This window comes from Solanum stenotomum, chromosome 3 (genome assembly GCF_019186545.1).
Source record: "Solanum stenotomum isolate F172 chromosome 3, ASM1918654v1, whole genome shotgun sequence".
NCBI lineage: Eukaryota > Viridiplantae > Streptophyta > Magnoliopsida > Solanales > Solanaceae > Solanum > Solanum stenotomum.
Genome location: NC_064284.1, coordinates 23968811 through 24024123, shown reverse-complemented (window position 1 = coordinate 24024123; position 55313 = coordinate 23968811). Strand labels below are relative to the sequence as shown.

The 55313-nt window shown below is 30.7% G+C and overlaps 4 protein-coding genes and 1 non-coding gene across 6 annotated transcripts; 3 read left to right on the top strand and 2 right to left on the bottom strand.

Annotated features, from left to right (window-relative positions):
• Positions 1 to 1921: 1921 nt before the first annotated feature.
• On the top strand, positions 1922 to 8077 carry LOC125860738 (uncharacterized aarF domain-containing protein kinase At5g05200, chloroplastic). Of its 2 annotated transcripts, XM_049540758.1 has the most exons (11): positions 1922 to 2060; positions 2132 to 2240; positions 2879 to 3021; positions 3523 to 3636; positions 3727 to 3915; positions 4026 to 4181; positions 4758 to 5023; positions 5114 to 5211; positions 6260 to 6438; positions 7018 to 7134; positions 7732 to 8077. In XM_049540758.1, exons 1-11 carry the CDS (start codon positions 1995 to 1997, stop codon positions 7903 to 7905), a joined length of 1611 nt encoding a protein of 536 aa, XP_049396715.1. In that variant the 5' UTR covers positions 1922 to 1994; the 3' UTR covers positions 7906 to 8077. The 2 variants fall into 2 exon arrangements, with proteins under 2 accessions (XP_049396715.1, XP_049396716.1); XM_049540759.1 differs by lacking the exon at positions 2879 to 3021.
• Positions 8078 to 8436: 359 nt separating this feature from the next.
• LOC125860733 (uncharacterized) lies at positions 8437 to 12771 on the bottom strand. The gene is made up of 3 exons (XM_049540751.1): positions 12573 to 12771; positions 12008 to 12143; positions 8437 to 11520 (listed from the first exon to the last, which is right to left on the bottom strand). Exons 2-3 carry the CDS (start codon positions 12126 to 12128, stop codon positions 8807 to 8809), a joined length of 2835 nt encoding a protein of 944 aa, XP_049396708.1. The 5' UTR covers positions 12129 to 12143; positions 12573 to 12771; the 3' UTR covers positions 8437 to 8806.
• A 12916-nt stretch (positions 12772 to 25687) lies between these two features.
• Positions 25688 to 30596, bottom strand: LOC125860737 (protein NETWORKED 4B). The gene is made up of 2 exons (XM_049540757.1): positions 30391 to 30596; positions 25688 to 27519 (listed from the first exon to the last, which is right to left on the bottom strand). Exon 2 carries the CDS (start codon positions 27494 to 27496, stop codon positions 25844 to 25846), a length of 1653 nt encoding a protein of 550 aa, XP_049396714.1. The 5' UTR covers positions 27497 to 27519; positions 30391 to 30596; the 3' UTR covers positions 25688 to 25843.
• A 17875-nt stretch (positions 30597 to 48471) lies between these two features.
• On the top strand, positions 48472 to 51133 carry LOC125860755 (methylesterase 17-like). The gene is made up of 4 exons (XM_049540774.1): positions 48472 to 48747; positions 49432 to 49572; positions 50192 to 50326; positions 50769 to 51133. The coding sequence occupies exons 1-4, from the start codon at positions 48472 to 48474 to the stop codon at positions 51039 to 51041; spliced, it is 825 nt and encodes a 274-aa protein (XP_049396731.1). The 3' UTR covers positions 51042 to 51133.
• Positions 51098 to 51171, top strand: TRNAI-AAU (transfer RNA isoleucine (anticodon AAU)). The gene has a single exon. It is a non-coding gene; the product is annotated as a tRNA-Ile (tRNA).
• Positions 51172 to 55313: the final 4142 nt, after the last annotated feature.

Genomic DNA, 55313 nt, shown 5'->3' with positions numbered 1-55313 from the left:
TTTTTTTTGGGGGTGGGGGGTGACCGGAGAGGGGGGTGGGTGATCGAGGATCGGGATGAAAAAATAAAAATTTGAAGTTGAAAATATTTTTTAAAACATACTTAAATTTTTTTCTTTTTGAAGGGGGTTGGGGGCTCCTATGGGGTTGATGGAGGGGGGGGCGAGGATAGTGGTGGGGGGTAAAAAAATAAAAAATTGAAATTAGAAATATCTTTTAAAAATAATTTTTAATATTTTTTTGGGAGGGGATGGGGTAGGGGTGAGGATGGGGTAAAATATTTGAATTTAAAAACAATCTTTAAATTTTTTATTTTTTTTGGGGGGGGGGGGGTTGGTTGGGGGGGGTTTGAGGAATAAATTGATTTTTCAACAAAAAAATAATTGTAATTTGAAGTTGGAAGAGAATTTTGAAAAATGTTTTCCTTAAGTTTAGAAGGGAAGTCATTTTCCTTAAATTTGAGGAAAATGAGTAGATTTGGAAAACATTTTCCAAAACATTTAGTCCAACCAAACATGAGAAAATTGAAAAATATTTTTCGAAAAATGTTTTCCTTCATACCAAACACACCCTTAATTCGTCACTTTACACGTCATTTGCGAGTGTAACACACACCTTATATATTTTTGCTGGTATTAAAAAATGTCAAAATGATATAGTGGAACTGTACATCAGGTGTTTAAAATGAATATTGTCTAGTTAAGGTGTCTAAGTGAAACATTGTGCCAACTTTAGGAGGCCATCGATGGGTTAAGCCTCAAACAAATAGATAGATAGCAAATCAATATAACTCTAAAATAATACTCCCTCCGTCCCATTTTATATGTCACTTTTTTACTTTGCACTTGCATTAAGAAATGATGAACCTTTACCCTTCTACCCTTATTTAATTTTTTTGGAATTCAAGTTTTCAATCAATGAATATGAATTAATTTATTTTGATTAATTAATTTAACCAATGAACATTAATCATTTACTTAGTTTTTCTAAGTTGGTTAAAGATATATTTTCAAGGCTAATAACTCATATGAGTAAAAAAGGAACAATATGGTAATTTATGCATTGATTTTATGAAATGACAAATATTATGGACCAACTATTTATAGAAAGGGATGACATATAAAATGGAACGGAGGGAGTAGTACTACAGTAAAACCTCACTAAATTAATACTCGATTAATTAATAATATTTCTAAGATAATAATTTTCTCCGATCCCGACTTGGGTCAATGGAAAAAATCACTCATTTTGATAAGATAATAAGATAATATATTTTTAAAAGACCCATATATAAATGTATGGTTCCGTTAATATTATAAATTAATAAATTTTTAAAAGTAAAAATATATTTAAGAAAATTTAGTGAAATATAATTCTATTATGTTCTGTTTTTTGTTAAATTTAAATCTAGTTAAAACTCATCTCTAACTTTTAATTTTGTATCCAAATGTTTCGATGTTGTCTTTTCTAATTGCACCATAAAATTGTGAAGAGTTCTAGATGCATGTATTTCCTTATGCGTAACTGATTTCAAATGTATTGTATCATCTTCAACTTTATCATCAACATTGTTTTTCTAATGATATCCACAAATTTTTCTAAGTTCTGGACCTCCGAACATGTATCATTTTCACCCATCCAATAAATTATTAACGTCCATTTTATTGCGGTAACCAAGATCATTAATCATGATTTCAAGTTCATGAATGACATTTTCATATGTGGTTCTTTCAAATTCTTTGATAATTCATCCTTGAACAATCTTTTTGGTGTCGAAATGGTCTTTAAATTAATATTTTAATATATCTATAAAATTTCATGATCTCACCTATATTAATTTAGAGAGGTTTTAGTGTATTTTGATAATCATGCTAATGAGTAATGAGCATATGCTACGTGGCCTCCTATCTTTCACTGTTTCCGTCCGAGAATTTTACATGATCGACCAAAACTAAAGAAAATACAGTATTTTTCTTCTTTTCTTCATTTGAGAAAAATGGCAGTTGTTACAGTGTTGAGGGGCGTCTCTCATGGCCGCTTACCACTACTCCCTCACTCTCAGGTCTCCTTCTACTACCTTTTTTACCATCTGGGTATTTTGAATCTTTGAATTTAATTTCATTTATTTTGCAGTTGCCGATTGTTAGACCAAGAAACATTGCTTATCGCAATCGTCCCAATGTTTTGCAAGTTTTTGCTCGTTATTCTCAGGCACAGGATCTATTTACTTCTCGTCTTCAAGGTGCTTCATTTTCTGCCCTCTTTATTTCATTCATAAGCTGTTAATTCCCTTTTCCCCTATTAGGAACTAGGAAGAAGAAAACAGTAGTAATTATAATCACTCATTAGTCAAGCATTACCAGAATTACAACGTCTGGCAAAAAATCCCTCTTTATGTTATGGGCATGTGACTTCAGCTGTGGAAATAGCCTCTTGCTGTGTAGGATACACCCTTTCGACCTCACACATAACCAGAGCTTAGTGCACCGGGCAATGGAAATCTTTATAATTAAGGGGCAAATTCTTTTATAAAAGAGATTATGGGGAGAAATTATGGGTTCTTGAGTTTCTTCAGTGGGATTATGTTGTCAATTATCATAGGAAGAATTTCCCTGAAAGGAAGTACAATATATTGAACTTGGCAACTTTATTCTATTAATTTGCATTTGACAGTCCGGATGCCTTATGGTTTGGATTGTTCTGAGTTTTGATTTGGCACAGATATTTTAATCCACCTCATTAGGGGCACAGAATCAATTTGACATATAGGTTATGATGATAGGAAGCTTTTGGAAAATGCTTTGCATTTTAAGTATTCTGAAATACTTCGTAGTTTGTCATTGTTGAGTTTAACTCGAGCTATTTTTTTCTATCTGGTAGATCGTCTAGAGAACTTGCCCAAACTTGTGGAGGATATTGTCCAAACATCTCTAAGCACAGGTCCTCGTGGAGCCTTAAGGTTAGCTCAGGGTGTCCAAGCTGTAGTTGGAGTAGGCAGTGAGTGGCTGCAAGATGTATCTAAGGTAACAACTTCTAACTGCTAACTATCAACTTATTCTCAATAAAAAACAAATTTTATAAGTAACTACTAAGAAAATTTCATGGTGTGGTTCTGTTTTATCAACATATTTAAAGGGGTAATTCACAGTTGAATGTATATTGTTTCCCAAGTCCCATTAAGGTTCATGTTGTTCTGAACTAAATTACTTAAATGTATAAAATGAACTTTTTGTAAGTGTGGTAAAACCATATACCAGCTTGGGTGGTAATCATTACTATAGCACAGCTTCTTTAGTTGAACTCCTTGAGCTTTCAAAACCATGCAAATTTAGAATCCACAATTCAACTTGTACTTGAGCAATATTATGACTAAAGCACCCTACTCCACAACAAAAAGGGAAAGAATCTGTTTTGCTTGTTCTCTTGACTTATCTTTTCGAATAATCTTCTTCACCAAGTTCTTTCATAGATTTAGACTCTTAACAGGTGTAATTTTCTTTAATTTTATTTAATGTACTTTTTAGACGGCAAACTCGTCCACTGGACTACCGACTCAGCTGCAGCTTGGGCTATTATCTCCCCTATATTTGAGGAAATTGTTTGAACGCATGGGTGCAACTTATATCAAATTAGGTCAGGTAAGGATGAATCAAGATCATCTTACTGGCTGTCATGATCTTTCATTTACATGCCAATGACACATGACTTTATTGCCATACCATTTGCAGTTTATTGCATCCGCACCCACGTTGTTTCCACCGGAGTATGTTCAAGAATTCCAGTACTGTTTTGACAGGGCTCCTGCAGTTCCTTATGAACAGATCCAAACAATCTTGCGTGAGGAACTAGGCAGACCAATTGATACCGTGTTTGAATATATTGATCCCACACCAGTTGCCTCTGCATCGATTGCTCAGGTTCATGATTTTTTTCCGTTGTCTTGTGTTTCATGACAATTGATGATTCCATTCTTCAAAATGTTTTATCATCTGCTCTCTTAAATGGCTCAACTATGTTAAATTTTCAGGTGCATGGTGCAAGAATAAGAGGCACAGGAGAGGATGTAGTGATAAAGGTTTTGAAACCTGGAATAGAAGATATTTTGGTTGCAGATTTGAACTTTATTTACATTGCAGCACGTATCCTGGAGTTTTTGAGTCCCGATCTAAGCCGTGCATCTCTGGTATAATGCATATAGTTTTAAACATTTTACTGTGACTGCTGATATGATTGTTATTTTCCTCTAGAATTTCTACTCTTGTTATCTTTCGATGAATTATTAAAATTTATCCTCAAACTCTTAAGAAAAAGCATCCCCTGCCTCTTCATCAACAAAAGGAAAGAGGAGTGGTTCTTGGAACACATACTACTTTCTGAAACAGCTTCTTAAACTAAAGTAATGGGCATCTCTAACACCATAACTGCAATTTAAACCTTAACCTGTCTAATGTAAATCCTTTCTTGCTCATTGGTTGGATTATACGTTGCCAGATTGTAATGTTATATAGATTTTGCCTATATGTAGAAGGTGTGGCCCTGTTGCATCTCTTTTATTCATACTATTGTCCAAATTATACTTTTTTTGTATTTTTTATTTTTATTTATTGCTGCTCTATTTCAATTTTGGTGACTAGTTCTTGTGAACTTGTTGGGACTGGAGCATGTTTCCATATAAACAATAGTTTTGCTTTTGTCTATGTCTCAAACTTCCTCACCACCCTGTCCCAAATTTGTTTCCTTATTTGCAATTTTTATACAGGTTGCTATTGTCAAAGACATACGAGAATCAATGCTAGAAGAAGTTGACTTCAACAAGGAGGCTACAAATGTTGAGTCATTTAGGAGTTATTTAGCAGCCATGGGACTAACTAGGCAGGCCACTGCTCCAAAAGTCTACCGTCAATACAGTACTAAGCGTGTTCTGACTATGGAGAGGCTATATGGAGTACCTTTGACAGACTTAGACTCTATTAAGTCACTGGTTTCCAGTCCTGAGACCAGTCTTATTACTGCCCTAAATGTTTGGTAACATTTCTGATCTTGTTTTAGTCTGTTTGGCTTTTATGTTCAGTTTACTCTGACCAGTAGAGTTTGTTATCTTTGGCCCATATGCAGGTTTGGAAGCCTGCTTGCCTGTGAATCTTTCCATGCCGATGTACATGCTGGCAATTTGTGGCAACTACGTGATGGGCGTATTGGGTTCCTTGACTTCGGTACCTACACATCTTTTCTCTTCCATCCTTCTTTTGTTTTTTTTTTTTGGCTACAAAGTAGGCCAAAAGTTTGTGTGGGCTGTCGATAATTGGTGTCATCTGCTTCATATTTTTTATGTGTTTCTTCAGAATATATATAATTCTTTCTTTTTTGTCTGAGCCCAGGGCCAGCATGACAATCATTTAAGAGAAAGAAAGTGCATGAGAATAGTTTTCAGAAAAAGGCTACAAGGAAAATGCACAAGATACGAAACTTATGTCCTAGTGGATATTCTGCTCAGTAAAAGGAATAATTGGTTAAAATTGTCATGTAGCAAGATACTCAGTTTTGTACAAAGTTCTAACTGAATACTCCCTCTATCCCAATTTATGTGGCGGGGTTTGACTGGGGCCTGGGCATGGAGGTTAACAATGAAAGACCTTAGAAACTTGCGGTCTAACACAAGCCATAGAGATTTGTGTTGTTATGAATCATCTTAAGAACAAATGAGAAGTTAAAAGTTAAATTGTTTCTAAATAAGGAAGTATGACATTCTATTTGGAACAAATTAAAAAGGAAAGTATGCTGCATAAATTGAGACGGAGGGAGTATTAGTTATCTACCTGATTTTTTGTAGAAGCTTATATTTATAAATGAAATGCAGTCTTAGGATCACCAACTTTTGCTAGCAAATAGTTTACCAACTTGGATGGCAAAGCAATTTCTGACCCATTTGCTGGTTGAGAAACTGCTGACTAGTCATCATGGATTCCTTTTCTTAAGTAAGGATTCAGAAAACTGTGTTCTGTCTCATTCCTGATCAAACTTCAATAGATTATTTAGCTCTAGTTTCCCGATGAGAATGTTATTAGCAGCTAGTTTTATTTATTTAACCACATATATTGATCTGTGCAGACTCTACATTAATTTTTTCCTATAGTTGGGGTATGGGCATGCTAATTTAAGTTACATATCGAAAATGGGCATGCCAATTGAGTTAAAACTTCCCTGTTAACATCTTTTCAATCAAACGGAAATACTAGAAAAGGTTAAGGATTTTCTATGCAGGAATTGTTGGTCGTATATCTCCAAAGACATGGGCTGCTATGGAAGTATTTCTGCAATCTATAGCAATTGAAGATTATGAGTCGATGGCATCTGCTCTAATTGACATGGGTGCTACTGGAAAGGATGTGGACTCGAAGGCTTTTGCAAGGGACTTGGAGAAAATATTTTTGTCAATTCAGGTAAAATATAAGATCCAGCATAAGTTCTGATGAAAGTTTTATATGCTGCTGTTACCTTTTCTTCCCTTAAAGTTCCTGTGTATACTTGTCCTTGGGTTGGAATTGGCTAGTCAATGTTTATTGGCTACATATGGTTCATCAACCAAAGAGCCATATTTTTGAAGGCTGCAAGACTGGAAAAAGTTATTATATTTCTCCATCATTAACTGACAAATAGAAGGACATAAGCGAGAAAGCAATCTGAAATGAATCAAATGGAGGTGGTTTTGAATTCTATCATTTCATCCTTGTCCTGAACCTAGTCAACTGTTAATTCAGAGACTGAAGTTTTGAATATGATGGATGTCTTATTATAGAATTTCCTTTGTTGGAATCCTAGTCAAGTAAAAAGATAAGAGAGAGGAAGCCCTTCTGGGAAATAGTAGTTATTAGTTTTGGATGGTAAGTCATTGATGTCTTCATTCTGGGCAGCTCTCCTGCCTGGAGAACCACAAATTTCACGCTACAAAATTTTGATTTCATTGGACTAGCTGAGCTTCAACTAATAATTTTCTGACCCATATCGTTATTTCTACACAGGATTTAGATACAGAAATCATTGTTGCAGCTGCCAGGGACACAAGTACAAATGCTACTACTGTTGCTGCCAATGTAGCATTTGATGAGAGACAGATGAATGCACTATTTCTGGACGTGGTAATGCAATTTTAGCTCTAGTATTAATCTATACATATTCTTTTCCACAGCTATGGCTTTGTGCTTCAAACTTATGACGTAACCAAAGTCAGACATCACTTTCCTATTTGGTCCTAAGTTTGCATGATTAATAAAAACAAGGCCATTTGTCTAGAAGTATCACATACTCTTCTGTTTTACTTCTTTTTCTGGTACTCGAGATGTCCTGATATTAGGCTAATTATATGTGAAATGAACAGTTTATTAGATCTCCAGTGCGAAATGTCAAATAAATGCAGCAAAAAGTGTTGCATTTTGTCTTCTAAAAATCTTTTTATCATACAAAAAAATGCTGAACTAGTACATAGGCTTAAGTGCAGATGTTTATATCTTTTTCACTTTGGTGTAAGATGCAGAATGTTTATGATACTGACACCTCATTTGTATTCCTTAGTTCCTTCCATTCATAAATGGACACCGAGTTTTTGCTTGTACATATTCATGCACTTTTGTGGAATAAGATACTTACAGAGGAAAGAAATGAAATAAAATGCTGTTATTTTTCTCCTTGTCCCTGTAACCTCTATTTTCTGATCCATGTTCTTCAATGTTTGGCAGGTTAGAGTTAGTGAATCTTATGGATTGAAATTTCCTCGTGAGTTTGCGCTTTTGATGAAGCAACTTCTCTATTTTGACCGCTACACCAGATTGTTAGCTCCAAACATGAACATGTATCGAGATCAGAGGATCAACGTTGTCTCTAATCAAAGACAAAGGAACATATACCAATGATGATTGTAAGTCACACCAAGAGATTGTTGCCTTCCTGGGATTTTCTAATATACTGTAGTCTGTAAGTTGTAACCTATCAAAAGAAAAGATTTTCTAATATACTGTATATAATAGCAAACTTTGAAAAGAAATTGTATCATATTTTCTGATGTATGTTGTTGGTTGATGTGTAGAGAACTTTGAATTTTTGTTCGTTCTCCACCCTAATAATATCTCTACTATACGACCATTAACTAGAATATGTCTGATGGCTGACTAATTGATGACATGTAACAATAGTTCAACCCATACCCAATATTATCCAAACTCATTCCAAATATTAATGGTTAAACTGCGATAAGAATGTCCTCAAGTAATCGTTGTTCTATATGTAGCTTTCCCCAACCTTGTGAAGGTAGAGAGGTTGTTTCCGACACACCCTTGGCTCAAGTGAAGCATATAAAGAATAATGGAGACAAGAACAGTGGCAACCACAAACAGTATGATAAACGACAATATTGATAAGGGAATTAAACAATGAACTTTAGAAGATAAGAAGAAAAACTGAATATGTCCTTTATTCTAAATATACATATAATTATCATCACACAAATAACTAGAAATCCAGACACTTTTACCATGAACACCTCAATTTTTCTATACAACCTACAAGCTGCCACTTTGATTTCACCTGTACATAGTGTGAAGTGAAGAACTATAGAGAAAAAAATGATACTCAGGATATACAAATGGATGAGCACCTGAACGAAATATTGTTTGTGTTTCAACATCTTTAACACCAAGAATATCGATCCCTTTATGTCAAGTATCTATCAAAAATGATCAATCTATTGCTCTTTGTTGCCTAATGACTTGCCTCTTTCTTTTTGATCGTTGTTTCATTTCCTGAAAGTTGAGCCAGTCACCAATGTATCACTTCGCTTGGCGATTCATAACCCATAAGCCGATGAAGAGGAGAGCCTCCGTTTGGTCGTACTTCCTCAATTTCTGAAGATGATACTTTTCCCCACTTAGACATCTTAGCTGAAGGCTCTGGTGATCCAACGGTCCCCACACGAGGTTCCCTCATGACGGATTTCATTTTTCTGTCTTTTGTGGGAGCATAAGAACTACTAGAGGAGATCTCTCCATTGAAAGAGGTCCTTCCACGAGGTTGAATTGGAGGTAGTGAAGATTCCCCTTCAGTAGAGATGCTTCTGCAGAAAGATGGTCCCAAATCATCAGAACATGATATTCGTTCAGTACGGGGACAAGAATTAAGATGATATTCATATGCCAGATTTTGATGATCAGTGACACCAGTGTTGTCATCAACCTCACTTGGTGGAGGAGCTAAAGCCTCTGCATGGAATGGGACTACATGTATCTGGTTTTGGAGAGAAAACTTCAGCACCTTTCTACAAGCATTGCATCTAAGCTGATGGCATCTCCTTTTGAAAAGAAGAAAGTCTGCAGGCAGCTGTAGAAGTTCGTTGCAGTAGTAACAAGAAATTATTGGTGCTCCACCAGCTACTGGTCGGAGATGCCGCATTTTTGAGTATTTTTCTCGCAGATACAATTTCTTCATCTCATGATCTTTGTGCCTCCTATCATCAGATTTTGTATCATGGTCCCATCGAGAATACTCAGAGCTTGAGTAATGCTGAGGGCTTGAAGAATCAGACTGGAGGTGATTGCAACAGTTACAGCTGGAATAGCCAACCCCACAGCCTTTGTTATAGCAAACTGAAGGATGCAGCTGCGCAGAGAAATGCTGGACCTTAGGGGAGCGATGTGAACACAGGCAATCAGCTTGGTGCCTGTAATGTGAAACCTCTGCAGAAAAAGGTATTCTTGAGCTTTTACGTTGTTGCGGCCAGCCTTCTCCATGACTGCATCTTGAAGGATATCTAGAATAGTTCAAATCACCACTTACTTCACCATCTTCCAAAAACTGATCATAGTATGAGGGTTTATACTCTTCATCCCTTATTGGCTCTGCAGAAAATCGCCCATTGGCACCATTGGCCATCCTTGTAGTAATACGTGTCTGGCGCAATTGATCTTCAAGTTCATACACCATTCTCAACAATTGTATTTTGTCTGGTTCTGAATCTGACGGCATTCTGGGTGGAAGGAGACTAGAATGGTGGGTCATATTCTTCCGATAATTTGAAGGGTTTCCATGCTTTTGTCCTGCATGAGAACCTGTTGAAATAAACGGAAATGTTGTGGCATGCTCATCCTTGTCCGATGTCATTCTACCTCCAGAGGCCTGACCACGTTTTCTAGGCTGAGGCTTCTGACTCCAGTTGCTGCCTTCTGTAGCTTGATGACTCCTTCCTGGTAATGCTGTGGAAAAGTTCATTGCTCGCTGAACCATCTTTGACTCACCGCTCATTGCGTGGTTTACTCGGCTTCTACCATCCAAAAGAAACTCACCAGGGCTGACAGGGTATGCTTCCTTAAACTTTCTTACAGGTTGGTGATTGTACTGATCAGGTAAATGATCATCCCCGTCACATGAAGATGCACTGCCATCATAGCCATAGTAACTTCTGTGTGTAGGAGATCTGATCATATTTCTGCGATTGACAGGAGGCTCAGATCGATAAATATTTAGCGGTTGATTTTCTAATGTATCCATAGAGCTTATACGGTCAAAACCTGAGGGAATCTCTTTATGAAATTGCTCAAATTGCTCATAATCAGTAGCCATCAAAGTGTCTGATGTGATGCTTTCATTCAAAATACTTTGGAACATGTCAGAGCATACAGATGACTGCTTCTCAAAGTCACAGGCTACCTCAGCAGATAAAGAGGTTTCCTTGGCATACCTTACATTTTCAGAAGATTCTGCATTGTGACCTTGGAAATCATTTTGGCCCCTTCCAATGATTTGTTCCACAAGAGATTTGCTTTCAATTCCATCTTCATGTGCCCTACTTCCAGGAGACACTTTATCTCTGTGAACGACACATCCAGAGTAAGTAGAATTCTCATCAAGGGAGTTACTCTTATGATTAACTCCACTTCTATTTTGATCATTCACAGTGCAGCTATCCACAAGGAAGTTGTCTTCATCCAGTTCCAGTTGCTCTGTCACTTCAAGGGGTAAACCTTCTATATCTTGTTCAGTTTCATGGAATGAACATCCAGTGTCTTTATCCAGCTCCAGTTTCTCTCTTTCTTCAATGGCTGAACCTTCGGCATCTTCTTTGGCTTCAACAATTGGACTTCCCAGTTCAGGACAAGCAAGTTGATCTGAGCTAGCAAGTCTATTGGAGAAATCTTCACCTCCTGCTAACTGGTGGTGATCCCGAGATCCATTTTCATATTGTTCTGTCTTTACATCCAAAGAACAATTGTGTTCATCTCCTTTATGTACTGCAGATTTGGATAAAGGATCTTCTTTCTCAAGGCAGCTAACCCCAGAAGAGCTTGGAAGCTCATCGGTGGAGTTTAACTGTCGAGGTAGCTCCTTGTTACAGTCTCCAGCGCCCCCTTGATCTGACTTCTTCCATTCGTTCCGTGAAGAATCTCCTTTCAAAGGAGGACAAGCTTCTTCACTTGCGCTGCTTATTTCATTCTGATCAAGTACGTTGTTCTTTGTAGGAGCTCTTTTCCTATTCTTAGCTGCATCCAAGATAAAATTTGTGAGGAAGTCATTTCAACTTAAACCATAATTCACTTATGTAAAAAACTCCCCACACCCCTCTTTTTTCGAGAATTAATCACATATAAGAATTAAAGATCTAATTCTACTGGCATACTAGGTTACCTATTGAACTACTCTCAAATGCAAAGGATCTCCGGACTCCAGATAGTTGATACCACCAATAATTGTTCGCATTCCTTTATTTTTATCCAACAAAACTAGTTCTTTAGCATAGAAGTGTTACTAAAGCTGTAAGAAAGAGGTTATCTAACAAGCCTAGATCTTTTTGTTGGGGTGACTAGATCTTTTTCTTTTTCCTCCAACACTACATGTATTAACATAGGATGGGAGCGTTGGCGCAATGTAAGAGTTCAAGCCAACACAATGTCATGAACCATGACAAGACGACAGCTTAGTGCGTTGGACTAAAGAAAATTGTAAAATATACAAGGAAAGAAAAATGACCTTGGAGAATTGTGCCACATCCTCCACACTTGTAGACAGGAATGTCTGCTAACTCGGGAAGAACCAATTGGCATTTGGGACATCTAACAAACCGAACTTTAGTTGTAGCTTGATTACTCATGTTAGCTACCAGAAACTGCAAAAAAGAAGAAACCATTTGAATATGAACAACATAGCAGGTCAAATACTACTATGAAATAACTCTATTTCCAAAAAAAATATATATTGTATGTTTCCTTTTCCATTCTACGTTAATCCTCCGTAACTAAAAAAGGCGACTCCGTACCCGATACAAGCCTTGTTGGTGCTCTGAAATAATTCAATTGGAAGAATTGCTGATTGACGGAACCAAAAAGTAGCTAATGTTTCATTAAAGCATATGTATAGAATAGATCCAGAAGGATTGGGGATCATAAGATTTAAACTCCAAAGTCAAAAGAATGATAAATACAGAAACCCGAAAAAAAGAAGATGAAAATTCAACCATTGAAAGAGCATAATAAACTATCAAAACAATTTTTCATGGAGAAAACTCATTTGGTCGAGGAAGAAAAGATATACGAACCTGGGAAAGAAATTAGTTAGAAGAAGAAGGTTACGTTAGCGCCAAGTATTTGTGTAATAGCATTATAGTAAGTATCAACACCCGACCTCATTTTCTTCTTCTTCTTCTTCTTCCAGAGAGAGAGAGAGAGAAAAGTCTTCCCTGGCGTGTAGAAAAGAAAGGTTGTCAACCCACAAGTCTAAGCTTCTCCAATATAGTAGTATCTATATTTTCTTCTCTCTTTTTTTCTGTGTGAAATTGTAAAGAAAAAGTAGCTAGTTTGTTGTGAACGGAGGGAAGAAACAGGGGAAAGAAGGAAGTTGGAATCGGCGATCAAATATTTAATGCGGAAAGAAAGATAAAGTTTTACACCCTCCTCATTCAACCATACTTGTGTTGTTCACTATATTATTTTGAAATGTCCAATAATATTATTTATTTTAGAAAATTAATAGATAATTTTATGTTTAATTTCTAATTCATTCTTATAGTCATCTTTCTATTATATTTTTCAAGTTATTGTATTTATTATAGAAAAAAAGGTTAAAATATCCTTAAACTATGTGAAAGGAACAAAAATGACCTCGTTTATAATTTGGCTCAAAAATGTCATTGCGGACAATACTTTGGTTCAAAAATACTCCTATAGTTACAAAATGGGTCAAAAATGTTATTTTCCAAATAAGTATATTATTTTTTTATTTTAAACACATCTTCTTACTAATTAATATATTATTAAAGAACACTATTCTTGTTTTCTTTCTTCTAAAATTACTTTAACAAGTAAAAATGAAGGAAATATTTTTTTTCTTCTTAATCTCATTTTATCAATTACAATAGAATAACTTCATGTACCCTTTCGATAGATAATATATGTCATATATATAAGATCATAGTATATCCATCATTAATTTATATTTATATAACGATAAAAAATAATGATAATAAAACAAGAAATATTTCATTTTTTATCTTTTTCTGAATTGAAGTAAGATAAACATTTACTAATTTTTTTAAAAAAAATTATTAGAAAAAGAATGTGTTAAATAGAAAATAATAGTGATAAATTTATTTGGAAAATGAGCATTTTTGACCTATTAAATAACAATAAGGATATTTTTGGACCAAAGTATTGACGGCAATGATATTTTTGGACCAAACTATTGACGACAATGACATTTTTGGACCAAACTACAAATGGGGGGGGGGGGGGGGGGGGGGGGATTTTTGTTCTTTTCGCATATTTTAAGAGCATTTTTAACCAAAGTATTGACGGTAAGGACATTTTTTAGCCAAATTATAAATGGATGACATTTTTGTTCCTTTCACATAGTTTAAGGGCATTTTTTTTGCCCATTTCCCTTTATTATATTCAAGGTGATATAGTTTCTATTTATAGTTTCTTATCATTCTATTTATAGTTTCTTAAAAGGTGTGCATAATCAATAGTGAATAAGTATTGTTGGATGAGAGTATATTTTACCCCACATGCTACCCTCTAATAATAAATCTAACAATCTAGATTAGGGGTGTGCATTCGATTTTTTTGTTTGGTTTTTCACTATTCGGTTTAGATTTTTCGGTTTTTGGTTTGTAAAAGTGTAACCCAATCCGATTCAAAATAAATTTGGTTTGGTTTGATTTTCCTTTATTCGGTTCGGCTTTTTTCGGTTTGGATATTCAGTTATGTCAATAATTAATAACATAACCAAAGTAATAATATTGATTCTCTTAAATATACTTTATAATATAAATCATAAGTAAAACTTAAAACACAATACTTATAATTATACCTATTATAGATGTTCAAATATAAAATATAAATGTAATCATGATGAAAGGCAATAACCAAAAAGGGACAAAAGTGGTTAACTCCAACTTATATATATATATAATTCGGGTTTTTTTTCGGTTTTTTGGTTTTTATTTTTTAAAATCCAAAACCAAACAAAGTAATTTATTAATCCAAAACCAATCCGAAAAACCAAAAAACCAATCCAAATAAAAATTAGATTTGATTTGGTTTGATTATTTGATTTAATCCGAATAGTGCATACCCCAGATCTAGATACTCTCATTTTAATGCTTTTTTACTTTGAATTCATTGTACTTTTTAAAAATAATTTATTCAAATTCAAAATTCTAATAAATTTATACATATTTAATTGCTTTTTCACTTAAGGTTATTGTACATTTGAACTTAAAAATTGAGATAATTATTGTTCATGCATGTTTGTTGGTATAAATTGTCAAGAAGATGGTTATTTTTGGTGTAACTCATGTAATTAATATTGTTATGATGTATCATTAATTAACCATCAATCTCTGTGTTTTACAATACTATTATTTCACTACTTTGCTATTCAATGTATGGAAGAATCTAGACCTATAAATAATGGTCTTTCTTCGTGAGAGGTGCAAAAGGGAGTTGAGATAGAAAAATATTTAGTTCTCTAACTTATTTACGGTGCAAAAGATATTTTTTATTAAAGAGAGGTGTATTTTTGGTAAAGTTCTGGACTTTTCAATTAATTTAGAGTTGTTTGAGTTATGTGACGTTAGGCTGTTATATCTTTGAGGAAACAAAGTAAGAGTTATACTGCTAAATCAGTGTAGATTGTATCACAATATACTTAAATTTTCTTTAAAATAGTGAAATATCCACGCATCAACTTTAATGTATTTTTATTTATTTTATCTTTCAAATGGTAATTTATAAATATATTCAATAACGTTATTTTTATGACCAGGAAAAGTTTTCCAAGGGAAAAAATTAAACGTCACATTTGAACTTTAAAATAGTAAATGAAAGGCAATTTGCAATTTAGAGATACTCGTATTATAAATTTATTCACCAAAAATAAGATAAGATGAATAATTTGGGAAAATGAAAGAATTTAATGCTAAGAGAGAAGGAGCCCTAATTGAACTTTTCTACGTGTGGTTGGGAGTGTAGGTTCTAAACAGAAAATAGCCTCTCAAGTCATTGTCATTAATTTTAAATATAATTAATTGCATTGCTAGAATTAATTAAACAAATACATACTACAATTGGAAACTGTTTTGTACTATGACCATTCATTCTTTTTTCTCTAATGTTTCTCTTTTGTGATTAAAGATTTCAAAACTCAAAAATCCATGCAGTGTGGGCTACCAGTCTCTACATTCAAACACTTGTCATGGTAATTTTATACTAATATAAATGAGTATTATTTATATTTTAATTTATACTTCATTCGTTCCATTTTATATGTCATCCATTTTTATAAATAATTGATTCATAATACTTATCATTTCATAAAATCAATGCATAAATTAGCATATTGTTCCTTTTTTACCCTTGTGAGTTATTAGCATTGAAAACATACATTTGACCAACTTAGAAAAGTTAAGTAAATGATTCATGTTCATTAGTTAAATTAATTAATCAAAATAAATTAATTCATATTCATTGATTGAAAACTTGAGTTCCAAAAAAATTAAATAAAGGTATAAGGGTAAAGTTACATCATTTCTTAATGCAAGTGCAAAGTAAAAAAGTGACATATAAAATAGGACGGAGGGAGTAACTATGTAGTTAGTTTATATTCTAATTAGCAAATCAAAGAACTCAAATTTTAAAAATAACCTAATGATGAAAATTTTAAATGAGACAAATAAGATTGTTATAGACTTATAGTATATTTTATTTTAAACTTACAAGTTCTTTTTCCAAACGATTAGGGTCATTTGATAGCTGACTAGTGTTATGCATGCATAGTAATACATGAAATTTATGTATTATTATTTTATTTAGAAATTAATTATTCTCTTACAAGTCATAACTTATCTAATACTCCTTCCATTCTATATTAAGTTAATTTTAGAGATGCTAACAACCAGAAAATTTTGGCCAGAATATTGAAAAGACAGTTATAATATTTTTCCTTCAAATTAAAGAAATAAAATTAAGGCTTGCACTTTTCTAGTAAATTGTATAAAGCATTTATTATTTTGATAAGATTAATGTTTTGAATCCCACCTAATAAAACATTTAACAGTTTTGTTTCTTCGTCAAATTCATTTTTCTTCTCGTTTTTCGTCATTCTACTTCTTTACCTTAGCTTTTTTTTTAATTCTCCTGGCTCTTTTTTAAAAAATAAAATAAAATGTGGAGTAAATTAAAAAAGAAACTAACAAGAATAAATATCTACTTTATGTCTCCAATAAAGCAACTCTATAAGATAACAGAAAAAACACTATTTTTGAGATTTAATATCATATTTTTTTATATATAAATAATTAATATATTAAAAAAATTATATTATAATTTAATTTTAAATACACTATTCATATTTTAAATAAAACACTTACGCTTCATGTAGTGTGAAAATTCTATACTTACACTTTCAATGAGTTTATCTATAACTAAATATATTAAAATAAATTATTAAACGATAAACTAAAATTATAAAAATATAGTTTTTGTGAAATTATTCTAACAAAATTTTCATTTATGCATTTTATTTAAAAATAAATAATATTTTTTTTAAAATGTTAAGTGATACAAGTTAGTTAATAAGATATATCAACGGTTAGTAATAACTTTCTTTTAATTTAAATACGTACATTATTTATAATTTTATTTAAATGTAATATTTATTATATATAATTTCTTTTTATTTATTTTATTGCTTTAAAATTATGTATATATAATTAGTTAGATAGAATTTCATTTACGTAGAACATTCATTCTATACAATGTTTATATTTTTTTTAGGAAATTAGAAATAACATTATTGGTGGATAAAACTTGTATGATTTTTATAATATAGAAGATGTGAATGTTTGATTTCAAAATATAGAGGGTCTATTTATAATTGAACATATATAGTATGCAAATGTTTAGTGTAATTAATTAGGATTGATACTTATAAGTTATATAATATGAATCTTATGATTTTTATAATATATTGATCTCTAAAAAGTGTTTTGAGTTTTGACTGTTTTTATTGTAATATTTTCAGATTATATTAAAAAATACTAATATATAATTTAAATTTGTTTAAACACAATAATTCATTAAATTATTTAATTAGAGCTCATATTAATAACAAGTATCAGTAATAATTCATAATTTATCAAGTCGATATAATATAAAGGTGCAAAACTATAACATTAATGCATAAACACTCTCTTAGCTTTTTTTTTTTTTGAAATACTCTTAGCTTGTTGTTAACTAGGGATATCACTTAATTATTTAAATATGTAGTTTAATTTTTTAAAACATAATAATTAGCAAATATGCAAAACTACAACATTATGTGTAACTATATTTGGTTGTTGTTAAATAGGATCGTCGCTTATGAACCATATGATTTTAGTATTTCTATAATGTGTCGATATATACTAATTCTAAAGTACTTTGAGTTTTGATTGTCATTATTGAAATATTTTTTCAAATTGTATTTTTATTTTTTATGCATAGCTTAATTTTTTTTAACATACTAATAATTACTATAATTACCTAATTAGAGCTCATATTAGTAACAAATATAAGTAATGATTCTCAAAATCATCAAATTGACATAACACAGGGGCACAAGACTATAATATTTGGCTCTTTTGGTTTGTTATCTAGAGTTGATACATATGAACTAGAGTGTTTTGAGTTTTGATTGTTATTATTAAACTATTTTACATTATATTTAAAAAATTATCTAAAATGTAATTTAAATTTATTTATATAATAAATACAATAAAATTACTTAATTATAAAAATTCATAATCAGTTTCAAAAAAAATATTAATTTGAGGGAAAAATAATATTAATATTATGACTATAACTATGTATACTCAATATTTTAACATATGATTTAATAACAAACTTTTTTTTTTATAAAACAACAAATAATACTAATAAAGAAAAATATATATGTTATGAAACTTTGATAGTTCATGCTTAATAAATTTGTGTTATCATTATTATCGGAGAACTATGAAGATGTTTTTTTTCAATTATTTTTATAAAAGTTTATTTTGAAATCATAAAGAACTTTATATATCCTTTCCGTGTTATTATAATTTTTCAATGAAGCGCCATCAACATTTTTATCCAAAAAATATTTGTATATGTCTCCAGTACTAAAATAAAAAATATATTAATTTTAATGAGTCTTTATTTGTGTATGATATGATTCATATACGATCGAGGATACGAAGACAATCACATAATAAGAGAAACATTATTATAGTTTCAATTTTCTTCATATTCCGCTCACATACATTCTAAGTATAATCAAATAAAATATATTTTTCTTATTTAACTTCTTTCTAGAAATCGATATGTAATAACAACTCCTTGAAATAAATAGGAGTAATTGTTTAGCCAACTCGATCAATTTCAGATTTTTAATTTTGAGTATTATAGATATAAATTTTTAATAGTTAAATTTAGATATAATTTATCTTTTCTAGATTAGAAATTATAAACTAAAATAGATCACCTACACTTTAATCCTCTTTTATACTTTTTAATTTTTCTCTTTTTATCATTAAGAAATAAGAAATGGAAAATAAATAAACAAAAAAAGAATAAGTAAAAAGGAGGAATTTATGAAACTGAAAAACAGATATATTTTTTACTACTTTTTTATTATGTAGTTTTTTACTACTACGCTTACATTTTATTTTATTTTAAATTTTTTTTTTTTTAGATCTTGAAAATTTCAAGAGAGAAGAGTGGGTGAAACTTATGTTTTCTTTGGTGGATTTTGTGGTTCATTTTTAATGTTTAACTATGAAATCATAAATAATTAATCTCATCCATCATTTTCAATGCATTGAAAACATAATTGAAGAATATACTCAATATTTGAGTTAAAGGGCAAAAATGTCCAAAAACAAATTAGTTTATAATGTGAACATGTCTTTTTACCATTCTGGCTAAATTATGGCCAAATTTTTCTGGTCAAAAGGATTTTTCCAGTTAATTTTTAAGGTGTTTCACACCCTTTAAAAAAAGTAGATTAAGACATAAATTGAACCTAGTTTTTCATTTTTATCCTTATTAATTATTGTCAAATTTATGATTAAAATAACTAAATATTAATTAATCACTAATTCCAATACTAACTAAAGAAGGGTAAAATTGGAAGAACACTCTAAAAGTAGTCTTGAAAACTAAACAATTAAGTTAATTTGAAAAATAAAAAATGCCTCAAAAATTAACTTAATATGAAATGAAGAAAATATTAGTTATGATGGTTTTTAAACGGTGAACCAAATATCGAATTAATTTTATAAATGATGATTTACCTCCCAACCAGCTATCAAATTTAATTCACTCCGTAGAAGAAACGATAAGAGAAGACTTTATAGGTGAGTCAACGCTTCCCTCGGCGAGGAGATTTATAAAAACTCGGCATTGACGAGTGAAAGTATACGTGGCAGTCGTTCGTACAGAGAAGGCTAGCTGTAAAGCTCACAGCAGTTTCTCTTTAGCTTTTCCTTTTATTAAATTAAAAACTAATTTATCTCTTTGCAGTTTTCTAATGTGGTCCTACTAGAATTGGCCAGCCAATAAATAAGGGCCAAAATTTAAAGAGCGGTGACTAAAGAGTAAATGAGACTCTCTAACCAACGACGACGTTGTAGTGGAGTGGTAAGTACTCCTTCATCCTTAATTAAAGGTTTTGAGTTTGAGCCTTTTTGGGTATAGAATCACCTATGTTAGAGAGTGCTTTATTCTCCAATGTGAAATTTTCCGGCGCAAATCCAAATTTAATCGAGGTTCAATGTGAGTATCGGACACCGACAGAAAAAAAAAAAAGAGACTCTGTGCGTCTGAGCCGACGCCATCAAAGCTGAGACTGGCTCCAGCCTGGAATGCCATACGACCAATGAAAATATTACACGTGGGGGATAGAGGAATGGGGAGTTTGATTTGATGATGACAGCATGCTTCTGCTGTAATGACGATCATTTTATGGGAGGAAAGATTAATTAAGTTAAGATAATGAATAAGTCATTTATTTAATTCAATGGATTTCAATTAGTGCTCCAACGTTTTCCTGTTTTTCTTCGTCTCTTTTAAACTTGTACCAAACCCAATTATTACTAAGGTATTAATTATTATTATAAAAACTTTTGAAGCATGAGTTTTGACTTTTTGAGATATTTGAAAGCATATTATGTGCTTTATTAATACTCCCTCCATTACTAAGTTACTCCTATTTAATAAAGGTAGAATAATATTTCCTATTAAATAGTATGCATACTTCTTACAAGTTAATGGTATAATATATTAGTGACAATTTTTTTTGAGCTAAATATAGTTAAAATGGGATGAAAGGGAGTACATATATGATTGTTGGTCCACCTTCAGTTAGGTGACCAGGTCTTTTGATTGTGCTAGTAATAGAAAGTATAGTAAATATTTAAAGAAAAGAACATTGATCGATGTTCATGTGGAAACTTTCTTGCTTAAGAAAAGAAAATATTACGACTTGTCACACATAATTTTTCAAAACTCTAATAACTTCAAGCAACTCATGAATACAAGCTCAAATTACTCGCAAAGGATTAAACTCTTAATACTATGCACCTTGTAACACATCTATTATTACAAGACTCAAAGCACTAACTCTAGTTAACATATAGACTTCAAATAACTACAACATGGCTAACTCTAGTCGTAAACTCATCTCTTCATCATTAGAGCTGGCACGATCTGATCTCCTTTGTAACATAGGAATATATCTTACACATATGAGCACAAGATACTTAGCTCAAAGAAGAACTCAAGACACTGCTACACTAGATCATGTCCCTTGTTGTATATGAGAATGGTTCTTCTTTGAAAATGAATTTTGCTTTTTGAATATTCTTGATTGCAAAAATAGGTTGCTTTCTTGTGAATGTGTCCAATGTACAAGAGAGACAAATCAATCTAGTAGCATGTCATTGGACAGGTACTTTGCACCTTTGTTGTCATGCTCACCTACGAATGCAATTTTTGGAGTTTTATAGCTACACTCCATTGACTTGTCTTGTACAACTACAACTCGAAGAATCAGATCCCTCTAGCAAATCCTATTTCTCTATAATTTGTTAAATCATCAAAATAAAACAATAATAACATAGACTACTCAAATTGTTTTTTCTTTGTTTCCCACTTATGTAATACTACTTACTTAATTAGCCGGATTATAGACTCAATTAATACATAGATATTATTGTGGTGAATTTTATGACGAATGATGTAAATATTGTGTTGTCACTAATAATAATAATATACACAGTGAAATTTCATAAATGGAATTGGGAATAATAAAGTGTATTTATCTTATTTTTTTAAAAAAAAATTAAATAACCTTTGACGCAAGTAAGGTAATGATACACAACTGCACACCAAACATATTTGGGTTATATTATCAAAGTTCACTATTGCTTACCTTTCTTTTAACGGATTACACACACATTCTGATATTTCAAAGCTTTGAGTTGACTTCATAACAATAAGAAAATTTATTAAAGCAAAAAAGAAATATTTAAAGGAAATTAAACCAAAAAACTCATAGTCAAGTATCCTATGTCAGTTTTGTTTGTAGAGTACCAAATCTTTCTCCAATCAACACACCCACTCCCACTATGGGTATTGAGTTAGCAATTAAATAGAGAAAGAAAATAAAAAAGTCTCTCCAATCCCATCAAAGGCAAACCATTTTTAAGTTAAAAAGGTTTTGACCTTTTTGCCAATATTAGAAAAGAAGATTTTTTGTTCCTAAATCCCTGGACTTTGATTCAATCTCCAATCTCAAATGGTAGCAAATCACACATTTCTTTGAGTATGGTCCATCAATATATTACTCCCTCCGTTTAAAAAAAAAGACCTAGTATAACTTATGGAGTTTAAGAAAAAAAAGAAGATTTTTTAATCTTGTGATTCTAAATTAAAGTTATGTCAAATGTACCAAAATGTCTTTTAATCTTGTGGCCTTAAACATGTCAAGTGAAAAGTTGAAGTTAAAGTATTGCCAAAAATAGAAATAAATCATTCTTTTTTAAACAGATTAAAAATAAAATTAGATCTTTTTTTTAAACGAAAGAAATACTCATTTTAAATAATATATCAAATACTCCCTCCGTCCCTTTTTAGTTGTCCACTTTAGAAATGACACACAGATTAAGGCAACAATGATTAGCACAGTGAAGTTACAATTTTACCCTTATGACAACTTTTCACTTCAAAATTACAACCACTTATTTGAATTAAAGTGAAATAAATTGGAGGAAAACAACATACACTTTTACAATTTTCAAGAAGTGTAAATAAGGGTATAATAGGAAAAAATTTGTTGTCCTTTCTTGATTTGTCAAAATGGACAACTAAATAGGGACAACCAAAAAAGGAAATATGGACAAGTAAATAGGGACGGAGGGAGTATTTTATATTAATTTTATATATGAATAACTTACCATAAAGGGCAAGGCAAAAGGAGGGACAAGAAAGAAGACAATGATTTAAAATTGACATTTTAGTCTCTTTTGATGAAGTTTGAGTACTCATATATATGTCCTCCAAATATAGTGCACAAATTCCCAAAATGATCCACCCTTGCTTTTGCAAGCTCTAAACTCCTTTCTGATGTCATTTTGATGAATTTGTCTTCTTCTTTTCTTCTACTTTAAGGATTTATTAGTGAGATCAAATTGTGATGTAAAATTATGTGAGATGAAATTACAATTTTATTTAATATGTAATTTGGATTTAAAAGTTGTATGGTTTAGTTATGAACATAAAAAACTCACAAGATGTTAAAATTATTAAAATTATTTATACAATTTTATCAAATAGGAAAAGTTTATAACAAAATTATAGCAGACCATCACAAAGGTATTCTAAAAAAATATCCATAACATTTTTTGATCGATTTAGTTCAATAAAAAATAAAATTAAATTTGAGTTGTAGTGTACTATATTAATTGAGTTGTTTGCTGGTCAATATGATAAATAACCATATCATCATGTTCACATCCCGTGAATATTATCACTCTTCTGGTATTTTTCAAAATAAAATGAAGATATAAAATGATGGAATTCTATATTACAAAATGTGGTCATTTTTTGTATTTTAAAAATGTGGAATCATGATATGAAATTCTCCAATCAAAACTTTTGAAGAATTTGAGATTTCATCTCACGATTTGAAATTATGAGATGAAATTGAATGTCCAAACACTAATTTCCTCTCATAATTTCAAATCACGAGATGAAATTACATGTCCAAACGTATAAGAATAGTAATTAACATTTAATACTCAACTTCATATATGTGTAAGAATAATATAATAGTAAAAGGTTTAATTCTAAAATTGAATTGAAAGATGGATTTCGTAATGTGGATGTCACTTTTTAAAGGAAAAAATAGCTTACACAATGTATTAGCTGGTCAGACATGTGATTTTTTTAAATAAATTTAATCAATTTTATCATTAATAAAATCAAAGTAAATTTTGAGTTTCAAGCATAACGCTTTAAAAATTCATAGTAGAGCTTTTTGATCAATTAAAATAATATGGTGTAAAATGAAATGAATGTTAATCATAACTAAGAAATGTTAGACCATAACTCATAAAAAAAAACAATTTTAAAAACTCTCTTAATTATTTATTACTAGTTAAAATAAAATTAAATAAATTAAAGTGGACCTTTTCTTTGTATATCAATTTCTTCTTCTAAATATGTGGACCAGAAAGTGTGCATTTCGGTTCACATATTTTAGCTTGTAAATTACGATTAATTTCTTGACTGAATTGATATTGCAAATTTCCAACCCCCAACAATAAATCCTTCATTTATTTTCGTACTGAACATCTGTCACTGCCTAACTTTGCTACATAATTAAAGGGAGGACAAAATATATATATATATATATATATAATCTCCCACAAATTGAATGAAGTACTCCGTAATTTATGTGATATAATTTGATTTTATATTAATTTTTTAAAAAAATGAAAAATGGGCAGCCATAATATTTTGTGATTATATATTTTTTTTTATTAAGGATATAATGAAATTTTAAAATTAATTATTATTTCAAAATATAAAAGGTAGAATACATTGATAACTTCTTAAACTTGTCAACAAATTTCATTTAGACACTCAAATAGTCAAACAAATTGTTCCGATTATCCTCTTGTACATATGATAGATTGTTTATATTAAATGTTTTCGGTTCAATTTTTGAATTATTTTTGCGCATGTGTGTTCTCAAGTGCCCATTACGTTGACAAGTTAACCATTCAAAATTCTCCACATTTTCTTTTAATTATATGCAGTAATCTTAATTAATAAGCCGTAAAACCTCACGTATGATCCAATTGATATTGATGTGAAAGAATAAAAGAAGATGCATATTTTACGTGATTAACTTATTTATGTTATGAGCACTTATAAATATGAAAACAAAACTTTTTCAAAATATGAACCGGAGATATCTACTAATACTAGGAAATAATAGGGAAAAAAAGTTCATAGGGAAAATAAATCATTGGAGCGTGTTGACTTTGAAATGGTCAGACACCACCTTAGAAATGAAATGGTCAACCTTTCAAACAGTTTCTACAAATAAAGTCTGTCAACAAAACCCAAGCATTAAATCTGGTTCAAGCACATTTAATATTAGTTGGTTCTAAGTCTTGATTCTTAAGCTATTAGTATCTCTTTATAATTTACACATAATGATTATTTATTTACAAGTAATGAGTATTTTAGTTAGTAGACTTCCACCTAACATTTGCTGCTCTTTTGGGCACAAATTTAGGTCCAAACCTCTTGTTCCAAGTCAAGAATGAAGCCAATTTTTTAAAAAACTGTGCAACAAATGGGTTTTCTTGAAGAAAAAATATGCCTGTTGATTTGAAAATACAAAGCAAATGTGTTGATTTCTGAATGTTTAGGTTGAACAACGAATTGTGTACACTAATCCTGAATATAAGAATACTTACTCAAAACTGAACATACATTATCAGTTCCAAACAAAAGAAGGCTTCGTATGTAGCCCATATTAGGACCTTCAAATTGTTGTAGTCCATACTCCAGGACAATGTATCACCTGATATTGAGTTGCTAACATGAATATTCGAATAGATACATTTAAAGCATCCACATTTGGTATAAGCATCGATACAAAAGCATCCCATATAATTAGTACGACACAATACCACAAAAGTAACTACAATAAAATATAAAGAATCCAAATTTCTGAAGCGCATTCAGGAAACAAATAATGAAGCTATTAAGTGAACTAGGCAGCTATAACTGCATGTCTTCTACGCTGCACGCAATCCTGGAGGAGTTCCTTATATCCAATTCTGTAATGCTCCAATGAGAAACACAGTTGCCGTATAGCCTCCCTTTTCTCCTCAGCTCTATCAGAGATTACCAACGTTTGTCTCTCCACTTCATTCTGCAACTCCTCCACTTTTAGTCTTAATTCTTCTATTGATTTCTGAGCACTTTCAGATCCTGCAATCAGCTGCTTCAGATGATTCTCCATTTCTTGGATTTGGATGTCCCGAGACATCACTTCTGCACCAAGTGTTTGTACCTTAGCGTGTTCCTCATCTTTCTCGGCAACTACTGTGTCATAGTCCAGTTTAAGCTTGTCAAGGTCTTTATTCAAACCTTGGACCTCTTCACCTTTCTTATTTATCTCCATTTTCAAGCATTCAATTTCAGCCTTCCATTTGATTTTTTGAACCTCATGCAAAGTTTTCATTTCAACCATCTGAGCTCCACATTGACTTGCCTTACGTTCTAATGATCTGTTTTGCATCTCCAACTGTTCAGTCCTTGCCTCTTGCAGGGCCTGCTGTTCTGACAAACTAGTCATTTGAGACTGGAACTGCTCTTTCTGCATGCAGAAGTTTTGTTGGGTCTCCTCTAGTACAGCATTGATTCTCCTGATCTCTTGGTCGCAATCTGATATGTCAGCTTTGTACCTCATAACGCCCTCATGTAGTTCTGACGCACGTCTTTCCTCAGACTCAAGCTTCCCCTTTAGCAAGATTAACTCTTCCTGAGTTAATTCAAGCTGATCAGCCAAATAGCAAGTGTTCTCAGTGATCACTTTTGAACAATCATGCTTTAACTTGGCAACTTCTTCCTCCGACGCCTCAAGCTTTTCTCTAGTCATTTCTAACTCACTTTCCCATATCTCAATCTTGTAATCAGAGTTTGATACCTGACTTTCTAGCAGAGCTACTTGCTTTTGCAGTTCCTGTATCGTACTTCTGTCCATTTCAAAATCATCCTTGTGCATCGTTACCTCACTTCTAGCTGTATCAAGCTGCACTTTCAGGAAAACTATAAGCTTGGCAACTGCTTCATTTCTCTCAAGTTCATACTTCAAGCCCTGTATCTCTTCTTCTGAGAACTGGATTTTTTGGTCGGAAACACTGAGTTTATGTTCCTGATCCATGATACTGTTCAGCACCATTTCATACTCCCTGTCTTCTCTAAGCTTTGATGTACAATCCAAAGATTCATGGTCGATACCATAGGCATTTTCTTCCTTGTTCTCCATCTCCAAATAGTCTCCTTGCAAGGTTGTTTTCACCCCACTTAAGGCCGATTTTTGGTGCTCATCAGGAGATGAGCTGTAAGACTCTGAATCAAATTCTGGTGTTAATGTTAAAGAATCAAAACCTTCCTTGGCCGATATATCAGAGGAACTAGAGCAAGAGCTTGCAGATGAGTTAGAAAGAAGAGCCAGATCTGCAGCTTCATTACAAACAAGTTTTTGTTTTGGAGTAAGCAGATTGGAACCATGCAGAAATGCAGAAGAATCTTCAGAAAGCTGCATTGGAGGGAAAGCTGGACAGATATCTTCATTCAGTTGATAGGGGCCCTTCACGGCAGAATAATATACTTCATCTTGTTCAATCACATTCTTCATTTTCTTGAGAATTGTTTTAACACCTGCATTTAAGTGAATTAATACCTTTTCATATGCTCTGATTATACTAATAAGATGAGTGATACAAGAATTACAACTCTACCAAAGATCATTCTACAGTTGTTTGCAATTTTGAACAACACACCAAAGCATTCTACTAATCCAGATTATGGCAAGACATGAAGTTCATAATAAAGAAGTTATTTGTCGGTCAAAAAAAATAATAAAGAAGTTACTAAAACCCTATTATTCTTTTCAAATTAGGGGATCAACCCATGGTTAAGGCTCTAACATTGACAGTTTCAGTAAATTAATCCAAGCTTTCACTGAAAGTACCATCTTTGGATTGTTTATGAATAGATGTCGTTGATGGTTCTGACTTCTGATATTAAATGCTTCAATGGGCAAACACCAAAAATACAAAATGTAGAAAAAAAGATATTTATTCTCTAAAAGCATGTCAAAATAGATAATCCCAAAACCAAGCACTGAATAAACAGTATGAACTAAGTTTTAGCTTACAGGGCTTAGCAGAGTGCAAATACCTAAACTTTTATGACCATACTGCTTTCACTTCAGGTAGAGATGAGTTACTTTTTAGTGAAGGAAAAAGTATAAACTTCATTGGAAGCTGTTTAGGTACCAGTTAGGGCACCAATCTAGTATAGCACTGCTAACAGGAGGTCAATTGATAGCGAAAGCAAAACTTCTCACATCTCTATGACTCTTTGTTCTCCTGACCTCAAAATGATTGACTACATTTAATATAAAGGAGAAAGAAGGATTTATCCCCTTATTCAACCACTCATCCAAGAACAGATAAACCATGTCCCATATCAGATTGGGTAGAACAACGATCAGAAATGTATGAAACCAACTATATTAACATACAACAACACATACCCAGTGTAATCCCAAAAGTAGGGTTTGGGGTTAGTGTATATGCAGACCTTACTCCTACAAGGTGGAGAGGTTGTTTCCGATGACCAACTGTATTAACATACCCTATCAAAAGCCCAACTGCTCACTTGATGGGGGACCAACCACACATCACAAAACCTCTAAGCACATAACAATGATAAATTTTCCCAAGCCATGATTAAGTTCATCATGATTCCAATGAAGTAGTTTAAAATAAACTGAGATGAAGCATGGCTGCAATTAATAGATGAACAGTTCACAAGGAAATGCTAATTTATATGTGGAGCACAAAGTTAAGAATACTCATCTTGAGTTATGTACTATACTAGTGATAAATTGAATTATATTAAGTGATAGTTGGGAAAAATATAGTACATTGAAAAGTCAGCTTGGAAAAGGAAACAAACATTGCATCAGAGTTTAAATTATGAATTTGAATTCTTGGAGGATATTAAAGTTTTAAAAAATAGAACAGTGCCAAACATTTTAGAACATCACAAAATGGAACAAGTGTGATATAAGATGCAAACGAATGGTAGCAGATTGTGACCATACAACTCCTATATTAAACTTTGACAAGGAAACTGAATTATAGCTGGATGAATTGAAGGTAAAACATTAACCTTCATGCAGCAGTAAATATTTTGTTTGTATCACACTAAAGTAGGAGTTAATAATATCAGCAAGTTTTTAGCAATATAAGAATATTACTATTCAAAAAAATTCTTTTAAAGACTGATGAAAGTATGTCTTTCTAGACTCCGGCTTAATATTGGACCAACCACAGCCTTTGAAACACGAGGATAATGGACCTGACTCTTTAATTTGCATGGCACAGGGTTTGAATATGTGGCCTAGTCACAAGTCCCAGAACTTAAAAGGGCCCAAGACACAAGTTCGAATATGGTATGTGCGTGTAAAAGGGGTCATATAACTTAAAATCATTTGTAATGAAATGCGAAACCAAAACTCCTAGAACAATACAACAATAGCATATCCCATGAAATAGCACAAATGGGGTTTGCGGAGGGTAGAGAATACACAGACCTTACCCCTACATTGAGGAGGTAAATGCTTGTTTCCAAAGGAAACTTGGCTCAAGTACAACAAATCAAAGTAGGTATGAAAAAAAAATGACAATAAGGAAAACATAGCAACTAATAAGGAAACACTAACACAATAATATGATTAAGACAATAAACAACTCATAATGATAGATATCAAAAGCAAGAAACGACAAGAATAAAGTTAATACTATAACAAACACCACAAAGCCTAAACCCATCATAAAGCAAGACAACACTCCATTACCTAACCTTCTACCCTAATCTATGACCTTCACACTCTTCTATCTTAAGATCATATCCTCGATAAGTTGAAGTTGTGTCATGTCATGTCATGTCCAATTATCTCTCCCAAATACTTTTTGACCTACCTCTACCTCTCCTCGTCCCATATATCCAATCTCTCCCACCTCCTAACTAGGTCATCTACCACATCTCTTCTTCAAATGCCCAAACCCAACGATGGATCCATCCTAGAACAGTGATGGATCTAAATCCCAAAGCAATCCAAGCCAGGATTTTCCATCTTAAAGGTTACATATGTATTTTTCCTTGTCTTCATACCAGGTAAACCTCTTCCCCCAACATTCCTCTCCTTTTCATTAAACCACCATTCCAATTGGAGAAATTCCTCTCAAATTAATAAAAACGTTCACAAAGTAAATTACAAATCCACTAATTTTGCAGAATCCACCTGTAATTTGGCTACTAAACCTAGGGTAACAAGATGTCGATTTGGAGAGTAACAAAACCTACGCCGTAAGAGTGTTCGACACATAACAATGGGTTTATGATAAAAAAAAACTCACACAAAATGAATCAAAAGAGAGAAAATAAAAGCAAAAGGATAGCCAACAATTGATAGACAAAAACGGAAGCCATAAATTGAGTTATAGGGATGAGACATACCTCGAAGAATGGAGATGGAAAGCAGAGAATTTTGAAATGAGAGAGAGAGGGGATGGCAGAGACTAGTGAAGAGAAATAGGGATTTTAAAAGACAAGAAGAAAAGGGTGAGAAAAGGGTCCTCCACACACAGTAGACGACAAGGACTCGGGACTCCAAGGCGGGAAAACCATAGCAATATCCGCCGCTTTGCTTCCCCCCTTTTCTGTTTGAATTCTTTCAAGGGTTTTGGCCTCTTACTTTTGTCATTTTATTTTATTTTCATGTCTAATCATTTTTCAAGATTCTCTCAACAAAGCATTCACATTTCTTACATTCAAAATAGTACTTTATTTACTACCCAAAATAAGTGGTTGTACGAGTCTTTGGCGGCTAATTAGAGGAGTAATTTCCCTGGACAGTCACTCATGTTTGAGAAATTACCTAAAAATATCACTTATGTTTGTTTTAGAACCACAATATCACTCAACTTTACCTCTTTTTCTCAAAATATACTTGACACAAAAAAAAATATTATTTCTCTCCTAATAGGATGCCATGTCACATTATTCCTTTTTTATTATTAACATTTTTTTTAATTCTTTAAAAAATTATATCCTTTGTAGTTTGACAATATGATTTAACCAAAAGGGCAAAATCGCTCCTGACGGAGTAATTTTCTTCTGACAAAAATTGACGCCGTTTTGTTAAAAGAAATGAAAATCGCTGCCTCAAAAAAAAAATCATTATTTCTTTAAAATCGTTGCTATATATATAAAAAAAAAAAAAACTATTTTTGTTAAGGAATTAAAAAAAAACATAAAGAACAAGTTTTAAATTACATAAATTTCCGGCGGCAGCCATTAAAAAAAAAACAACAAGTTTTTTAAAGAAAAAATCAGCAGTTTTCAGTTTTAATTTTTTTTTTAATTTTCATTTAAATCGCTGAAGGGTAAAGATTTTTTTAAAAAAAGTTTTTTATGAAAATCGCTGGCTTCAGTTTTATTATTTTTTTATTTTTATTAAATTCTCTGCAAGGGTAGGATATTTTTTTTAAAAAAATTTAATTTCTCAAACAAAATCACTGCTACAGCAGCAATTTAACCAATTTAACTTCAAAACTTTTTTTAAAAAAATTCTTAAACAAAATCGCTGCTATAGCAGCGATTTTAAAGAAAAATATTTTTTTGAGAAAATCGCTGCAGTGATTTTTATTTCTTTTAGCGGAATGACGTCAATTTTTGTTAGAACAAAATCGCTCCGTCAGGAGCGATTTAACCCTTTTGGTTAAATTTTTTTTTGATATGACGTTTTTGTTTTTTAAAGAAAAAAAATTGTCATTTTGGTTCCGGATTCAACAAAAAGGTGCCATTGCCCATTAGTGCAAATATAAAAACATTATCTTGCTTGAAAAACTGGAGGAAGCCACATATTTTCTTGAAAAATCGGAGGAGCTCATATTTGGATTTGCCGCCTTATCCCCCAGAACTAGGGTAGAAATTTTTGGGCTATGTAATTTTTTTTTACTAGGTAATATGGGTTGTCTAAATTTTTTTAAAAAAATGATAATAATAAAAAAGGAATAATGTGACATGACATCCTATTAGGAGAGAGATAATGCTTTTTTGTGTCAAGTATATTTTAAGGAAAAGATGTAAAGTTGGGTGATATTGTGGTCCTAAAACAAACATAAGTGATATTCCTAAGTAATTTCCCATACATGGATGACTATCCAGGGAAATTACTCCTAATTAGAGTTATATTCCCTCATTCTCTGTTTACTTAGTCCAATTTTAACTTGAAATATTTATTAAGAAAATAATAATTAATATAGTGAGTTTATCATTTTATTCTTATTAATTGATAGAATTTCAAAATCAATTTATTTATTAATGAAGTTCTACATTTTTCAAAAGCATCAACTCTCTAAATAAATTGAGGGTATATTAGGTAAAATATTGTCTTTTCTTGATTTGTCAAAATTGACAAATAAAAAGAAACAAGTAAAAAATCAAAATTTGATAAGTAAAAAGGGACAGAGGGAATATAATACATATATTAATAACGGAAAAGGGTCATATTTGTCCTTGTAATCTCTGAAAAAGGGTTATATTTATCATTCGTTATACTTTTTTGATATATTTGCACTACCATTCAATTTTAGACACATATTTGTCCTTGAATAGTTAAATCTTATGTCCCCACTTTTATTATCCTATGTGGCGCCTACATTGCGTACCTATATATATATATATATATTTGTTCTATTTAAAATTTTCTGTTAATTTAATATTATATCCAACTCAATATTATGCCCACCCATCTAACCCATAAAACCCAAATCCTAAATATCCACCTTATATCGTCACTTTCAACACTCTTTCAATACCATTTTAGCACAATTTAACCACCATTTCAACACACAAAAATCTTAACCACAATTTCAGCACTATGTTAATACAAATTTCAACACTTCCTTTTTGCAACCTATCTACACAAATTCAAGCAGTACATCAGCATAATTTAACCACCATTTCAATATTATTTCAACGTCGAACACTACTAAAAAACTGCTAAAAATGACAGACAGAAAAGCGACGGACGACATCACTCCAAAAAGTGACGTTATTTGTCACACTGTCCGTCGCTTTTTAATAAAAATGATTATTTTTTAAATTATTTTACAAAAAGCGACGGAATGCATCTCTTAGTCCGTCGCTTTTTTTTTCGCGGATTTTTACGCCAAATAGATATATAATTAATAATTATTTATTTAATATATATATATATATATACGTCGTCCGTCGCTTTTTATAAGAAATAATTATATATAAATTAAACAATAACCACGCTGTCCGTCGCTCTTAATTTATTTTATTTTATTAATTATTTTTAAAAAAGTGACGGACAACATCTCTTAGTCCGTCGCTTTTTGGTGAAAATATCTGGTCAAACACTTTAAAAAAGCAACGGACAGTATCGTTTAGTCCGTCGCTTTTTGGTCAAAACGTTGGTCAAACATTTTTTGAAAAGCGACGGACAAAGAGACGTTGTCCGCCGCTTTTTGTTTAATTATGTTGCACCAGAGACGAGTTTTCCCCCAAATTTCTCATCTGTCTTTCTCTCTGTTCTCTCTAAGAATCCCGCCTGCGCCGCACCACCGCATGTCAACGCCACCACCGCCCATCACCGCCACCACCTCTCTCGCCCCGTCACCGGCCCACCCTCTGCTGCCACCCAAAAGAATTCCCCAAGTGCCTCTCTTTCTTGTTATAAGGTTAGGGTTTAATTTTAGTTTTTTTTTTTTCAATTCTAGTAATTAGATTTGATTTCTTAGTTTGTATATTGTTTTAGTTTGTTGAATTGTGTTATTCAATTGTTAATTTGTACATTTGATTATTGTTAGTTAGGGAGAGAATTGAGGATTTTAGATTTTAGGGTTAGTTTTCTTTTAAATTGAGGGTTTTTAAATATGATTGTAAATTAATAAGTATTAGAAGTTAGAAATAGTAAATAATTAGAAATTAGAAGTTAGATTAGTTGAGTTTTCCAATTTATCATTGTATTTGTGCTTATATATTATATTGTTGTTGAAAATTGGGTTACTTGAATTATATTCTTGAACTTGAAAATTCTTGAACTTGGAAATTCTTGAACTTAGAAATTCTAGAAATTAGATATGAACTTGAATTTTTGTAGGATTTTAGAACTTTAATTAGGTTGTGAACTTTAGAAATTTTGAATTATTGTAGGATTTTAGAACTTTAGGTTGTGAACTTTAGAAATCTTGAATTATTGTAGGATTTTAGAACTTAAAGTTGTGAACTTTAGAGAACTTAAATTTTTGTAGGATTTTAGAACTTTATAAGGTTGTGAACGTTAGAAATCTTGAATTATTGCAAGATTTTAGAACTTTAAGTTGTAAATTTTAGAGAACTTGAATTTTTGTAGAATTTTAGAACTTTACGTTGTGAAACGTTAGAAATCTTGAATTATTGTAGAATTTTAGAACTTTAAGTTGTGAATTTTAGAGAACTTGAATTTTTACAAGATTTTAGAACTTTAAGTTGTGAACTTTAGAGAACTTGAATTATTGTAGGATTTTATAACTTTAGGTTGTGAACTTTAGAAATCTTGAATTATTGTAGGATTTTAGAACTTAAAGTTGTTAACTTTAGAAATCTTGAATTATTGTGAGATTTTAGAAATTTATAAGGTTGTGAGTGTTGGAAATCTTGAATTATTGTAGGATTTTAGAACTTTAAGTTGTAAACTTTAGAGAACTTGAATTTTTGTAGGATTTTAGAACTTTAGGTTGTGAAACGTTAGAAATCTTGAATTATTGTAGAATTTTAGAACTTTAAGTTGTGAATTTTAGAGAACTTAAATTTTTGTAGGATTTTAGAACTTTAAGTTGTCAACTTTAGAGAACTTGAATATTTGTAGGATTTTAGAACTTTAGGTTGTAAACTTTAGAAATCTTGAATTATTGTAGGATTTTAGAACTTTAGGTTGTAAACTTTAGAAATCTTGAATTATTGTGAGATTTTAGAACTTTAAGTTGTGAACTTTAGAAATCTTGAATTATTGTAGGATTTTGAAACGAATTTTTGTAATTTTGAAAGACTTTATAAGTCTTTAAATTGTGATCTAGATATTTTTGAATGCTAATTTAAGTTTGTTGTTTTATATTTTGTATAGCTTCTTTATAATGTTTTGTGTTTGATTGGGGCTGAATTGAATTGAATTGCTTTTGAAGGTGGGCAGCATAAACTTTCTGCTGTCAAAAAAATTACAAAAAAAGTGACAAACATGGTGGTTTTGTCCGTCGCTTTTCTGGATTTTATTTTTTACAAAACCCAGAAAAGCGACGGAGAGGGTCCTTTAGTCCGTCGCTTTCCTGGGTTTTATTTTTTGAAAAAATCCAGAAAAGCGATGGACAGGGTCCTTTAGTCCGTTGCTTTTCTGAATTTTTCAAAATTTCATTTTCAGAAAAGCGACGGACAATGAGACGTCGTCCGTCGCTTTTCAAGATTCTAAAAAAATTAAATTAAGAAAAGCGATGGACTTCGTCTCTTTTTGTAAATTAAAAATAATAATTAAAAAAGCGACGGACGGCGTCGCATTATTCAACAAAAAAAAATTATAAAAAAAAATAATAAGCGAGCAATCCGTCGCTTTTGGAAAAGCGTCAAGCCAAAAAGCGGCGAGATTGACTGCGTCGCTTTTCCATCGCTTTTGGCAAAAAAAGCGACACAGTCCGTCGCTTTTTGACAGTTTTTTAGTAGTGAAATTGGCCAAATTGAATCAAGACATAGATGAAGCCACGTTTGCTTGTTGTTACCTCGTAAAAGTGACGATGTAATAGATGGATTTTATGGGTTAGATTGGTGGAGGGCTAACCCATCGGTGGCCCCCTAAATTTGGCACAATCTTTCACTTAGACACTTCAACTGAAGGATTTTCATTTTAAACACTTCATGTCGCGTCTCGTTGTGTCATTTTGACACTTTTTGCTGACTAAGCATAGTATGTGTGCTACACGAATTTTGAGCGCGTTAGAGACTTTTTTTTGTAAATATTCTGAATTTTTTTGTAAATATTTTCTTCTCCTTCTTCTTCCTTGCTTTCTCCCTTCCATCTTCTTCACCTTCTACCATCCTCCATCACCACATAACTTTTTAAAAAAATTCTACAATATTTTACTAGGTTACACTCTTTGATTCTTCCATCTTCTTTGAAAATCGAATTTGCATCTTGATTCATATTCAAAAACAAAATCAATTTCAAGGGAACAAAAAAAGAAATCAACTTCTTTCAAATGGAAAAACTGATTTACATTCTTACCTTCTCCATTGAAAATTAAATTGATTTCAAGGAATAAAAAAGAAATAAAGAACAACCTCCAATGAAAAAAAAAGAAATTTATTTTACATATCCTTCATTGTAAATCCCAATCGTAGTAACACAAGAAATCATCTTCTTTTAAATGTCATATAAAAACTTTTTGATTTGGTATGATTTTCCTTATTCTCCAAAACGTATTTTACTTTGTAAATTAACCTATGTCCTTGCCTTTTTGATGGAGAAGAACAGATGATGGGGAAGGAGGCGCAAGAAGAAGAAGAAAAGAGGTGGGGGCTTGGGGTTTGGGATCAAGAAGAAAGAAAAAAAGAAAGTAAAATTGAGATTTTTAAAAATAAAATAAAATTTCCACGTGTCACATACCAATTCGTTTATTTTTCCACATAAGAGGCGTCTGGATGTACGCACTTAAAATGCGGTTTTGAAAATATAAAAAGTGTCAAAATGACACAATGAGGTTTGACATGAGGTGCTTAAAATGAACAAAGCCTAGTTAAAGTGTACAAGTGAAAGTTGGTGCCAAGTTTAGGGGGCCACCGATGGATTAGCCCGATTGGTGGATATTTAGGAATTGGGTTTTATGGGTTAGATGAATGGGTATGATATTGAATTGGGTATAATATAAAAATAAGAGAAAATTTTAAATAGAACAAATATACATATATCCATGTAGGTGTGTCACTGTAATGTCCTATTTCTTGTGATTTTGTTTTTAATTGTAAAATGATTATTTTACCCTTCCCGTAGCATTTTTATGCTTAGCTTGTGTTCGAGAATGGTTGATGAGGTTCCTGATGCGATCGGGTGTGTTTTCGGTAATTTGATCCCTCTTGAGTTGAGAATTCTTGATAGGATTGACTTCGGTCAACAATTTGAGTTTCGAGCTTCAAACGGGAATTTCGTCAGTTCCATCGCGTTCGGAAATGTTGTGTTTGAGTTGGTAGAGTGGCTGGTAATGTTTTCGAGGCCTTAGGCTGAGAGTTGAGTGTTTAGGAAAAAAGTTGATTTTTTTGCCTAAATGGGTTCCGAGGGTCGGTCATAACCATCCTTTTTTTTATATCCGACAATTAGTTTGGTTCCAAAACATGTTTTATGATGAATTTGCACTATTGGTTCGTGTTTATAGAATTCCAATTGAGTTTCAAGGGTCAAAAAGATGTATTTCAAGGTTGTTGGTGCAAACTTTTAGTGGCAAAACAATAGACTTTTGGCGACAAAAATGGGCTTTATATGTTAAATATCTATTCGAACCCATTTCATATTTTTGATATTTTGGGAGCTAGAAAAGTCGGTTTGAGGTGATTTTTAATGCGTTTTTCTTTCATAATCATTGGGTACGTATTTCTAACCATATTTTACTCTTTTCCCAAGAATATCTCTTTCATATTTCATGATTTCTATCTATTAAGTTGATATTTCAAACCCCAAAGTAGAGAAATAAAAAATTATTGATTTGAAGGTCGATTTGAAATGGGTTTTTATTGAATTTCAGAATTTTAGATCCTTATATGGTGGGTAAACTGATTTTGACAAAGTTTTTCCAAAATTTCTCATTTTGACCGCATTTCAAATGTGGGTTTTGGGGTTTTTCTCCTAAAGTTGTGAATATAGTAAATTCTTGATTTAGAGCTCGATTCTTGCTTGTTTTTAATGGGTTTTCAACCACGAACACCTCTTGACTTGTAGAAATTGATTTTTAACTAAAATTTTGTTTTTACCCTTTTGATTTCCGAAGTGATTTTTGAACTATTTTATCCCGATTTAAAGTCCTATCAATATGGTATTATTGGACTCCTTTTGATGAAATCTTTTCATTATTGATAGTTGAGGATCGTTTTAGTTAGCGTGTGGTTGAGGATTTACTCCACTAGAGTTGTTCGGATGAAGTTTCAGCCTTGAGGTAGGTTTGGTTTATCATTCTCCTAGACTGGGATTGGATAATTGATCATTCTTATGTCTTAGATTATGAGAGGGGATCGTAGTATGATTTTGGATTGTGAGTTGTATTGTGTTGCCCGTGTGGAGACTTGATTATATTGTATTGCCCGTGTGGGGGCTTGTATGTGTTGTTTATCCTGTGTTGAGGCCTTAATTGTTGTTATATTTGCTTTGAGAGCATATGATTCATAAGTTCCCTGTGAGAGAGGCTTGTAATGTTATTTGACTTATAATGCCCGAGTCAGGGGATGAGTTGGAAACTTTATAAAGCTTTGAGTAAACGAAATACTTTCTAAATGGATTTCACTTATTTCAAATGAACTCTTTCCTACTATTTTTCATATGAGGGTGTATATGATGATTCAATTGAGTTTTGAAAAAGTTAGATTGTTGATACATGTTGAGTTGATTATTGCCTCCATGTTATATATGTGTTGTGATGCATTCATCATCATTCATCATATCATGTTCTTGGGAAATTGAGAAAAATATGAAGATTCCTTTTGAGAAAGAAAATGAGACACCTTCTTATATCCTTGACTAAGTTGAGGTAGCAAGTTGATGAGATATTGAGATTGTGATTTGGTAGATGGATTGTGAGTCCCCCATGGGTCCTTGTCTAGAGCCTTAGCTCGACATGGTGTATATGACAAGTTATGCGACAACCTTGATTCCACCTTTTCACCACATAATTGCATTATCTCATTACACTACATTAATATTTTGAATTGATTGGCTGCGAGAAATGTTGTGACTTCTGTGTTTACTTTACTCGCACCGTTCATTATAAATTGGCGGCATCGATGTCGGAATGGGACTTTTCTGTATGCAGGTGGAAGCGTTCCTTAGTTTATTTCATAGGTTGATTAATTCCTTTTGTTCAGTCGGTCAAGCCTACTGAGTACTTGTGGATTGTACTCACTCCTAGCTACTTCTGTATCATTTTTTTTTATACAGATTCTAGTCAAGGTACTCCCCGCGGTGGCTGATCATTTCTAGCTTTGGAGATGATCTTTTTCGGAGTGGTGGTGAGATCCCATTTTTGGATCACCATTAGTTTCATCTCATGTTCCAGTCTTTATTTCTTATTAGAGAATTGTGATATGTTTTATACTCTAAAGTTGTATTGGATGCTCTTTATACTTATGCTACCAGAGTTTGAGATATTCTTTGTTGTTCTTTTCTATTGTTTGTGGCTTGACTTCCCTTCGAGAGTCTCGTATGTGTGTTATTTTTGGCTTACAACACCTTATTGAGGGGGGGAGGGGGTTGGGGTGTGTGCCATCATGATCTTGACTTTTGGGTCGTGACATTCACGTAGGTGCCACATAGGATAATAAAAGTAGTACATAAGACTTAACTATTCAAGGGCAAATATGTGCCTAAAGTTGGATGACAGATGCAAATATATCAAAAAAAGTATGACGAAAAGCAAATATAACCTTTTTCAAAGAGTATAGGGGAAAATATGACCCTTTTTCGTATTAATAGAGGGATTAATTAAGAAAATATTATTATGTAGAAATGAATTAATCCTAAGAAATGACATGTTTGAGTCACTTTTATGACATTAATCATTTAGTAGTTGGATAAGGTTTGTGTTATTCATGTATTAATTTTAGTATAATTTATATGACACTTGGTAGATAGATACAAAATATGTTATTCATGTATAAAATTAATACGGTATTTGGTTGACAGTTTAGAAACCCACACAATTAATACTTGTATAAATTATGAGAAAATTTATGTATTATGTATTATGTATTATTTTATACAGGATAAAAGGTGGAATAACTAATATGTGCATAACTAATACATGAATAATTAATTTCTGCATAATTAATATTTGCATAAATAACACATAAATTCACTCATAACTAATCCCTACGTACATTACTAATATTCGCATAACTTTAACTTGCTACTAAACAATGGCTTAAGAACTTATATGGATGCAAATGCAAATCTAGGATTTGGAGGTCTTGTGCATAACTAATACATGAATAATTTATTTCTGCATAACTAATACTTGCATAAATAACACATAAATTCACTCATAACTAATCCCTACGTACATTACTAATATCCGCATAACTTTAACTAGCTACTAAACAATGGCTTAAGAACATATATGGATGCAGAGGCAGATCTAGGATTTGGAGGTCTTGGGTGCCACATCGTCCAAGTAAGACAAAAGGGTCAGTTCCTTCATTTTTAGATTATAATTCGGGTTATCTATCTTCTTTTTTTTATAAACAAATTGATCAAACGTGCATGTTTGTAATATTTTCTTTTAGATATTCTGAGGTTAGAGATAACAACACAATTCGATTTTTTATTTTAAGATATTAGAGGCCTTATTCTTTGAAACTTTGCGGGAAAAAAATTCCACATTAAAAATTTGAACTGGTACAAACCATCTAATAGTGTTAACTTAAAATATTCATATTTCATTGTCTTGGAATTAGAGGCCTTATTCTCTAAAATTTTGCGGAAAAAAAGATTTTTCACATTAAAAATTTGAACTTGTACAAACCATCTAATAGTGTTAACTTAAAATATTCATATTTCATTGTATTTGTGTGTTGTTGCAAATATATAGTGGAGAAAGAATAAAAATTGTAGTTTTAACCCAGTCATCTTACTTAGTAAGAAAGTCGGTGAAGATCGGAAGAACCTTTAAATTAAAAGAACTCTAACATAATAATATTCATCATTTTTAAAACTTATATTTTAAAAAAATTTAAATATATTCTTAGTAATATTTATGTGACGTTCATAATTCAGTACTCATTAATTGATAAAAAATACACACGTAATACTCATATCAAGAGATTAATAATTAGTGAAAGAGAAAGTACAAAAAATTAAAAATTAATTACAGCAAAAATGAGTCGATTTAAATTAATAAAGGCAAGCAAATAAATAAGAACCAATGGAAGAAAAAAATAATACTAAAAATCCTTCGCACATTAATAAAAATAAGAGCCGAGAAGCTCTTCGAGCAAGCCAAAAAATAATGCCCGAAGCAAGTTCGGACCCGCATTCTAGGTGTGGTAGACTGAGTCTTCTGCCAGTGGCACCTTTCACAATTTTTTTTTAGTGGGTGACAAATTTAATATATATTAATATCATATACATTTATCCAAATTTATACAAAGTTTTAATCGAAACTACTGGGTCTGGTGGCACCCCCACCCATACACGTAGATCCGCCCCTGTATGGGTGAACCTAGGGTTGTTCATGGTTATGGTTAAAAAATTAAATCGAACCACAATTCGAACCAAACCAATTAAAAAATTGATATTTGGTTTGATTTGGTTAAGTTTGGTTTTAAATTTTGAAAAACCGATACTATTTGGTTTGGTTTTGGTTTTACTAAAAAACTGCAAAAATAACCAAATCGAACAGATAAATTATATATATATATATATATATATATATATATATATATTTTATAATTATTTATATATTATTCATAAATAAAATATAAATATTTTGTTAAATTTTAAGTAACTTAAGTCTTTAACTTTACTAATTTCTCTAGTCCAACACTTAAATTTTAGCTCATCTATTACAATCATAAGTCCAAGTCCATCAAAATTCATTACTTTAGTCTTTACCTACCATACCTTTCATAAGATAGTTACACCTTCTTTTAATTGAATCACTTTGTTCGTGTAATGATAACTTCAGTATTGTTTAATTGCTAAATTGAACCAACAATAGTTTTTCAGTAGATTGTTCATGTACTAGGTGTTTGTGGCTATCAAGATACATATGTCCTCAAAATTCTATTATATTCAAATTGAAATAAACTAGAAAAATTGAACCAAACCGTCAATAACCAAATCGACGGTTATTTTTTTCATTTAGTTTGGTTGGTTTTAGATATTTAAAAAACCGACCAGGTTGGTTTGATTTTGATTTTAACTAATAACCGATCCAAACCGAACTACGAACACCCCTAGGTGAACCAATAGAATAACATTTAGGAAATATATAGACCAATAATATAACTGGAAACAATATTTAACCTTTTTTTTTTTAATAGTAAAAGGGGAAAATATGACATCTCTGTTTGAAATTTATCTAAATGTATTCTCAAATTTCAAACAAAATTATTTGAAATTTGACTTCATACTAGCAAACTTATCTAAACTTTGATTTGGTAATCAAAACACATTTGTGAAGTTTGTCAAACAATTACATTCTACTCGTGGTACCTCATTTAATTTACCTAAACACTATACTTAATTTAAACTTATTTCTGTTAGATATATAGTAAGAATAAATGAGAAATGAAGGGAAGATGAAAAAAGAAAATATGAAAAGTTTTCTTATGCTTCAGTAAAAAGCATTTTTCCATTATTGATGGTGGAAAAAAAAGTTCAAGTGTTTAAATAAGGAAACACTTCTAGCTACTAGTTGTTAAATGGGTTGGAAAGAGGGACTCCCTCGCATTGCTGTCATCGCTCGACTTTGGCTTTGAAAAATGATTGAGATATTATTTTTTGTCATTAAATGGCCAACCCAAAATGATCCAACCCAGAATCAGATCCACGCGACCAGGTTCACTTTTTTCCCGTTTAATTTAAAATTTTCCACCGTTTTCATGTCTATTCTGAAAGGTTGCAAGCTTTCAAGAACATATATGTCTTAGTGATTGTTCTGAAAGGTTGCAAATATTCAAAAAACAAATACTTCTATTGGCTATAAATATTCGTGATTTCTCCAACTTTCGACTACGAAATTTTTGAACTTTTTTTTTCTGCACAATTAATAATGTATTTTTCTCTCGTTGAGTGGCTCACTGACACCAATACCGATATACTAGTGAGTAAAATCGCTCTATCCTCCCAGGATAGAATCTATTCCTTTAAACCTAGGTTATTGGAGGGAAATAATTTCCTTAAGAATACATTGTGCATTTAGTGGCCCGATTTTTTTCTTTCTGTTTCATATTGCTGTTACAGGTCCTGTTCTCTTTACATTCATTAATTTTTGTTTTTATTACACGCTTTAGACTTTGTTGTTTATGTTTTTCTGCAAAGTTAATGCTATATTATTTGTTAATACATATTAGATAACAATCTTAAAGAAATAACTGTTTTATTTTTTAGTCTGTATTTATGGTTGGAGAATAAAGCATGTGTGGTTTTCTACTCCAATAAAGTGTGAATAGTGATTTCAATTTCATTGGAATATTAAAGTTCATACTTGTATACAACGATTTAAAAAGTATAAAAACTTTGTCGTTGTTATTGTGATAAGTTTGCAATTTTGTTTATTTCTTATTGAATCAAGTTTGCCAATTTTTGACAATGAAAAATGGCAATTGAAAATGTTACAACTTTTACGGTTGCTATTGCACCAACCCGAACTGATGTGTCATGACTTTGAAAAAAGAATATTTTCTTTTGGCTGAACTTGTTTCTCTTGATATTTAATTGCCAAAATTGAGAAAAATGAATTGCATGGTCCATGTTTAGCTTAAATCATTTCTAATTACTTTCTTTCTCAATCAATGTTGTTTGGCTCCACCCTTTATGCCACCCTGTGCTAGTATATTTTACCAGATTTATGTCTAACTTTAAACCAAAAATTGACTTAAGGAACATCTAGTCTTCTGGATAAAAACGCTTTACACAACCATATTAGGAATTGTAGTAGCAATATTTTAAAAATAAAAATGAAGTGAGCTACAAACTTTATTGTTAATTCGTGACTAAATCGCTCATAGCTAATACTATAATCGATCTGATCCATCATTAAATAAGATTAGTAACATATTTTGTTATTTAACTATAAAATTTGTATTTTGCTAATTCCTAAGTTTTAATGTAAAAGCTACTATATATATTTATAAAGTCCAATATGTATGTTTAACTACATTAATCATATATGATATGATGTTTTCCCTTTTTGCAGTAAGCTCACGAGGCCACCTAGGCTTTATTTTTTAAGTACACTTATTGCATGTGAACTGTTTTCTTATGTGTAATATATATTCAATCATCCCAAGTCCCCAACCTTAGTTCTATCATACTTTACTGTCTGTGACCAACAATAGAAATGATCTCCTATGCCACTTTTATTTACTTTAAATAGAAAAAGGAAAAGGAGTCGATTCCTAAATGATCACCCAAGTTTAGGAAATTGCCTTGAAATATCATTTATGATCAAAATATCACTCAACTATTATTATTTTCCCCCAAATTTACTCAACACTTCAAAAGTTTCACTCTCTCCTAGTTGGCATACCATGTCATTAAAGCTTTTTTTTTTTTAAGAATAGACTTATTTAATTTATCAAACTCATTTAACTAAAATAATGATCTTATTATTTTCTAAAAAGTATATATTAGTTTATTAAGAAGAATTTTTCATGCTTAAGAACCTTTTATAATTATTTTTTTTATGCTACGAAGAATAGTCTTTTAAAACTTACTATAATGCCATCGATTTTGAATACTTATAAACACATATATTCAAAAAATATTGATATATAAATCACTCATGAATGTTAACTTACATCAATTAATCATATATTATTTAATAGATCAATAATATTAAAGGTCAATTAACTATTAAAAATAATTAATTGGGTACTTTGAAATCCATACTTACAAGATCTTTTTTTGAAAAGAAAATAGAAAGTGAAAAATATTTATATTAGAAAATAAAATTTTGATCTTTATTTATCAATATATTAATCTCATATAATATGTATATTATTGAATTAAAATAGGTAATTCAATTATTACTTGTATTTCATGAATTTGGGATGAGATAAGAATATATATTGGTGTTTAATTGTATGATAAGTTAAAATATAATATAATATAGCAATAAAAGAATAAGAATAAAAAATTAAATTAAAAAAAGTTAAATAATAATTTTCTCTTTCTTACCAACCTTTTTTTGTCAACCTTACAAATTTATTTGAATAATTTTATAAAAAAAATTGCTTAAAATTTTCAAATAATTTACTTAGGGATTTTGAAAATTACCAAGTAATAATTGCACACAAAGTTTTTTTCATTGAATTTTGTTTGGTAAAAAAATTTAAAGGAATTAGTTTTTTTAATTTTTTTTTTATAATCTACATAAATTCTCATGTAATTTATAAATTTGATTTTTAGAGACATAAGTTTGATGAATTAAATAGGTCTATTATTTTTTAAAATGATGATTTAATAACATGACATATCAACTAGAATAGAAGGAGATTTTTGAGATATTTAGTATTTATTTTTTTGGATAAAAAATAGTAATAATATTATTCACTTTCTATTTTTTTTCAAGAAAAAAATATTGTAAGCATGAATTTTAAAAATAGTTAATTGACATTTAATATTATTGATTCATTATATTATTTATGATTAATTGATGTAAGTTAGCATTCGTGAGTGATTTGTATATTGATTGTTTTTTTGAATGTATATGTTTATAAGTATTCAAAATTGATGATATTATAATACGTTTTAAAAACCTATTCTTCATAACATAAAAAAATAAAAAAGTTTAATTATAATAAAAGATTCTTAAGTATGAAGATTTATTCTTAATAAACTAATATATATATATATATATTTTAAATAATATGATCATTATTTTAGTTAAATGGATTTAATGAATCAAATTAGTCTATTATTAAAAAAAAGACTTTAATGACATGTCATGCCAACTAGGAGAGAGTGAGGCTTTTGAAGTGTCAAGTATATTTGGAGGAAAATAATGATAGTTGAGTGATATTTTGTACCTAAATGAAACATAAATGATATTTCAAGACAATTCCCTAAACTTGGTTGACCATTTAGGGAATTGACTAAGGGAAAAAACATAGATTTCTCCTTGAATTTGTCCCAAAAAGTCAATTACACGCTTAAACTATCATGGTGACCTATTACATACCTTTACTATTCAAAAGTGAATTTATTACCACCCTGAGACGTGTAACACCACTCTCACATTATGTGGTGTATTACACTCGCTGCCACATCAGCACTACGTCAGTGTCATGTCATAAATTATAATTTTTTATTTTGTTTCTTTATTAATTAACTTTTCTTTTATTAACTATATTTTACTCTAATTAATCCCTAATTAATTATTTTAATTCTTTAATAATTATTTTTCTTCATCACTAAATCCCACCAATTTTCAATTCTCATTTCATCGGAAAATCATATCCGGCTCCACCTTCACTATTGATTTTGTTCTTCACCACCACTATATTGCCTTCAATTCTTCTTCTTCTTTGTCACCCAACACCAAATATCACCACCACCATTATCAATATTGATTTTTTCTTCTTCATTACCTTCAATTACCTATTTTAATTTTTGCCACTCACCACCCATCACCACCAAACCCATAAAGTTGCTATCACCACCAAACTCAAAAATTTATTAACAACCAAAATTTCTTTAACAAAGTCAAAGAAATGAAAAAGATAGAAACAATCAACCAAAACTTTTCTAGATAAAATACAATTAATCACTAACAAATCTATGGAAATTAACCTGATTGCGAATAAAAAAAATTGTGCTTTTAGATTGTGATAAAAAAATAAAGTGTGATAAAAATAAAGAATGAAGAAGAAGATAAAGGGTGGGGTGTGAAGAAGAAGAGGTGTGGGTAGAAAAGAGGATTCTAGCTTCTTTTTTTTACTTTATTTTCAAACTGATGAGCCTATTTTTTATTTTTATTTTATTTTTTTGCCACATCAGTATTAGGGGGTAAGAAAATTAACTTTAGAATAATATAGGTGTATAATAGATCACTATGATAGTTTAAGCGTATAACTGACTTTTCAAAACAAGTTCAAAGAGAAATTTATGTCTTTTCTCAATAGAAAAAGAACTATCTTACAAAAAAAAAAACTTGTTGAGAGTTTTAAGAAGGAAAAATGAAGTGAATGAAAATTGAGAAAGGGAGGGAAATGTAAATTTGAACAAAGTTTTTTTCATAAAGGATATTTTTGTCTGTTATTTGATTAAAGAGAGGATAATTATTATGCAGAGAAACACATTTTCTAGCTCTTAAAAGATTAAAAAGAAGACTTGTGTCATCATCGTCCCTCAAACCATTTCTTTTAGAAAGCAAATCAGCCCCTTGATTGACTCCGTTGGTCAACAACCAATTAAATCTATACTTCTTCACTATTCGTACAGGCTTGACGGAGTGAAGACCATCAAAGGCCTCTGTGGCACTAGACCACTAGTGTGCCACAAAAGTCATGGGTGATCATTGGTCCGATGATGCTTCGGGCGAAACCAATTTCCAGTTTTTTATAATAACAATGCAAATCTGTTTTGAAATTTGGATTAGACAAGTGCAAATCTTACTTTCTTAGTACTCATAAAAAGTCCCTTAAAGAAAAGTAAAACCACAGAATTATCGTCCTATAGCTGTCAATTATGAAATTTAGTATATAAGAATAAAGATTCATTATGAAATTTAGTACTCCTATGATTACAGATGTAATAATCTCCTTAAACAAGTTTACCATAATAAACAATTCAATGTCAACGTCCAGGCCGGTGCATTATTCTATTTTAAAAATATTATATCGGGTTCTATGAACAATATTTATTATTCTAATTAACTTGTAAGTCTATTTTTATCAAGTAGTATAAAATAAAATAAATAAATATGACCGTTACTTACAAGTTAACTCTTTTGATACATTATTTACTTTAACAATATACATGTATCAAACTTGTATAATAGTGTATATGATCTATCTATACACTATTCTAACTTTTGAAGTCCAAATTAAATCATCTAACTTTTAGAACCTATAATTAAATGAAAGGACGAATATAAAGTAGTGATATTCAATATATGCGCTCATAACTTCATTTGAATATATTTTAATTAGACTTCAAAAGTCAAACAATAAGAATTAGTGCTAAATCCAATAAAGTTTGTCCAACCTTTGAATCCATCCCTTTTTTTTGTAAGTCAACCAATATTCTTTACTATGACCTTTTGCAGACATAAAGGTTTTTAAAATTTTATATTCCACTAGTTCCTAAATGAAACATAGAATAATATAAAATCTGATTAAAAAAATATATATCTAACATTCTACTTGAAGAGAAATAAATAAAAATAGGTTGACTAGGACACGAAGCAATATGTTGTGGAATATTGTATTACAATATGACATGAGAGACCATCTCAATTCTCAACTATAAATTGAAATTTTCATCGACTCTAAAATAGAAACAAAGTGAAGAAAAAAGATATACTATTTACAAAAACATCTTATAATTAGAGGAAACAGATGGGAGAAGAGTGTGTAGATATGAAGATGGAAGGTGTGGAGGAGAAGTGTAAACGATCAGAACGAGGTCACTTTGTTCTAATACATGGAATAGGGGGAGGAGGGTGGTGCTGGTACAAAATTAGGTCTCTTATAGAGAATTGTGGCTATAAAGTCACCTCTCTTGACCTTAAAGGTGCTGGCATCGACCCATCTGACCCTAACACTATCCTATCCTTCCATGACTATAACAAACCTCTACTAGATTTTTTGTCATCTTTGCCTCGTAATGAACAGGTACGATCTTATACTTGTCCTATAAATATTTGTGTTAAAATATTTACTTAATATGTATAAATAATTAATTTATTCAGAACTCATAAAGTAAAAAAAAAATTGTGGTCTAAAATTCATAAACTAAATATTCTAGCTTTACTTCTCATAGTAATTTTGTTCTTGTAAAGCAACAAGCATATTTTTGATATACTTATGTTCTATTCAATTCAATTATGTGACATAGTTTAATTGAATATCAACAAAGGGTTTTTAAATTATAATTTTTTGTGGTTTTAGACCTTCCTTTGCATTAATATGGGATTAAAGTAGTTTTCAAAGTTGATTTTAAGCCTATCATAACATTTATATACTCCCTCCGTTTCACAAAGAATGACCTCCTTTCCTTTTTAGTCAGTTTCAAAAAGAATGACCTCTTTCCTTTTTTGGTAACATTTTACTTTTTGCTTTCCACGTGGCATGTTTAAGACCATAAGATTAAGGACAATTTTGTACATTTGACATAACTTTAATTTAGGACCACAAGATTCAAAAGTCTTCTTTATTTACTTAAACTCCGTGCCAAGTCAAACTAGGTCATTCTTTGTGAAATGGAGGACGCATGATTATAAAAACTGTTCATATATTATGATATGAATATACCTCATCAATCCGCTATTAATTGGTTTATCGGACGGATAAATATAGGTAATATTGGTAGGACATAGCGCTGGAGGAATGAGTGTAACAGATGCTATCCACAAATTCCCAAAGAAAATAAAGGTTGCAGTGTATATTGCAGCAACCATGCTAAGAACTGGTTTCATGTCTCAACAAGATGTTAAAGATGTAAGTAAACAACTACCTTCTTTTCTTAAATCGATAGAAAACGTTGATACTCTATAATTTACGTGACATACTTTTCTTTTTTAAAAAAGAATTACTTCTTATAACTGTGCTCTATTTAATAAATATTTTACTTAAGAGACATATAAACAGTAGTTTAGGAATGTGCAAAAAATTTAAATAACAAATATAAGCTAAGAATTTCTAAAACCAATAGTTTTGTCCAACCTTGGATCTATCCCCTTTTTAAGTCAACCAATTCTTTTATTAATTGTGACTTTTTAAAACGTGTTTAAGAGTAAAATAATTTATTTTATAATTTATTAATACAATGTTTGGTCCTATAAGTTGCTACTCTGACGTCACATTAAACTATGTTGCATTATTCAACATAATTTAATTATCATTTATGTAACCACAACATTTCCATCAAGCAATTATGTTAGCTCAATTATTAAATCCATAGATTGGGGGATATTTCTTTATTTAAGCAACACCTATATATCCTAATCTATGCTAAATTGGACAGCTAGCTACGTTACAATTATTCAGGCTAATAATGGTTTAATAATTATTCAGCTACAATAATAATAAATTTATAATATTTTATTGTAACTCGCAGGGAGTCCCCGATTTATCAGAATTTGGAGATGTATATGATATGGGATTTGGATTAGGACCCGAAAAGCCTCCAACAAGTGTTGTTGTTAAGAAAAGTTTACAACGGGAATTCATTTACCAAATGAGTCCACTTGAGGTAATTAAATTCATTTAAGCGGTTAGAGAGCACACTTTTATTATATTATTTAATTATATTCTCAACAATTTTCACTATAATTAACCAACACTACATGAAATGATCGTTTGATTGATGAAGCAACTTATTTTTTTTCGAAATAAATTATAATGTTAAGATTATTAGATGTTTGTTTCATTAGATTAAAAATGAGATAAACACGATATAATATAAGATATTTGTTTGAGTTTAAAGTGAGATATACTTTTATATCAAAAGTTAATTAACTTTGGCTTTCTTAAATGACTTTTTTGAGAGAAGAATTTAGAGAAGGGCTAATGTGACATTTTGATGTTTAATCTTCAGATTACTAATCCCGATATTTAATTAGTCTTTTTGTCATCCTTGATGATTTTTTTTCTTCATACATGTAATGTAATGATATTTCATTTTTCTTACTTAGGATTCAACGTTAGCATCAATGTTGTTGCGTCCAGGGCCAATTCAAGCATTACAAAGTGCTCGATTCAAAGAAGGAGAGGGAGCGGAGAGAGTGCATAGAATATACATACGAACGACGCATGATCGAGTATTGAAGGTGGAACAGCAAGATGCAATGATAAGAAGATGGAAGCCACAACATGTTTACACTTTGGAAAGTGATCACAGCCCCTTCTTTTCTGCTCCTTTGGCGCTCTTCGGTCTGCTTGTCAAAGTTGCTGCTTCTTTTGACTAAGATAATTTCAATAAGTAGAGACTAATAAATAATTAATGGAAGTTTACTCACAACTTGGCCCATTAGCTCAGTTGGTTAGAGCGTCGTGCTAATAACGCGAAGGTCGCAGGTTCGAGACCTGCATGGGCCAAAAAGCATCTTTTTTCGATTATTTAGTGAGAATATAATTTCTTGCATTACATTTGTAGCCCAACTCTTCAAAAAATTATTTTTATATACGAGAGATGTTTATACAATGGAGTATTATATAAAATGTGGTGCAAGAAATTGATTTTCAAATTTTGAGTCTTCAAGCTTAAAAAATGGATGTCTACTTAGTACTTTATGGTAACTCCAATAACGGAGATTAAACAATGATTTAATAAGTAATTTTTCAAAAAACAATGATTTACGTGTACTCAATTTTTTTTATATATATATATATATATATATATATATGAGACTATTCATTTCACTTCGAACAAGCAAAACGAATAAATTAGTTAATTTTTTTCATTACCACTATTACAATAATCATCTTCATCGAAGAAACTAACTTCAATTAATTAATCAATTAATAAAAGAGAGAGGAAACAAAGATAGCAAAGATAGAGGAAACAAAAATAGCAATAGATTAGTGACTAAATTTGATAAAGTTTAAAAATCTTGGCCCATTTCGACATTGTACTTGAGTTAATAGTACTTTAAAGTATTTATCTCTATTTTTTAAGGTTATTAGTAGAACTTATTTTATTTGGTAAAGAATTTTATAACACATGAGAAAATAGAAAATAACCTGTTTCAAGTACACTTACAACGAACTATTCAAATTTTAAGAATAGAGTTACGAGGCGCTACAAAATGATTCAGATCTTAGCTTAAAATTTTTCGGAATATTACAATTTAGACTTCAAAATTCTGAATTTTAAATTTCAATGTCTAAGAATGAACCCAATTATTTATCTATTGAAAATGTAAGTCTTTTTTTTCTATGTTACTAATCCAAAAGGGCTAAAATATTTTGGAGTCAATATTACGTATTCTTTTAATTAATTCATCATAGTATTTGAGTAAAAAAGTTTGAGAAGAGTTACATTTAAAAAAAAAAACCACAATAGAAGTTAATATGTGCAGTAGTGTTTTTGGAAGAAAGTACTATCTATCTAAAAAAAAATAATAAGGACTAATTTAATGATATATAAACGGTATATGTGAAGGAGTCGATAAAGCTAGAATTTTCGTTAAGAAGATTTAAAATATAAATAAGTAGGCGTATGAGAAAATAAAGAAATTCAATATCTATTATAAATACATAAAAAATAGAAAAAAAAATATGAAATTAGTCAAAATTTCTAACTTATTTATTAAAAATAGCTACACTTTAAAATATTCATTAAAAAACAATATTTATTTATATAGCAAATAAAATATATCCTAATCTAGTTCCTAATTTTTCTAGGTCTAACTGATACCCACATATTTGGGCTTTAATTACAACAAAAATTAGACCCACATTCTCCCACTTTCCATTCTCTCCATGTTTCCTTGTTAAAATCAAACTCCCAGCTTCTCTCTCATAAAGTTTCACAATTATTATTTTTTATTTTTTTACAAATTATAAAAAACTTTCAAAAGATTTACATTAAAAATCCAAAATTGTATTCATATTAATTTTGTATTCATATTGCATAAACAACGTATTCATCTTGCATAAACATAATTTGTATTTGTCTTGCATAAACAAAATTCGTATTCATACCTAAATTGTATTCATTTTAATTTTTGTTTGTCAATTATTTTTCTTTACTCAACATTTGTATTTTTACTAAGAACATTGTATTTCTTTTTTAATTTGTAGTCATTCCAATAGGTATGCCAAATGGATTTGTATTTTATAAGTATACCTGTATTTTATTTCTTTCATAATATTGCATCCTTCCTCAACAGATTGTGTTTTTTCAGAATTTAGTATACTTTTTGAAATTGTTATCATTTCAAAATGTAGTAGACTGTTTGTATTCAACACAGACGTACAAACTTTTGATTGAATACTTGATCAAAACTAGCTCGAAGATCAAATTGGATTTGCCTGCCAATTATGTATTTCAACGAGTTTTTCCGGTCGATTATCTCCTATTGATCAAATTTTGTATTGAAAATCTTCTTCACTGATATCAATCTCTTTTTTTCCAGCAAAAACTTTGATCAATCCACTTGACTTCTACGATGAAGGGAGATTGTCAATGGAGAATTGAAAGTCGCTAATGGAGTTTGACGAAGGAGGTAGAGAAGAGCCTATTTGGCTCTCCTAATCTCTGTAACGTAAATGAGGATTTTCAGCACTATTTACCTAATTTGAAAGATTTTCTCCCCTGATTTTCTCTAATTTATTATTTCTTAGTTGTATTTTGTTACGTTAAACCAAAGAAAAAAAATACATAATTCAGCCCCATATCAAACTAAAATATAGCTATTTTTAATAAATATTGAAAGTGTAGCTAAGTGATCCTATTAAGTGCTAAAATGTTGTTATTTTGAAATTTTCCCTAAAAAATTACTCTGACACAAATTTTTGGTATTACATTTTTATTTGACCGTATTTGATTTAGAAAAAAAATGATTTAGGACAAATTCTCAACGTTTGTCATTAATTCAAAATAATTGTAACAAGAGAAAACATGAGATACAAATGACAATAAATAAAGACATTTTTTTTTATTTTTCTAGTTACGGATAGCTTGTGTTGTGCACTAGTCCAATAACATTGATTTTATATCAATAATTTATTTTGAGTTACATTTTCTCATAATACATTTTTAATAATAATAAAATAGTAGGAAAAATAATTAATTATACATTTAAGATCTCATTTTTCTTTTAAAAATCATTGTATTTAACTAAAATATTCAGAAAAATGTCTTTTAAACAAAAGTAGGAAAAGTTTTTTATGGCATTTTTTTCCCTTAATTGTTATAGTACATTATTAAGTTGTAATATTAATGCTTTAATTGAGTCTTAAGGGAAGTCTTCCAAAATTCTTTTAACGGAATTTAAATAGAGGGGAAAGTGTAATTGTAATAAAATAAAATTAATACTTGGTTTGTTCACCTGGTCATTATACTAAATTAATTTTTTTTTTATTTGTTTGATTGAAAAATCAAAAAATAATTTGTTATTAATTTATCATTATTATTGACTATAATTATTTTTCAGTATATCAAATTTGTTATATTAATATATTAAAAAATGATATAATAAAAATAATTATTTTATTTATGTGAATTTTACAAAGCTCTCCAAATAAAACAATCGATAGAAAAGAAGTATGTTATGTATTGAAGGGATAAAATAGAGGGAATATAGAGAATTTCACTCAAATGGACTTAGGTATTTACTATGTGAGAGCTGATATAATTTGGGATTTACAAAAATAACAGATCGAAGACATTAAGTTATGTTAATTAATATAGTATTAATTAATCACACTCTAAATGATATTGTTATACGTATAGATTTTAAATTTGGGAGTAAATCCTCCTCCTGAATCTGCTTATGTTGAGCGTTATATATAATAAGATGTTATATTTTTGTTTATCATGTTTCACTATGACAAAAAAAAACATGTAGTGGTAATATATATATATATTTTTTTTTTCTTTTTTGACAATTAAATTAATGTCATTACATTCAAAGTTATTACGTTCAAAGTTGCTAAAGTTTTTAGCGATATTTATATGAGTGTTGGTTATATATATATTAATTATTGCTGCTAAATATATAATATAGCGAAAAATTATGTTTTTGACACAATTATTTGGTGTAGTGTTTAAAAGCCTGATTTATCCTCGTTTGCTCGTCTACTCTATATATATATGTGGGCTAGATCCGAAAAAATGTTACATCCGAAAATACTAGAATATCGACTAACCCAAGATTTTAATTTATGAAGCTTAGGGTGTGTTTGGTATGAAATGTTTTCCAATTTTCTCTTGTTTGGTTGGGTTAAATGTTTTGGAAAATGTTTTTCAAATCATTTTTCTCAAATTTAAGGAAAATGATTTCCCTTCAAAACTTAAGGAAAACATTTTCAAAAACTCTCTGCCGACCCCCCCCCCCCACACACACACACACAAAAAAAATAATTTAAGTTTATTTTTAAAAAATATTTTCAATCCTACCCTTGACTCCCCCCCTCCCCCATCCACCCCATCCCCAAAAAGAAAAAATTTAAGTTTGTTTTTAAAAAATATTTTCAACTTCAAAATTTCATTTTTTCATTTTTCACCCCTACCC

Excerpts from the sequence above, each read along its gene's own strand:
- LOC125860738 (XM_049540758.1), top strand. The coding sequence starts at position 1,995 with ATGGCAGTTGTTACAGTGTTGAGGGGCGTCTCTCATGGCCGCTTACCA. Across the intron at positions 2,061-2,131 it reads CACTACTCCCTCACTCTCAG|TTGCCGATTGTTAGACCAAG; the intron begins GTCTCCTTCTAC and ends TTTATTTTGCAG. Across the intron at positions 4,182-4,757 it reads ATCTAAGCCGTGCATCTCTG|GTTGCTATTGTCAAAGACAT; the intron begins GTATAATGCATA and ends ATTTTTATACAG.
- LOC125860733 (XM_049540751.1), bottom strand. The coding sequence starts at position 12,128 with ATGAGTAATCAAGCTACAACTAAAGTTCGGTTTGTTAGATGTCCCAAA. Across the intron at positions 11,521-12,007 it reads ATGTGGCACAATTCTCCAAG|CTAAGAATAGGAAAAGAGCT; the intron begins GTCATTTTTCTT and ends TCTTGGATGCAG.
- LOC125860737 (XM_049540757.1), bottom strand. The coding sequence starts at position 27,496 with ATGAAGAATGTGATTGAACAAGATGAAGTATATTATTCTGCCGTGAAG.
- LOC125860755 (XM_049540774.1), top strand. The coding sequence starts at position 48,472 with ATGGGAGAAGAGTGTGTAGATATGAAGATGGAAGGTGTGGAGGAGAAG. Across the intron at positions 48,748-49,431 it reads CTTTGCCTCGTAATGAACAG|GTAATATTGGTAGGACATAG; the intron begins GTACGATCTTAT and ends GGATAAATATAG. Across the intron at positions 50,327-50,768 it reads ACCAAATGAGTCCACTTGAG|GATTCAACGTTAGCATCAAT; the intron begins GTAATTAAATTC and ends TTTCTTACTTAG.